The sequence below is a fragment of the Mauremys reevesii genome, unplaced genomic scaffold, assembly GCF_016161935.1.
Source record: "Mauremys reevesii isolate NIE-2019 unplaced genomic scaffold, ASM1616193v1 Contig79, whole genome shotgun sequence".
NCBI lineage: Eukaryota > Metazoa > Chordata > Testudines > Geoemydidae > Mauremys > Mauremys reevesii.
In genome coordinates, this window is record NW_024100894.1 from 139208 (window position 1) to 194401 (window position 55194).

The 55194-nt window shown below is 51.1% G+C and overlaps 2 protein-coding genes across 2 annotated transcripts; both read left to right on the top strand.

The window, feature by feature from the left end:
* The first annotated feature begins 4392 nt into the window (after nt 1–4392).
* LOC120394796 (E3 ubiquitin-protein ligase TRIM39-like) lies at nt 4393–15809 on the top strand. The gene is made up of 6 exons (XM_039518946.1): nt 4393–5039; nt 6706–6801; nt 7585–7815; nt 8335–8357; nt 8457–8560; nt 14811–15809. Exons 1-6 carry the CDS (start codon nt 4623–4625, stop codon nt 15368–15370), a joined length of 1431 nt encoding a protein of 476 aa, XP_039374880.1. The 5' UTR covers nt 4393–4622; the 3' UTR covers nt 15371–15809.
* Nucleotides 15810–31273: 15464 nt separating this feature from the next.
* Nucleotides 31274–34247, top strand: LOC120394800 (E3 ubiquitin-protein ligase TRIM39-like). Its single transcript, XM_039518949.1, has 2 exons — nt 31274–31280; nt 33694–34247. Exons 1-2 carry the CDS (start codon nt 31274–31276, stop codon nt 34245–34247), a joined length of 561 nt encoding a protein of 186 aa, XP_039374883.1.
* The last annotated feature ends 20947 nt before the right edge of the window (nt 34248–55194 follow it).

A 55194-nucleotide genomic window follows, 5' to 3' on the forward strand; every position in this document is an offset into this window, starting at 1 on the left:
TTGGCCTGTGAATTGAATATCCCTAGACTCAGAAGGATTAGATTTTATTGGTAGATGTCAGTAAATATTGATTTCACTGTATACACACAAACCACGGAAAAATATTTCCATTGATAAGTGAAATTTTCAAATAGGCACAGTAAGAAAAATGCTGCTTGAGAACTTACTAGAGTTTGATTTAAGGAGATTTACTTAGTATATTTTGACATGTGATGTTGACAATTTGTGTTTTACAGTTACACTTTTTAACTTTTTGACTCTGTGTCAACTGTCATAAACTAATTTATTGTCTGACTAAAATATTGTCTGAATGCCCCTACCCCAGTTTCCCACAACTGTGAACAATAATATGGATAAAAACTGAAATTCTGAAAGTTTAAATAGATAAATACAAAAAAGTCTTACAAATAAATATTATTCTTTATCTGTCAAAACTACATATTAAATCAAATTGTTATATCCTTGGGGCAGCTGGTGTAGGAAGAAATCACTTGAGGCCAGAGAGCAGACAGCTAACCAAAACCTCCATTTTATTTACAGAGACAGAGAGCTTCCCCCAGCCGGTTGAAACCGGCTGAGCTATCCCTTAATAGTCTAACTCAGTTGCCATAGTAACAAAACCCATGACAACCAAATACACAACATATTCCTCCCCCCCTAATAAGAACATCCCCTAAATAAAACACACACTAAACTAGAGAAGGAGGGTAGACTGCCTCCATTCCCGGCTAAACCCTGGGGATTATTTTGCCCCATAACCGTGGGTTCGCCCTAACTAAAGATCCAGCCGATGAGGAGGCCTTCTGTCTCTAGGTGGATTACGGCGAACTTCTGGTGTTGTTGCACCCGAAAGTACTAGGGGCTCAGGGTCCGCAGCACGAATAGGTGAGGAGGTGGTATCAGCTCGTGCTGGGCAAAGGGGTATCTCAGCTGCCGGCAGTAATGGAGGAGAACAGTCAGGAACAGGTGACTCATGATTCGGTGTCTCACCAGGAGGGGTGAAGTCAGACCCCTCAACTGCAGATGGGTCCTGTAGACTGGCATGACATACAAGCTTTTGCCTTCTCTTCAATAGCACTGTCCAATCTAGGCCACCAAAAATAGCTTCGTGCAATTTCCTTCATGCGCACTATTCCACAGTGACCGGAATGTAGCTGTTCTAACATCTGTGATCTCAGGGGTGGTGGAATAATGACACGCCTCCCCCACAACAAACAACCAGATTGGACCGATAACTCCGTCCGCCTGGACATGTAGGGAACAAGGTCGGGTGAGACCGAAGAGGTTTGTCGAGATTTTCCATGCATCACCAGGTCCATAACTTGGGATAATACTGGGTCAACGCGGGTTGCCTTCTTTATCTGAGTAGCAGTGATGGGTGTATTCTCTATCTGTTCAAAGTAGAAGATTTCCTTTTGGGCACTATCTTGATGTTTGACCGGTAAAGGCAACCTTGAGAGGCCATCTGCATTGCCGTGCAGAGTGGACTTCCGATATTTGATTTCATATGTGTGTGCAGAAAGTATCAATGCCCAACGTTGCATACGACTAGCAGCTAATGGGGGAATGCCTGTGTAGGGTCCAAAAATTGATGTCAGAGGTCGATGGTCTGTAAGAAGAGTAAACTTTCGCCCAAACAGGTACTGATGAAACTTCCTAATTCCAAAAACAATTCCTAATGCCTCACGTTCGATTTGGGCGTAGTTAGTTTCTGCTTTGCTTAGAGTGCGTGAAGCAAAAGCAATAGGTCTTTCTTCTCCCGAAGGCATAATGTGTGACACGACCGCTCCCACTCCATAAGGGGAAGCATCGCAGGCCAATTGCAGTGGTAAGGACGGATCAAAGTGCGTTAGAACTTCAGAATTTAACAATGCATCCTTAGCTTTGTTAAATGCAACATCACAGGCTTCAGTCCACTTCCAGGCCTTGTTCTGCCCAAGGAGCTCATGAAGTGGTTTTAGCAGTGTGGCTAACTGTGAGATGAACTTCCCATAATAGTTCAGTAGTCCTAGAAATGAGCGCAGCTGGCTTACATTTCGAGGTGGGGGAGCCTCCACAATAGCTTTAACTTTTGCAGGGGCCTTATGAAGACCTGCAGAATCCATGACGTGTCCCAAATATTCAACAGAGGGCTTGAAGAATTCACACTTGTCTTTGCGAACTCGTAGGCCATACTCTTCCAGTCTTTGTAGGGTAGCCTCTAAATTCTTTAAGTGATCCTCTTCATTTCTTCCAGTGACCAGGATATCATCCAGATAGCACTGAACTCCTGACAAGCCACACAAGATCTGGTCCATAGCCCTCTGGAACAGGGCGGGAGCCGATGTGATTCCGAAGGGTAGGCGACAGTATCGATAAAGCCCCTTATGAGTCACAATAGTCAACAGCTCTTGGGACTTTTCATCGACGTGCATCTGTAAATATGCTTGACTCAGATCAATCTTACTGAACTTTTGTCCCCCAGCCAGGCCTGCGAAGAGGTCATTGATGCGGGGAAGCGGGTATTGCTCTGCACACAACACTGGGTTGACAGTGACTTTAAAATCACCGCAAATCCAGAGAGAGCCATCTTTCTTTACTATTGGAACGATAGGAGTGGCCCATGAGCTATGGGTAACTGGTATTAGGACTCCATTGGTGACCAAGCGCTCCAGGTCTGCTTCAACTTTTGGCCTGATGGCATGTGGCACAGTTCGGGCTTTCAGATATTTTGGTGGACTGCCAGGTTTAATGTTCAATGTCACAGTGATTCCCTTCATACTTCCCAAATCATCTCCAAAAACAGCAGCATGTTTCCTTAGTATAGGGGTTAGACTGGTTTCTTCTTTAGTCATCCGGTGCACTTCTGCCCAGTTCAGCTGAATCTTCCCAAGCCAAGACCTACCCATTAAGGCTGGGTAGTCACCTCTCACCACAAACAGTGGCAATTTAGCCGCCTGTCCATTGAGCTCCACCTTAACATCAATAGTGCCCAACATGGGCACAGCTTCACCTGTATACGTCTTCAGAACAGTTTTTGTTGCCTTAAGCGGAAGATGCTGTAGCTTTTCCTTATACACAGTCTCAGGAACCAGCGAGACAGCTGCACCGGTGTCTAGTTCCATGCGTATAGGTTTGCCCTCCAATAAGGGGGTTACCCAGTATTCATGTGAGCCTGCTGCCAAAGACAAAGCATGCAGTGGCACTTCCTCTTGTGAGGAGGTGTCCTCTTGATCATCCTGGGTCTGCTCTAGGGTATGCAAGGTTCCTCTTTTTCTCGGCCAGACCACAGGCCTCTTTTTCTTTTGTTTACAGGCATACTCGATGTGTCCCTTTTTGCCACAGTGTCGACACACCAGGTCCTTACACCAGCATTCTGATGCCTGGTGACCCAGCTTACCACAGCGGTAACATTCTTGACTCTGCACCGTTTTGTGGGTCAGTTCTTGTGACACTTTTTTCACCCTAGGGGATGCACCGATGTATTGTGCCTCCCTTGTAGCCAGTTCCATGGAGACAGCAATATCAACAGCCTTCTGTAATGTAAGCTGAGCCTCTGTCAGTAGGCGCTTCCGTATAGCTTCACTGCAGAGGCCACACACTAACCTGTCACGCAGGGCATCATTTAACATCTCTTTAAATTCAGTGTTCTGCTAGCTTTTTTAAAATGGCTACAAATTGTACAACTGTTTCATCTTCCTTTTGGTCTCTTTTGTGGAACCTATATCTTTCAGCAATAACCAGTGGTTTTGGGGAGAAATGAGACCCCAGGATTTCCACAATGTCACTGTAAGATTGAGTCTCAGGCTTAACAGGGTGCAGTAAGCTGTGTAGCAGGGAGTAGGTTTTAGCCCCTACAACAGTTAAGAATATTGGCACCTTCTTCGCTTCTGTAATGTCATTTGCAATAACAAAAAGCTCAAAACGCTCAGTATACACATGCCACTGCTCTGTATTCTCATCAAAAGGCTCCAGGGGCCTGGTCAGAGTAGCCATGATTTTTAGTTTCACTTTCACAGTCAGTGCAAACAAGCAGCTTTTTTTCTTTGTTTGGTCTTTACCTTGACTTCTCTTCCTTCTATTACTGGAGCAGCACCAGGATCCCATCCTCGTCGCCAGTGTTATATCCTTGGGGCAGCTGGTGTAGGAAGAAATCACTTGAGGCCAGAGAGCAGACAGCTAACCAAAACCTCCATTTTATTTACAGAGACAGAGAGCTTCCCCCAGCCGGTTGAAACCGGCTGAGCTATCCCTTAATAGTCTAACTCAGTTGCCATAGTAACAAAACCCATGACAACCAAATACACAACACAAATGAATTCTGCCAAGCCTAAATATCACTCCTTAGACACGCAGTTCTGTCAGCTCAGCAGGACAAGGGGAAGCTGATGTCTATGTGAAGCCCCAGTCACTCCCCCCCCACACACCAGCAGAGGGGGCTGATTGCAGGATCAGAGCCTTGTTGGGACATTTCTCACCAAAGCCCCCAGGGCTGGAACATTACTGGTGATCTGGCTCCAGCTCAGCAAACAGCCTGAGTCAGTTCCAGGAAGGGAAACACCCAATTGCTGCTGCTGCAGGTGGGGCATATTTCTGAGCTCAGGAAAGTGAAACTAACCCTGTGTCACTGTCCAGAGGGAGCCATGGCCACAGACAACCCCGTGGAAAGTCTCCAGGAGGAAGCTACGTGCCCCATCTGTCTGGAGTATTTTAAGGACCCGGTGATTATAGACTGTGGGTACAATTTCTGCCAAGCCTGCATCGCCCAGTGCTGGGAGGGATCGAATACAGACGTCTCCTGCCCTCAGTGCAGAGAAACTGTGCAACAGGGAAACCTCAGGCCCAACAGGCAGCTGGCAAATGTTGTAGAAATGGTCAAACGGCTGAGTTTACAGGCAGCAAAGGGAGCAGGAGAGGAGAGGGTGTGTGGGGAACACCAGGAGACTCTGAAACTGTTCTGTGAAGAAGATCAAACTTCTGTCTGTGTGGTTTGCCATCTGTCCCGGGCTCACAGAGATCACAGGGTGGTTCCCATAAAGGAGGCTGCCCAGGAGTACAAGGTAGGGAATTGCTGTCAAGTTTAATGGGTAATAACTTTGGATTTTAATTGTAGGCTGATTTCACTGAAAGTTGCCTATCATGGGTGTGATGCATCATTCAGCTCTGTAAAGCCTTCATTGTACGGGAGATGCTTTAACAAAATGAATGATCTGGCAGTGTGGTGACAGAATCTAAATACCAAGTCTTAAAAGATACCTGATGTGGGAGACTTTCCTCTGAGATTCTGAATGTCTTTCACACTCAGCTTCCACTGCTGAAAAAAGGAGACTTTTTACACCACGGCCGGTGTTAACGATCAGTGAGGTTTAAATCACACGAGCTGCAGGCCAGTCTAGGTGAGTGTGTTACCTTCAGAATGGAGAACTGATCATTTAAATATCAACACTGTTAATTATTTTGTTCCCCTGTGAGAGCGGAGAGGGAGAATTACAGCTGGGCACCATTTATTGCCAGTGACGCCTCCTTCCAGTGCCACAAGCGGGTGATGTTTGGGAGATGCCACCTCTTATTTCCCCCCAGTAAAGAAGGACCAGGCCCAGAGAGCCCAGCAGAGTCCAGGGGTACATTCCAGCCCCATGAGGGGAGTCCGGCCCTTGGAGCCCCTTGGAGCCAATCAGCAACTCCATCCTGTTTTGAACAATGCACCATTTGAACAGATCATGTGCCTCCTTTTAGTGACTCACATGGGCAGAGCTTATTTTGTGGGTGGAGCTTCAAATAATCCAGCCACCTTTGCCCCTCCCCCATTCTGATCCTGGCTCATCGATGAGGCTGTTTTGCTGGATGCAGAGGCTGCTTTTCCGCCTCCTGTCTCTCACTAGCCCCTGCTGGCTCCCACCCTCCCTCACTGCTTCCCTGCAGCAGCACTGCAGGGGTGTCACCGAGCAGCTCCCCAGGAGCTCGCAGCAGCAGCCTGGACCCTTGGGCAGAGGGCAGGAGAGAACTCGAGGGCACAGAGAAAAGAGAAAAAGTGAAACGGGGAGATCTCAGCAGGCGGCTCTCAGGTGCTGCCAGGGGTGTTGCACAGAGTGGGCCTGATGGGGCAGGAGCACGTTGCTGTGCCGGGTGAATGAATCACACGCTGTCAAAGGGGAAGAGAGCCCTGGGTTGTTACAGCTCTGGGGCAGTTATAATTATGGGTGCTGCACATTCCCCCAGACCGAGTGTTTCCTGGTCCTCCCTGACCTCCAGCCACATCTCAGCTTCACCCTGTGCAGTTAATGGGACTGCGCTGGCTCAGGTGCGCGGCTGCTGCCTGGGGGAGGCCACATGGGAGCCTGGACAGAGGAGAGCACCATGGGGTCTTGTTCCTGGCCTGGGTCTGGGTACAGTGCAGCGAGGTGCTGCCCCAACCTCTTCACTGGCACCGGCAGGAGGGATCGTTCAGAACCTTCCCAGCTGTTTCCCCTCTGGCCTGTGCTCAGTGATGTGAAGCTTTAGCTCAGACACAGGCTCTGAGAAGTCCTGAGTGTCTGCAGGGAGCAGAGCCCCTGCTCTGAGACTGGCGTCTCTGCTCCCATGAGGCCTTTGGGGCCGGCAGAGCCGAGTCTGCTGCCTCCTTCCAGGGTATTTACTGCTCGTGTGTGAAATGCCAATATGGACAGTACTGTCCACCCATTGGACAGGCAGACTAATGGCTGTTTATCACACGCGATGTCCCTGCAGGAGAAACTCCAGGGAGCCCTGGGCCCTCTGAGGAAGGAGCTGGAAGTGGCCCTGGCTCTGATGTCTGCAGAGGAGGAGAAAACCACAGAGTGGCAGGTGGGTATCTGGGTTTATTCCTCCCTGAGCCCTTCCCCCTGCAGCATTCCCAGGAATGACGGGGCCGTAAAGCTCCAGGATGAGGTTATGAACCTGCTCTGGTTGTTTGCTCCATTGCAGAGGCTTGGTGCCAGCTATGGGCCGGAACCTCCCCTGTGCCCGGATCATAGCCCTGCCCACTGCTCCACCCCCATTAGGCCTCCTCTCCCCGAGGCACCACCCACACTCCCCTCCTGCTCTGCCCCAGGCCCCACTCCCACTCAGCCCCATCCCCAGCCGCAGCTGGCATCCCTCACCCCTTCCCCGGCGCTGAGGCCAAAGCCTCTGCCTCCTTCTCCCGGGGAGGGGGGATTTGGGGAGGGATCCAACAGGGGAAGGAGGGGGCGGAGTCAGGGCGGGGGCACGAGCCCCCTCCGGGCTCTGCCTGTGGAGGCAAAATAACTGCCTATTCGCATCCTGACCGAACATCGGTCGGGATGCAGGACAATGAAGTAAATATCGGGACAGTCCCGATAAAATCGGAACGTCTGGTCACCCTAATCCCATGCCACCTGCAATAACAGACTACGTCTTTACAAAGCAACCTAGACAACCCCGCTATGGAACTGGCCATATGGACTCTGAACTAAAACAAACCCATTATGGTACGTTTCCCAAAGAAGTAAATCTCCTTACAAACCTGATACTGATCTAATCCCCCGCTTCATGGACAGAGGCCCAGTCTGTGTAACTCAGCATCTGGCTCACATTTTCTCTGTGCCTTTCCTATTCTTCTATTTCAAGGGGAAAGTGAAGAATAGGAGAGAAATGATTGCAGGTGAATTTAACAAACTGCACACACTGCTGAGAGAGGAGGAGCAGCTGCTTCTGCAGAGCCTGGAGGAGGAAGAGAGGGAGACTCTGCAGAGACTAAGGGAAAATGTAACCAAACTCTCCCAGCAAAGCTCCTCTCTGCAGCAGCTGATCACAGAGATCGAGGAGAAGTGTCAGCAACCAGTTGTGGAGCTGCTAAAGGTGAGACGGCATCAAAATTCTCCATCCATCCAGAATGACTCAGATCCCTGGGTCTGGATTCCAACAATTAGAGTAAATGTGTTCTGCGGTTTACTGACAAACAGAACATCCGGCTAAGGGCTCCATCAGTTCCAAAATATCCCAGTTTATATTAGAGGGGAATTCTCCTCATGGAGACCCAGTGAGGCCATGGGAGATTAAACGGATGATACAAGAATGATACTGAGCTGAACCCATCCCTGCTCTGACTCCAGAACATTGGACCCAACACAGGCGATAAACACAGATACTGATGGGTTGGGTCCCTAGAAGGGAGAATCCTTTAGCTAAATTCCTGTCTCACCTACATAAATGAAAGAAGTGTTAATGCACAATAGTGTACGAGATTTTACAACAAAACAGTGAAGGCTGGGAGGGTTGATCTATTTTCTAGATGAAAGTTTGATGCCCAGAGTGAAACTCACAGTTTTATGCACATTGTGTTAATACAGAACATTGATTCTCCTTTTTTCCTTTCAGGATGTGAAAAGCACATTGAGCAGGTGTGTTTCCTATGTTCATTGCTCTTATATTCTTGGTGGTGGTTCTGGGATGATGTGTGTACAGAGCAGCTGAGTGATGATGGGACGTTTTCTTCATAGGAGTGAGAATGTGAAACTCCAGGAACCAGAAGCTGTTTCTACTGACCTGAAGAATGTGTATAAAATTTCCCTTGACATGAGGGAAGCGCTGCAGAGATTCGGAGGTGAGTGGATTCTTCTGGGACATTCAGCTGTGTTGTGCTGGGGAATTGGACAGAGCCTGGGACCCCAGAACACGCATGCACCCAGCTGACAGGCTTGGAGCTGTGATAGCTGGAGGCTGATGCGCTGAGTGCTGGGCAGTTTGCCTGCTACTTACAATCACCTGCTGGTACTTGCCCAGGTGTCTGACCAGGCCCGGTCACTCTGACATCCTGACCCCTCCATGGCTGAGTTACCACATTCAGTCATTCCAAGGTGTCTTGGCAAGGTTCCTGCCTCAGTTTATCCTCTTCAGCACTCCTTATATTATGCCTCACAGTCTAAAAGATCCCGTCCTGTGGTCCACTCTGAGTCCCAGTAACGCCCAAAATAAAATGTTTTCCCTCACTCTGCTCCAGCCTCCAGCTCTCACTCCAGCTCTCACTGTCCTCAAGTCAGGAGCCCTCAGTCCTTCCCGGAGCTGGGCTTGGATTAGTTTCCATCATGGAATCGGACGACTCCAGCCCTCCCTCCTGGAGCTGGGTCATTTCAGACTGTGCCTTTATTCTCTGCATCCAATTTTTCCAGCCGGGGGCAGCTCTCCAGGGTTCTGTCCTGCTCCAGCTGCTGCTGTCATTGTCGTCTCTGGCAGCTCCTCCCCCTTAGGGGAGCTCCTCTGCCTAGGACAGTGGTCCCCAAACGTTTTTGGTCATGTCCTTCCTTACCTGGTTTGTGCCACCACCCTGGGAGCTGCTGTCAGGAACTGGGCCAGGAACGGGGCTCCAGTTGGGGCCAGAAGCTGGGGGCCATGGCTGGGAGTGAACCCGCAGTTGGGGCCGGGAGCTGGGGGCTTTGGCCGGGGGCGGAACCATGTTTGGGGCTGGGGCTGCAGCTGGGTTCTCAGCCTGGAGCAGGGCCGGGAGTGGGTGGCTGAAGTCAGGGCCGGAGATGCAGCTGGGGCTGAGGGTGGGGCCGGAGTGGAGCTAGGGGCAGAGCAGGGCTGGGTGCCATTCCCTTCCCGCCACCCATGGGGGCTGGTCCAGGCCCTGTCAGGCCCCCCAAATGTTCCTCCACACCTTCTAGGGGGGCACAACCCACAGTTTGGGAAGCACTGCTCTAGGAGCCCCTTCCAGGCCCCTTGCCCTGGTGAGCTCTCCTGGGAGCTCCTCTCCTCAGCAACTTCCTGTCCCTGGGATCCCTTCAGCTGAGCCCTGGTTACCCTTTATCAGCCTCATTAGCTGTTTCACTGCCGACTAGCCACCTAGGGATTTAATTACTTCCAGGTTGGTCTGGGTTGTCTCATTCTCCCTTACAGGGGCCTGTCACAGGTAGTCTGGTCCCTGACTCCCCTAACAGGACCAGCTCTCTTGATACATTTCCCCCCACCCCCAGAGCCAACCTGTATTCAAAGGGAGGCTTGACCATGGCTGACACTTGGTTATGTTCTGCTAGAAAAGTTTCAAACTCCAGGGAAGTAAATTGGTGGCCACTTCCAGGAGCTGCACGAACCTAGGGAGGCAGGGAGCCTGCCTTAGCCCCGGGCCCCCGCTGCGCCACTGACCAGACTTTTAATGTCCCAGTCGGTGGTGCCAACCGGAGCTGCCAGGGTCCCTTTTTGACCAGGTGTTCCAATAAAAAACTGACGCCTGGCAACCCTATGGACAGGTGCCAACCCTAGGTCCTGTCCACATGGCTCAGTAACACCCTGCTGAGCCAGGTACAGGCAGCCATATGCCAGCCCAGGCCCCTGGCAGGGACGCTGAGCTGCCAGCTGCCATGGTCACTAACAGCGTTAACTCTGTCACGTGCCACTCACCAGGCTTAGAGCCCCCTGGGCCCAGCCCCAGGAACTGCTGTAACCTAGAACCAGAGCAATGCAGGGCTGGAAGGGCCCTCGAGAGGTCACCTAGTCCAGCCCCCAGTTTCCTCATCTCCAGCCTCAACCTCCCTTGCTGCAGATTGTGCCCATTGCTCCTTGGACAGGCCCTCGCCCTGCCCACTGGGGCACTGGCTGTGTCACCAAGCCTGAGCATCGCTGTTATTGCACTGAATGGCTGGTAGCGCTGGGCTGGCTCAGGGGGGCAGTGAGGGCAGCTGGGGCCTTTCACTCCCCAGTCACCGATCTCAGCCCAGGCTCAGAGTCCAGTTCCCAGCGGACAGGAGCTCACACCGTAACTCACTTTAACGGCAGCCTCACCAGCCACCTCCGCAGGGAGGCCAAGGCCTGAACGGGCCGCAGAGATGATTCCTCCCCAGGGAGAGGCTCCGACAGATGTCAGGGCTGAGCCATGTTGGCAGGACAGTGGGGAGCTGACACGGCCTCAGTCTCCTTACACCCTCAATACACCCTCAATACACAGAGCTCCAGCAGCCGGCGTGTAAAACCCAATTCGTATCCCCAGCACCGAACTCACTGACACTGCCCCAAGGGTCCTCCCGGGGCTGGGGAGTGAGTAAGGGGCACTGGAAGAGAGGGGCCAGAGGACCATGACCCCATCACTTTTACCAATGGGAGGGCTATTTCCTCCCAGTTTTACCAGCTGTAAGGGTGAGTGACGCTGAGTGAGGGGGCCGAGAGGAGAGACCAGGGGGTCAGAGTGTGGGGAAGAGGTGGTGTGAAGGCCGGGGCTCAGGAAGAAGGGGCAGTTTGAGAGCGAGGGTTCAGGGGTGCGGGGACAGGAGCTCAGGGAGAAGGGCTGGCACGAGTGGGTGACCCCTCTACTTTTAGGGAGCTTCCATCACTCCTGGGGAGAGCACCATCCCGGATCCTGATCCACGGGCACATCTGTGTATTTGCCGGGTGCGCAGAGCTTTCAGGGTGGAGACACTTTCACGCTCACCCTGGAACCTGTGCTGGGAGGCCCCACTGCCCGGGAGGCCGAGGGCTCTCACTCCCTTGCTGTGGGGGTGAAGGGAGGGGCCCTGGGGCTGCTGTTCCCCATCCCAGGAAGGGGGTGAAGGGGATGTGGACACAGACAATGTCCCCTCTTGCGCTGTGAGAGGCAGACCTGGCTCCACCCTGGGCTTCAGAGCCTGAGCTCCAGCCAGAACCTGAAAATCTATGCGGCTATTTTGAATTCCAAAGAGGGAGCCCCGCCAGCCTGAATCTGTCCATCCTGTTCCAAGACTCGCTGCTGCAGGCTGTGTTGAAGGACCCAAAGTGTCTCCAGAGTCTGGGTGTGAAAGTTCCCAGCGGGTCTGAACCAGGGCTGGTTAATGGGAGCGAGGGGGGTGGCTGGCGCAGTCGTTAGATGGAGACACCTGAGCCCCTGGGGCTCTGAGATGGTCTCTGTGACTGTTATCCGCTCTGGGAGATGCCCAGGTGCAGCTGCAGAAGGTCTGTGCCGCTAACAGCATCCATGGGGCAAATGGCTCTGGGCAGAGAGTTCAGGCTGGAGCTGAGTCTCCATTTTCAGCCTGATTTGTGGGGGTGAGATCAGGGGCCCAGGGGGCATTTGTCTGCAAAGGGCAAATTAAACAGCAGCTCTGGAGTGTTTCATAGCTGATGTCCTGAGCCTGGCCTGCCTGTAACTGCGTTTCTGGGGATGTTGACAGTCTCTCATTGCAAGTCACTGGGATTGGGGCTCCTAAGTTGCTCAGACAGGTTTGCAGTGGAGCTGGGTGAAATGTTTTCGACAAATAGTTTATTTCCTGCAAAATTATATTTTGGGTCAAGAGAAACTGTTCGTGAATCCATGTCGGGTTTGCTGACTAGTTTCAATGAACAGAAAAAGGTGCCGCCGCTTCCTTTCTAGCCTGTAGCCCAGTGGCTGGGCCCTCAGCTGGGAGCCCCAGGTTCAATCCCCCCGTGTGATGCCATGAGAGCTCGAACCGCTGGGCTCCAGGTGTCTGATGACGTCCCCCTGTGTCTAAACACTGCCATGGGCACTGTGCCAGAGCGTGGGGGTGAGAATGACTCTGCAGCCCAGTGTGTTGGGCCCCCACCTTGGAGCCCAGAGTCCAGCTCCTCTGCTCCAGTGACCCTGTAATTATTGATCCATAACCCCAGTGAGGGGAGGGGTTACGCCCCCTGGCACAGCAGTGTCTCAGCCATGTCTGCCGGGGTTTCCTTGCACTGATGTAGCTGCACCGGTGCAAACCCCTAGTGCAGACGCGCTGTGCAGGTGTGAACTGGGACTGGTCCCCGGTGCAGCTTCTCCCAGATGGAGGGGGGCAGTAAGTGGGGAAATGCCCCCTCCCCTCCCCACTGCCCTGGCCTCATTAGCAACAACCCATTAGTGAGCGTTTATACCCCTCCCCCCAAAATGCAGACAACTGCCCCTGTGGAGGTGGGGCAGGGCCGGGCGAGGGGAGGGTCTGGCTGTGGGGTTTTCCCGGCTGGAAGGTGCGGCCTGTGGGGCCTGCCAGCATGGAGCGTCCCAGCTGCTCCCCCGGGGCAGGGCTACACCCCCAGAGTGTGTGGGGACAGCACCGACCTGCTCTGAGCGAGAAACCAACCACACGTGGCCCCAAAGCAACAGAGATTCCCTGGGGCCTGCCTCTCTCTCCCCCCTCTCTGGCTCCTGCCCCTCCCTTACCCTTTCCCCACCCCTGTGAGGGACCCTGGACCCTGCGTCTATTCTGACCCCTCACCAACAACCCTCCCTTTCTTCTCACTCCCTTTCTGCTCCCCTGGGCCCCTGCCCCTCTACTCCCAGTTTGCCTCCCTGGCACATGCCCCTGCCCTCCACCCATTTCTGCCCCACTGGAACAGCCCATCCCTTCTCCCCCTGCCCTCCTGGCCCCTGCCCCTCTCCCCCAAACATCCTCTGCACCCTGGAGCCCTCCCATCACTTCACACCCCCACTATGTCCTGGCATCCACCTTTCCCTCCTCTGTGCCATGTCTCCCACCCCTCCCCTCACCCTCCTCTGCTGTCCTGACTTTCACCCTTCTCACTCCCCTCAGCCCTCCTGACGCATGCCCCTCTCCCCACCCTCTCTGACCCCTGGCACCCGCCCTTCCCTCGTTCCCTGTGCCCACCCCCTCTAGCCCCACTCTGACCCCTGGCACCTGCCCTCCCCAATCCCCTCTCCTAACTCCTCCTCTGCCCACCTGACCTGCCTCTCACCCCTCTCTGCCCCTGGTGCTTGTCCCTCCCCTCCTCTGCCCTCCCTGTGCCTGCCCTTCTGCTCAACCCTCAATCCCTGGCACCTGCCTTTTCCCTTCCCCGCACCCTTCTGCTGCCTGCCCTCCCCTCCTCCTGCCCCCAACACCTGACCCTCCCTTGTCCCCTTCCTTCCTGGTGCCCAGCCCCTCCTCACCCTCTGCCCCACTGACCCTGCGCTCCTCTAGCCCCTCAGCCACCATCACCCATGCCACCATATCCATAATTCTCACCACTGCCCCCTCCTCCCCTCTGGCTCTGTGACACCTGCACCCCTCACCACCCCTCCAGTCCCCTGGTGCCAGCTCCTCCTCTGCCCCAAGTCCCAGCTCTACCCTGGCCCCACCTGCTTCCCTGGTGCCTGCTGTTTCCTTTGCCTCCTCTGCCTGCCTCATGCAAGTCCCTTCCCTCACCCCCCTGGTCTCAGCCCTTCCCCTCACCTCAACATTGGCCCACCCCTCCCTCCCCTCTCCTAACCTCTGGGCCCCACCCTCCCTTCATCCTCTCTGCCCCCCTGGTGCCCACATCTCCCTGCACACGCCTCTGTCCCCTGGGGCCTACCCTTCTCCACCCCCCTCTCTCGTCCCCTTCTGCTCACCTGCTCCCTCACCCCCATTCTGCCCCTCTGTCACCAGTGGCTGCCCATTCACTTCCCCCCATTGGATCTCCCCCATTTCCTCACACCCCTCTGCCCCCTGGTGACTGCCCCTTTCCTTGTCCCCCGCAGCCTCCTGGGGTCTGTTCCTTTCTTCTCCCAAGGAGCCCACCCCTCCCCTCACCCTGTGCAGCCCCCTGGTACCTGCTCGTCCCTTCACACCTCTGACCACCCGGTGCCCATCCCTTCCCTTATCCCCCCCATAGCCCTTGTGCCTGCCCCACTCCATGTCCCTCCCTCCCCATCTCTGCTCCTGTCACCTCCCCCTCCCCTTTCCTCTCTCAGCATCAGTCTGTCCCCTCACCTCCCCCGCCTCCCCGACACCCTGTCACCCCTCCCCCGCTCCTCCTGCCCTTTCCCCCTATTGTCTCCTCACAGGCAGAGGGGCCCTGACTCCCCTCAGCCAACAACCCCCCCCCCCCCAGTGATTAACGGGGATGCAGGTTAATTCCCCTTTGATCCCAGTGACTAGCCCCTGCCCCCAGCCCTGACTCTGTGACTCTCTCCCCAGTGGACGTGACTCTGGATCCAGACACGGCAAATCCCAACCTCATCCTGTCTGACGATCGGAAACGTGTGAGAGACGGAGACACATGCCAGGATCTGCCCGACAACCCTGAGAGATTTGATTATTGTTACTGTGTCCTGGGCGCTGAGGGGTTCCCGGGTGGGAGGCGTTACTGGGAGGTGGAGGTGGGAGACAAGCCTGACTGGGACCTGGGGGTTTGCAGGGAATCTGTGAGCAGGAAGGGGCAGGTCACACTCTCACCTGAGGATGGATACTGGGCCGTGGTGCTGAGGGATGGGGAATACGAGGCCTGCAGCTCCCCCTCGGCCCCCCTCCCCATGAGCGTCAGGCCCATCCAGGTGGGGATTTTCGTGGACTATGAGGCGGGCGAGGTCTCATTTTACAATGTGACTGACAGGTCCCATCTCTTCACTTTCACTGGCACCTTCTCCGGGACGCTCCACCCTTTCCTCTCTCCCTGTGACAACGCTGGGGGTACAAACGCGGCTCCCCTGATAATATGCCCGGTCCCAGCTCAGGCCGGAGGGAATCTCTCTCCCTGACAGTGACCCCGCGGCACAGACTGGCCCCTCCCAGCCCTGCTGCTCTTCCCACCCCCAGTGGTGGGGGCCAGTTACTGCAGCAACTGGACTTTCTGTGCTGACTGGACGCTGCCAGTTTCCCTTTTCAACTGGAGGTTCCAGTCGAAAACCAGACACCTGGGAACTCCCAGCCCCCACTTTCCCCATCCCCTGCCCCAGGGGTAGCAGATGGGGGTGGATGGGGTCATTCACTCCTGTCAGAATTTTCTACAGTGAGATCTCAATGTAAAATATGAAAGAAAAAAGATTATTTAGAAAATATTATTGTAACAAGGTGTAAATACAAGAATATTTTAATTTACATTTAAACAGTACTTCAAAAACAAGCATGTAAACATTTTTAGAAATGGAATTATTTACATTACATTTATTTTTTGATTCTTCCCTCTAATCTATATTGAAGTTTAACTTCTCTAAATAACGTCATTTGTATTTCAACTGTGGAATACAAGAAATGCAAAATATTTATCTTAAAATAAAGTATTAAATTGTCAGACTGGGTTGTTCAGTTACAATGTACATGTGTTATAAACATCACAACTACACACATGTGCAGCTGTTCTCTGTTTCCCCCTCACCCCCTTTATTATCTTGACTGGTTTTCCCTGGAAGGCAGGGCACATACACCCACTTCCTGCAGTACATCTTTGAAAATTAATAGGTTAAAAATGATATAATTAATTAAGCAATATATTTAACTTCACTCACACATGATTATATAATAATCTTTGAACTTCTGTCAGCATTAATTCATGTGACTTAACTTTCTAGCTACATATAATTGTTAACCAAGATGTGACCCTTCCTTTCTTTTTCTCACATCAACTAAGAAAACACAAATGCTCTCTTCCTATAGATAGAAATCTCTTCTACAATCCCCCATCAGTTCCTGCAACCCCTGGCTGGCAGACCTCTGTCTGAATGAAGCAGCAGGCAGTCTGCCAGGGCACCTCCACCAAGCGTCTTTATGATTTTTTATGGTGCATCACAACATAGCAGCAGTTACGAGGAGCCCCCTTCCAGCTCCCTGGTTCAGCCTTTTATACTGCTGCTTTCTTCTCAGCGCTGAGCTAGTGACCGCATCAGGCTCCGTACAGGTGCAAGTGATCCCCTCTGCCCTTCCAAACCCAAACTACTCAGTCCCTTCTACTCTAACTGCACCCAGTGGCCAGGGCCATCCTTACCCATATGCAAACTATTCAGCTGCGTAGGGCACCAAATTGCCCCAAATTTCCTGGTGCCCAACTGTCACGGACTTACAGATCGTGCCCACTCATGGCCCTGTGCAGTCCGGGTGTAGGCGGGGGGCGGAGGGATGCCCCTTCCAATGAGACAGCCCTTTTCCTGGGGGTCCACTCTCTCTCAGGGTTGGCCCCTCCACCTCCTGGAGCTGCACCTCTTTGAGCCTTAGCATGTCTGTCTCTGCTGTGGGCCTCCTTGGGGAGTCCACTTGCTCTGGACCCCCCAGGGCCTCCACCCCCCAAAGGCTATGCTGCAACCCTGTTCTCTAGACCGGAGCGACTCTCAGCCAACATAAAACAGGAGGGTTTATTGAGCATTGAACACAGCACAGGAAACTCTCTGACCCTCAGGCCTGGCCTCCCTCAGCACAGCACATCCCAGTCTCCCCTGCATCCAGGTGGACTCTGCTTGCTCCCCCTCTCCAGCCTGGAGCCCCTCTGCTTCCCAGCTGGGCATCTGATATCACCAGCCCCAGGCCCTGCCTCTGTCCATTGTCTTCTTTCCAGGTAAACAGGTCGTCTGGCCTCTCCTCTCCACCCTCCTCTGGCTGGAACCGTCTGGTTAGGTCATGGGGTCCTCTCTTCGCAGCCCATTGTCCTCCCACTGGCCAGAACCGGCTGTGTCGTCAGGTCATCAATCTCTGGGGTGTCCCTCCTCCAGGCCATTGGCTGGGGTCCCAATGTCCCTCTCCAGTCCTCTGCCAAAACAAACTCCCTCTCCCCTCACCTCGTTAAATCAGTAACACCCAGGGGCACTGAGTCCCACTCCCTCTGCATGCAAACCATTGGAAAACCATGAAAATATAAGAAAATCCCCCATTTTGTCACACCTACGCAGCTGCGTGCTGCTCCAGAAGCCAGCCTGATCCCCCGGCCGGCTGAGCCAACCAGGAAAGCTGCCCCTACCCCCACTCTGTCCCCACCCCGCCTCTTCCCCAAAGCCCCTGCCCCCACCCTGCCTCTTCCCACCCCTGCTCCCCCCCAGCCCCGCCTTCACTCCACCCCGTCCCCTGAGGGACATCCGGGGCACTGCAGCAGCGGTCAGGCCTGTTGTGACAATGCGGTTCTGGCGGGACCCAACTGAGTGTGCGAATTCAGGACTAATTGCTTAAACAGGGCAGTTACAGCCCTAGGCTGGGGTTTTTCCACATCTAAGGCAAACCAAACCAGCCAGACAAAAAGGACTTCGGTTTCACCCCACTGGCTAACCACAGTCACACACGCAATTTCCGTAGACACTCCAGTCTCCCAGTATCACCACCAGTGTGACTCGTTATGGGGATGAAGGGTTATGAAAACCAACACCCCAGTAAAAGAAAACTGGTTCTCTCGATTCCAGAGAATCAAGCCCCAGACCTAGGTCAATATACACATCAGATCTTACCCACAAATCATGCTGTTGTCAATCCATTAGAATCTAAAAATCTAAAGGTTTATTCATAAAGGGAAAAAGGTAGAGATGAGAGATAGAATTGCTTAAATGGAATCTATTACATACAGTAATGGCAAAGTTCTTAGTTCAGGCTTGTAGCAGCGATGGAGTAAACTGCAGGTTTAAATCAAGTCTCTGGAGAACATCCCCCACTGGGGGATCAGTCCTTTGTGCAGAGCTTCAGTTTGTAGCTAAGTTCCTCCAGAGATAAGAAGCAGGATTGAAGACCAGATGGAGATGAGGCATCAGCCTTTTATAGGCTTTACAGCAAAATGGAGTCTGGAGTCACCTGGGCAAGTCCCTGCATACTTTGCTAAGTTACAAGGTGTATCTGCCTTCTCTCCATGGGTCAATTGTGTAGCTGATGGTCCTTAATGGGCCATTAAGCAGGCTAGGCAGAGCTAACACCACCAGAAACACAGCACAAATTTGAAATACAGATAGTACAGAGCTAATACTTATAACTTCAACTACAAAATGATACAGACACCATAATCATAAGCAGCAACCCATAACCTGGTCTCAGACACCTTACATGACCCCCTTTACATAAGATTTGGTGCCACTACAGGACCTTGGTTGCAACCATGTTCTATATGGTCCCAGATTATATCAATAACGTCACACCTATCCTGCACTCAGCAGGTGGCAGGAAGTGGAGTGACCCAGCCCCAGCCTGCTCCGCTCCCCCAGCTCCCAGCTGCACTGCCAGGGAGTGCCTGGAGGTGGTTCCCCCCAGCCCCCCAAGGCTGGGAGTCAGGGGAGCAGAGAGGAGGGGTCGGGGGCCAGGTCAATCCACTTCCTGCCACCCCATGAGTGCAGGGTTGGGCCTGTCCTGCAATCACCAGGCAGTGGGAAGTGGAGCGACCCAGCCCCAATCTGTTCCACTCCGCTGGCTCATGCTGGGGGCGGTTTCCCCTCTGCCCCCCAAGCTTGCTTCTGCCCCACAGACATTGGGCACCCCTCCCTCCCCCGCAGAGGCCTGGGGACACCTCCTGCATGGAGGCCTGGGGTCCCCCTCCCATGGTGGGGGCAGCTGCTTAGGGCACCACAACATCTAGGGACGGCCCTGCAGGTAGCCTGGGTGTTCTCAGTGACCAGGGTACCGGCTTCCAAAGGGCTCAGTTTGTAGCTGCTAACAGCCCCCGTCACACGGCCATGAGTGTGTAATTGACCATATAGTGGAAATAACACCAGATGTAAACTGTTACCTCATTATTCAATTCAGAACCTAGATCTGCCAGTGTCTGCTCTCCACAGCCATGTTGGTATATAATGTTACATGTTGTCTTCTCCCCGTCATGTGCTGTCATAGTTCTAAGTGGAAATTGTTCTACCTCTTTTGAAAAATCATCTGTAGCTGTCAATACATACTGGTATCGCTTCTGTGGTACTGGATAGAGCCCAATTAAATCTGCTCCCAGCTATCCCCAGGGTTAACAACCTGTGTGCAAGAACACAGGCTAGAGTTCTCATTTGGATCTTTCCTATTACATTTTAATTATAATCCCATACATAGTAAGCAAAGTAAATGTTATAATGTGGTTTATATAATAGTTGATGTTTCCACATAGTCAGAATCTAACTTTTGGTGTTTTTCAGACATAAATAAATACAGGCCAAACTTCTGCAACTGAAAACTTGCATAAATACAATAGTAGTAGTTGCTGCACTATATCATCCATTAGTTCACAGGGGCACTTGTTAGAGCTGATTAGAGGCTTTATTGTGCAGCAATAATAAATACAGATCATGATAAACAATTAGCTTGGCTAATGTTTAAAAACACTTCAGATGTGTTTAACATGGGGAAAGATGCAAAGTGTTTGATTTAACCAGGAGCCATCTGCTCAGGTCCACTTCATTGCAGGGGTTGTAAAGTTAAGTCCAGTCCAAGCAAGACATTTGCCTGGCATGAGATCCTGTATGAACTCCTGCAAAGCATATGACAGAGACAGCAGGGTGACCAGAACCTTCTGTAACTCCCTGGGTTCTCTGCTGTCTTTCCAATGAAACCAGAGAATGTTACCCAGAGCACTCAACGGTCTCCTTGGAGATCTAAGAGAGACTCAACCAAGCAGTGGAAACACAAACTGCCTGATGGAACCAGGACAGGATAATTGAAAGGGCATCAAATGCCACAGCTCTGGACAGTTTCTTGTCCCTGAAGAAGTCAACCCTATTTTAATCTACAGTCTGTGCACTAAGAATTGCTGACTTACCCTGCAGGGTGGAAAGAGAACCCAGGTCTCCTGATTCTTAGCCCAGTGCCATAACCATTAGACCAGGGGTAGGCAACCTATGGCACGTGTGCCAAATGCCGCACTTGAGCTGATTTTCAGTGGCACTCACACTGCCCGGGTCCTGGCCACTGGTCCCGAGAGCTCCACTGCTGGCCTGGGGTACCAGCTGCTGGCCCCTTGCCAGCTGGAGTTCCATCCACCAGCCCCGCTCAGCCCGCTGCCAGCCTGGGGTCCCAGCCACCAGCCCAGGGCTCTGCAGCAACCCCCAGCTGTGGCCCACTGGCCCCAGCCTGGGGCAGTGAGGGGTGCAGACAGGGGCAAGAGGGGGTACAGCTCAGCACCCTCACCTTAAAAATTGCTCCAGCACCACTGTGCTGGGATATTTTTAAGTCCTGATTTACTGCTTACATCACTATCATGCCATTTGGAACAGCCCATTGTGTTGGACGTTCAGATTAGAATGTACAGGCAAGAACTGGAATCAGACTTTTCTGACAGATTTCAAGATTTCCAGCGATCTGGCCCAGTGCTTTCTTTTCTAATTAAACCTGGAAAGTTCAACTAAAGCGACTTTGATTTGTCTCTATTTTGGTGGGTGGGTGTTGAAGACTTTGAAATGTGGCTCATTCAGTTAAAAAGCTCAGAATTGTGGGCATCACAGTTTGGAGATCTGCGGAGTGCACTTGAAGGTATGGAGAGAGATCATGGGGCCTCTATTCTGACCTGCTTGACGTCCCTGCCAGTGAAATTTAACTCTTTGAAGAAAATTGCGTTTGCAATGCTTTCAGCATTTGGATCCACATACCTGTGTTGAGTCTGAACTCTTTATGAACTGAAACTTAACTCAGACTACATGTCTCTGTCTGAAACTTTTAATCAAAAGTTTTGACCTGCGAACTACTCATGACCCTTCCCCTCCCAATAAGTAGCCATAAGTAGTCATCTCCTCTTATGTCTTCTCCAATTTACATTTTAACCTGTTTTATCCTGTAGAATCTTGATTGATTATGCATAACCATTATGATCTGTTAATCACTTTGTTTACTTCTGTGTATAAACATTGATGCTCACCCCTAATAAACTGGCCACACTTACTCCTTAAGCTAAGGATGGTGTGAGCCCGTTGATCAACGAATTGTTGTCTGGTCTCTGACAGACTTGTGAGCCCCATACCAACTCCGCACGAACTCGGGTGCTGGAGAGGTGAGTAAGGACTTGCTTTTTTACCTAACAATTTGGGGGCTCGTCCGGGATTCCTTCTGGTGCGGTGCCTCTGTCCAGTGGTCAGACCACTCATATACGAATTGGCAGGCGCCACGGGAGATTTCTCCCAGCCAATTCAATATTGAGGGGTCGTGTACTGGACAGCAGGATAAACGCCAGTTGGAGGGCTCCTGTCAGACACCATGGGTCAAGGGACTAGCGTGCCTCTTGAGAGCCCGCTGGGGATTGTAAATAAGTTATGGAATGAAGGGAAACTCCCAGTACAGACAGGAATGTCTAGGAGGAAGTTGTACACACTGTGTGTAAGGAATTGGACTGGGTATACCGCGGTATTGGCTGACCCGGAGATGAGGTGGCCTTCGTATGGCTCTTTCGAACAGGCTGCCTTAAGAGGAGTAAGGAGCCAGATCGAAAAAGACCATCCGGGACAGTTATGTTACTGGTTTTGTTGGGACACAGCAGCAGAGCTGTGGAAATCTTTAAAAATTATGGCAGTCAGGTATTCTTCCGAGTGAACCCCTCCATGTTATTTCGATGAAGGGTGTAAACCACGGCGTGTTTTAACTCGTCAGTTGGTCCCCACTGCACCTGCCCCTATTCCTCCACAAGGGGACTCTCTCCAGAGTGCAGAGGGGAATCTGCAGGACTCCAGATTGGAATCTCTGCAGAGGGATAAGGAGGAAATGGAGGGGCACACCTCGGAAGAAGTAATTACTAGGCAAAAGATCAAGCAGCTGCAGCAGGATGCATACTACTCTTATTTCGTTTTTTGTGAATCAGTCAGTACCCCCTGTAAGGGATTATTTCTTAAAGTTTCGCCCTGGTTGGGGAGGTGAGTCAGTCACTTCAGTGTTGGACGTAGCTGATTTTGCATGGGAGAAAGAAAGGGAAAGTAGTAAAAAGAAAGAGAAAAAGGAAGAATATAAGTTGATGGCTTTAGCTTTTTGCGGTGGTATTTGAGGCAGAAGCCGTGGCCGTGGCAGGGGATTTCAGGGTGCTCGGGGAAGAGGGTCCTGGCAACCCCAGCCATCAGGAAATTGTTTTCAGTGCGGACAACCCGGTCACTTTAAACGTGAATGCCCCTGGGGACGCCCAGAGGGTCCGGTCGCATCCGCAGATACTTACACCACCCCTGCACCACCAGCCCAGCCCGTTCCTCAGGCCTGGATCAACTACGGGCAACAGCAGCAGCTGCAGCGAACTCAGCCTTCTCAATGACGGTACCCCGGGGGCGAAGGCAAACAATGTGATGGTCTTTTTTCCTTAATGTCTTTAGCCAGCTCTTTCCTCACTTTCTCCCCTCCCAGCAAAGAGCCTCATCTAACCCTTTCAGTCCAGGGACTGCCTGTCTGTTTCCTCATTGATACTGGAGCTACTTTCTCTCTTTTAAATCATGCCCCCTCTCCCTGGCTATCCTCTGAGGTTAAAACTGCAACTGGGGTGGAAGGCAATCCACAGTCTCTGGGACTCACTTTGCCTCTAAATGTTATTTATGCTGATAAATGTTTTTCTCACCGTTTTCTTTTTTCCCCAGCTTGTCCGATCCCTTTGATGGGCCGGGATTTACTCTGTAAGCTTGAGGCTACTTTAACCTGCACTCCTGAAGGGGTAGGATTATTGATGACAGTGTTAGAAAATTCGGCCCTAACTCAGGGTAATTGGGAAACCCCCCCCCCCCCTCTCTCTCCCCTGACCTCACTGACTTGCCTTCAACCCTCTGGGGAATTTCTGACACTGATGTTGGCCTGCTCCTTTCTGCAGAGCCAGTAAGGATTCAAGTGAAGCCCTCCTTAGCCCCCCCGTCAGTCCCCCAATACCCCCTGTCGCTGGAAGCTCGGGAAGGCATCCGCCCCATGGTCGAGGATTCATTGCACAAAGCTAGTCCGCCCTCAGCGCACTCCCTGTAATACCCTATACTGCCTGTCAAAAGCCTCCTAAAAAGGACGGAAACCCTATTCGTTGGCGCTTTGTACAGGATCTACGGGTTATTAATCAGTATGTGGTCCCTCTTCATGCAGTAGTTCCTGATCCAGCTACTATCATCAGCCAAATCCCCTGGGATGCTGAGTGGTTCACTGTTATTGACTTAAAATCAGCCTTTTTCAGCATTCCTGTGCACCCAGACTCTCAATATCTCTTTGGTTTCACCTGGAAGGGACAAAGTTATGTCTGGCAACGACTTCCTCAAGACTACAGAGACAGCCCCACGATTTTCAGCCAATGCCTCCGCCACGACTTGGAAGGCTTCACCAGTCCGCAGGGATCCACGTTAGTCCTATCGTAGATGACATCCTACTAGGTAACGCGAAGAAGCCGCCCTCCGCATCGATGGTAAGGCACTTTTATTATACCTACACACCAGAGGCCACAAGGTAGACCCTAACAAGATTCAGTGGGTCTCACAGAAGGTCCGATATCTGGGCTTCCTGTTAACCCCAGAGGGGAAACAAATGAACCCAGTCCGCATAAAGACTATCCAAAACTGCCCTCTGCCAAACACCAAGAAACAACTTCGAGGTTTCTTAGGATTAATTGGCTTCTGTCGACCTTGGTTGCCGTCCTGCGGGGAGTTGAGCAAACCGCTCCACCGACTGACTGCTAACCTTGCTCCTGACCCTTTGCAGTGGTCCCCAGACACGATTCAAGCCTTTCAGTTACTCAAGGACAGTGTGGCCTCCTCCATGTCTCTCCGCCCCCCCAATTACAGCAAACCCTTTCACCTTTTTGTCCACTAGAGGGGCGGAATTGCTAGTGGCGTCCTTACACAGCTGAGCGGGCCCCACCATTTCCCGCTTGCTTTTTACTCCCAGCAGATCGACCCTGTCGCTCAGGGAACCCCATCCTGCACCCGGACTCTGGCAGCAGCTGCCCTGCTGATCACAAAGGCAAAGAGCCTGACCCTGGGTCATTTTACCACGGTCTGGACCTCTCATGCTTTGTCAGCCCTTCTGCGTAGGGGCACGACCTAAGTCTTTTCGGCCCATCGTCAGCAGCAGCTAGAGGCCGAACTTCTAGAAGACACTAACCTAATTTTTGAAAGGTGTGGGCCCCTTAATCCAGCTACCTTGCTTCCTGATCTGCCAGTCCTCCAGGATCAGCACGACTGTGTGGAAGTAGTTCATAGCATCTTACAGATAAGGAACAACCTGTTTGACGTGCCACTGGACAACCCTGATTGCATCCTCTTCTCGGACGGAAGCTCCTTCTATGTTGATGGCAAGCGTTTCACCGGTTATGCAGTCACCTCTGAATGGGACATTCAAGAGGCCGCCTCACTGCCAGGCAACTGGGGAGCCCAAGCCGCCGAACTCTACGCCCTGGCCCGAGCTTGCCAGTTGGCCGCTGGTAAGACCGTTACCATTTTTACTAATAGCAAGTATGCTTTTACCCCGTACCAGTACCCGCTGCTGAACTACAGTCGTGGGAGAGCCTCGGAGCCACTCTGGTCAAAGGGACCTGGCTTATGCCGGATGGCCGAGCCTGCCTCCCTCGCTCCACATACCCCGTGGCAGTTCACTGGCACCATGATAAGGGGGGTCACTACGGCATGCACGCCCTTGTGGACACCATCGCTCGCTTTTGGTATGCTCCAGGCATTCAACCCTACTGCCTGTCAATAGTGAAAGCATGCAGCACATGTCAGCGTAATAAACCTGCTCCGCCTCTTAACAAAATTAAGGGTAAAAGACCTCCGCCTGCTGCTCCATTTCAACATCTTCAAATTGACTTTGCAAATATGCCAAAGGCTTTTGAAAAAAAGCACCTCCTTGTTTTGGTTTGCCCTCTGACTTCATGGGTCGAAGCTTTTCCTACTGCTAATTGTACTGCTGCCACAGTGGCGAAGATCCTCCTTAAAGACATTGCACCCCGTTTTGGCATCCCTCTCATACTTGATTCAGATCGCGGACCCCACTTTACTGGTAATGTCCTTGGCCGTCTAGAACAAGGACTGGGCATTTCACACTCCTTTCATACACCCTACCACCCCCAGTCTAGCGGGAAAGTTAAGCGTATAAATAGGGAGCTTAAGCTTACATTGGCTAAATACTGTCAGGAAACAGGGTTAAAGTGGCCTCAGGTACTTCCCTTGGTCCTGTTTCACCTTCGCACTCGCCCAACCCGTGTATTGGGATTATCCCCCTTTGAACTGCTCTATGGACATCCCCCTTTCAAAGGCGGGGTGCTACCACGTGCTGATGTTTCACTATTGGGAGGGGATCATATGACCGCGTGCCAGTTTCTCTCCCTACAGGCTCACCTCCGTACCCTTTGGAAAGCCTCGCAGTTTTCCCAGACCGTGCCACTAGAAGAACAGATCCACCCGTTCCAACCAGGGGACTTGTCTGGGCCAAAAAGTTCGTTCGTGGCGACGCCCTCCAGCCGAGGTTTACTGGACCCCACCAGGTTCTTTTAACAACCCAGACTGCAGTGTTCCTGGAGGGAGCACCTGGATTTGGGAAAATGTCCCAGCTGTGCCAGTTAGCTTTGCAAAACCGAATGACTTTAGACATAATGTTAGCAGCCCAAGGAGGAACTTGTGCCCTCATAAATGAAAAATGCTGTGTTTTTGTAAACGACACCTACCCTGACACTTTTCAACGTACCAAACATCTAAGGGAAATGGCTAAGAACTACTCCTCTGGCCAGCCACCTTATGATTGGTGGGGAGCCTTATGGAATTGGTTGCCTGGATTTGGGTGGGTTAAAAACCTCTTGGTGGGTATTGTTGGGGCCATAGTAATCCTTATAATACTGTGTTGCTGTATTCAGTGTGTTCCCTCCCTCATAAACTCATGTGGGTCAGTTTATTCTTTTTCTACTTCAGCCAAAGGCCTTACTCTCTTCGAGTTGGCCCAGGCTGAAATTGCCAAGCGGCCCTTGGCTCCTTAAAATGGGGTGTAGCTGTTGGTAAATAGTTATCCCAATAGCTACAAATGGAGGAATGTTGAGTCTGAACTCTTTATGAACTGAAACTTAACTCAGACTACATGTCTCTGTCTGAAACTTTTAATCAAAAGTTTTGACCTGCGAACTACTCATGACCCTTCCCCTCCCAATAAGTAGCCATAAGTAGTCATCTCCTCTTATGTCTTCTCCAATTTACATTTTAACCTGTTTTATCCTGTAGAATCTTGATTGATTATGCATAACCATTATGATCTGTTAATCACTTTGTTTACTTCTGTGTATAAACATTGATGCTCACCCCTAATAAACTGGCCACACTTACTCCAAAGCTTGGCTCTTAAGCTAAGGATGGTGTGAGCCCGTTGATCAACGAATTGTTGTCTGGTCTCTGACAGACTTGTGAGCCCCATACCTTAAAATGGGGTGTAGCTGTTGGTAAATAGTTATCCCAATAGCTACAAATGGAGGAATGTTGAGTCTGAACTCTTTATGAACTGAAACTTAACTCAGACTACATGTCTCTGTCTGAAACTTTTAATCAAAAGTTTTGACCTGCGAACTACTCATGACCCTTCCCCTCCCAATAAGTAGCCATAAGTAGTCATCTCCTCTTATGTCTTCTCCAATTTACATTTTAACCTGTTTTATCCTGTAGAATCTTGATTGATTATGCATAACCATTATGATCTGTTAATCACTTTGTTTACTTCTGTGTATAAACATTGATGCTCACCCCTAATAAACTGGCCACACTTACTCCAAAGCTTGGCTCTTAAGCTAAGGATGGTGTGAGCCCGTTGATCAACGAATTGTTGTCTGGTCTCTGACAGACTTGTGAGCCCCATACCAACTCCGCACGAACTCGGGTGCTGGAGAGGTGAGTAAGGACTTGCTTTTTTACCTAACACCTGTGTGAACAGGTATTTTCATACATGAAATCTGTCCTCTGTCCCTCTCGGAGCCAGTTAACAACTGATCACTCAGAAGCCTGTGTGCAGCTTAAAGTATCCAAATACGTGCCAGACATTGGAAAACTCAGCAAGGAAAAGTCAGGGCAAGGATCACACTAAACTGATAAGATCTGCATTTTAATTTAATTTTAAATGAAGCTTCTTAAACAGTTTTAAAACCCTTATTTACTTTACATGCAACAATAGTTTAGTTATATATTATAGACGTCTAGAAAGAAACTTTCTAAAAACGTTAAAATGTATGACTGGCACGTGAAACCTTAAATGAGAGTGAATAAATGAAGACTCGGCACAGCACGTCTGAAAGGTTGCCGACCCCTGCATTAGACCATTCTTACTCCCATGGAACATGGTTTCTTTACACCCTCCACCTTGATGTCCTTGATGTCTCTGCTACTCTCACCAGATCCCTCCATGCCCCTGGGGCCATCACCCTTCCCCCACCACTGTCTCCTGTCTTCATGTCTCCGCATACTTATCATAGGTGATAGTGTTCTTGGGCAAAGAGGCCATCACTGCCATTGCTACATCCCCAGGCATGCAGGTGGCTGACTCCCTGCATGCATTGTATTCATAGCTGAAGGCTGCAGGATCATTGCATGGGAAGTGGAGAGGAGATGCACAGACAAATAACTGCTCTGAAGCTGCCTGGCGGCTGTCTTCACACTCCCCAGCAGGAATGGGGGCTTCCTGCAGTCAGGGAAGGTATTTGAAGTTCCCCAGCCCCTGGTACTCCCAGACAGACCAGGTCTCTCTGGAGGTGAAGTTCCCACCTCCCCACATTTCACATCACCATTTCATCCAAGGGTTTGGCTAAACTTGCAGCTGTACAGCACTGAGAGTTAAATCTGTCTTGGTGCAGCTGAGTAGGGAAAGCACTGCCGCTGCAGTCTGTCCACACTGACAGCTAGCAGCACACTGTTGTGGCCACATTTGCAGCAGCATTGGGAGTGGGTGCATTATGGGCAGCTATCCCAGCGTTCAAGTGGCTGCAACATGCTTTTCAAAAGGTAGGGGTGGGGTGGAGTGTGACAAGGAGCGTGGGGGAGAGAGAAAGTGGATTTTTGGAGCCAACACTGTGTCAGGAGCTGCCTTGCTAGTTCCAACCCCCTCCCCCACCCTTCTCTCACTCACTAAAAGCAAACAGCAGCCTTTTTTCCCCTCAGATTTGAGAAGCAGCTGCTCCGAAATGGACCCCCCCCTCCCACCCGCCACGCTGCTTCTCTCCTCAAGCCCCCATCCTTCCCCCTCTCCTCAAGCAAACACTAGCCGTGGACGTTCCAAAAGGAGCCCCCTGCCTGCCTCTGCTCATTCACAGCAAACAGGGGTGTGTGTTTGGTTTTTTGATAAGCAGCTCCAGAGCCCAGAGTTCACAACAAACCAAAGAGCGGGACCTTCACTTAAAAGGATTATGAGAAGGTTCCGGAGGTCAGTCACTGCGTACTAAGATTATTCCCTGTTTACACTGGCACCCCAGCACTGCAGCAGCAGCGCTATACTCTTTATTCCTCTCGTGGAGGTGGAGTACAAGCAGCGCTGTAGCCAGGGAGATACAGCACCGTATGTGCCTTGCCAGTGTGGACAGGGAGCGAGTTACAGCGCTGTAAAGCCACCAACAGCTGTAACTCTCAAGTGTAGCCAAGGCCCAAGTCCTGGATCCCTAGGGCTTGAGCCCTCTTTGCCAAACCATCACATGGCTCCAAGTTCTCTCTGTATTGTCTTCAGTATCCCAGTAGCACTTTCCCCTGGGAGACAGGAAGTGACTCCCCATCTGGTTTGTTCACACCTGTTTAACTAACAGTCTTTTTAAACTAATGTGATTAAACGCCCCCCTAGTGCAGACTGAGTTAAACCTATACAGAGATGTTTATAGCAGTACAGCTGTTCCCTTATGGGGAGGTGAATAAGCTCTACCAGAAAGAGTCACTTTATACTGATCTCAATGCAGCTGCACTATGGTTTGTAGTGCTAGAACTATTTAGGTAGAAAGTTAAACCAGAGCAAATCCCTGTGTGGAGGCTCCTCTTATTTCATTTTAAAAGCAGCTTACTGCAGTTTAGATTAACCTGATTTCTAATTGATTTGAGATGAACTAAAACAAGTCTTGTTCAACCCAAACTAAGAGTGTCCAGACAGTCTTTCACGCAAGTTAAACTAAACTGGTTGAAAAACTTATTTAAGGCGCATCTCTAGGCAGGCCATTTGTCCAGTTTCAAGTCAGACAGTGCTGTTTTTGGAAAGGTTTGTCCCTGTGTAAACATGCAGTACCCAGTTTGTGACTAAGGATCCAAACATCACTGTGAGAATGGCAAATTTGTAATTAATGAATCCCAGCTGACACAGCAAAATCCATAGATTTATACAAGAGACAACTGCTATAAAGATGGGCAGGAGCCAGGAGACTTTGGGTTCGTTCTGCACCAACAACGTCGGACGCACCTGATCCTCCAAAGGCGCAGCTCCCACTCCTGTTCGGTCTAGCTGGCCACTAGGCTGACTTGAGAAACGATAAAGACTGGTAACTATACCAGCTGCAGAATCTTTGTGGGGGGGTGTGCACATGCGTGCGTGTGCATATACTGATTTTAATACTTCTTTAGCATTTTAAATAAACACGGCGTATTGCCTTGTCCCCTGAAAAAGTTTCTGTGAGTTTTTATAAGCATTACAGGGGCAGGGCAGCACACTCTGCAAAATGGTGTCCTCTGTACAGCATGACTTGGCACAAATGGAGCTGTAAGGGTGAGCGACGGGGGCAGGAGGGGGCTGAGGGGGCCGAGAGGAGCGACCAGGGGGTCAGGGTGTTGGGGAAGCGGAGGTGTGAAGGCAGGGACTCAGGAAGGAGGGGCAGTGTGAGAATGAGGGTTCAGGGGTGCAGGGGTCAGGAGCTCAGGGAGAAGGGCTGGCACGAGTGGGTGACCCCTCTACTTTTAGGGAGCTTCCATCACTCCTGGGGAGAGCACCATCCCGGATCCTGGTCCATGGGCACATCTGTGTATTTGCCGGGTGTACAGAGCTCTCTGTGTGGAGACACTTTCACGCTCACCCAGGAACCTGTGCTGGGAGGCCCCACTGCCCAGGAAGCCGAGGGCTCTCACTCCCCTGCCCTGGGGGTGAAGGGAGGGGCAATGTCCCCTCTTGCACTGTGAGGGGCAGACCTGGCTCCACCCTGGGCTTCAGAGCCTGAGCTCCAGCCAGAACCTGAAAATCTATGCGGCTATTTTGAATTCCAAAGAGGGAGCCCCGCAAGCCTGAATCTGTCCACCCTGTTCCAAGACTCGCTGCTGCAGGCTGTGTAGAAGGACCCAAAGTGTCTCCAGGGTCTGGGTGTGAAAGTTTCCAGCGTGTCTGACCCAGGGCTGGTTAATCGGAGCGAGGGGGGTGGCTGGCACAGTCGTTAGATGGAGACGCCTGGGCTCCTGGGGCTCTGAGACGGTCTCTGTGACTGTTATCCGCCCTGGGAGATGCCCAGGTGCAGCTGCAGAGGGTCTGTGCCGCTAGCATCGTCCATGGGACAAATGGCTCTGGGCAGAGAGTTCAGGCTGGAGCCAAGTCTCCATTTTCAGCCTGATTTGTGGGGGTGAGATCAGGGGCCCAGGGGGCATTTGTCTGCAAAGGGCAAATTAAACAGCAGCTCTGGAGTGTTTCATCGCTGATGTCCTGAGCCTGGCCTGCCTGTAACTGCGTTTCTGGGGATGTTGACAGTCTCTCATTGCAGGTCACTGGGATTGGGGCTCCTAAGTTGCTCAGACAGGTTTGCAGTGGAGCTGGGTGAAATGTTTTGGACAAATAGTTTATTTGCTGCAAAATTATATTTTGGGTCAAGAGAATCTATTCGCGAATCCATGTCGGGTTTGCTGACTAGTTTCAATGAACAGAAAAAGGTGCCGCCGCTTCCCATGTAGCCTTTAGCCCAGTGGCTGGGCCCTCAGCTGGGAGCCCCAGGTTCAATCCCTCCGTGTGATGCCATGAGAGCTCGAACCTCTGGGCTCCGGGTGTCTCATGACGTTCCCCTGTGTGTAAACACTGCCATGGGCACTGGGCCAGAGCGTGGGGGTGAGAATGACTCTTCAGTTCAGTGAGTCAGGGCCCCACTTGGGAGCCCAGAGTCCAGCTCCTCTGCTCCAGTGACCCTGTAATTATTGATCCATAACCCCAGTGAGGGCCGGCTCCAGGCACCAGCCTACCAAGCACGTGCTTGGGGCAGCACCTTGGGAGGGGGCGGCGATCGGGGTTTGTTTTTGTTGGTTTTAGTTTGGCCAGGTGATGCTGGGGGTGGGGACTTGAGCGGCGTGACACGGCGCTCGGGGATGGGGCGGCGCTCTTTTTTTTTTTGCTTGGGGTGGCAAAAATGTTAGAGCTCGCCCTGACCCCAGTGAGGGGAGGGGTTACGGCCCCTGGCACAGCAGTGTCTCAGCCATGTCTGCCGGGGTTTCCTTGCACTGATGTAGCTGCACCGGTGCAAACCCCTAGTGTAGACGCGCTTTGCAGGTGTGAACTGGGACTGGTCCCCGGAGCAGCTTCTCCTAGATGGAGGGGGCAGTAAGTGGGGAAATGCCCCCTCCCCTCCCCTCCCCTCTGTCCTGGCCTCATTAGCAACAGCCGATTAGCACACATTTATACCCCTCCCCTCCTCTGTGCCATGTCTCCCACCCCTCCCCTCACCCCAATCTGCTGCCTGCCACTGCCCTTACCCCATCCGTCATCCTCCTCCTGCCCTTCTTACTCCCCTCAGCCTTCCTGGCATCTGCTCCTCTCCTTCTCTGACCCCTGGCACCTGCCCTTCCCTCACCCCTGTGCCCACCCTCCTCTAGCCCCACTCTGACCCCCTGGCACCTTCCTCTCCCCAATCCCCTCCGCTAACACCTCCCTCTGCCCACCTGCCCTGCCTCTCACCCCTCTCTGCCCCCGGTGCTTCTCCCTCCCCTCCTCTGCCCTCCCTGTGCCTGCTCAGTCCCCTCAATCCCCTGGCACCTGCCCTTTCCCTTCCCCCTGCACCCTTCTGCTGCCTGCCCCTTCCCTCCTCCTGCCCCCCAACACCTGACCCTCCCCTTGTTCCCTTCCTTCCTGGTGCCCAGCCGCTCACCACCCTCTGCCACACTGACCCTGCTCTCCTCTCGCCCCTCTGCCACCATCACCCATGCCACCTTCTCCTTATTTCTCACCCCTGCCCCTCCCCTCCCCCTCTGGCTCCGTGACACCTGCATCCCTCACCACCCTCCAGTCCCCTGGTGCCAGCTCCTCCTCTGCCCCAAGTCCCAGCTCTACCCTGGCCCCGTCTGCCTCCCTGGTGCCTGCTGTTTCCTTTGCCCCCTCTGCCTCCCTGGTGCAAGTCCCTTCCCTTGCCCCCGTGGTCTCAGCCCTTCCCCTCACCTCATCACTGCCACACCCCTCCCCTCACCCTCTCCTAGCCCCTGGGCCCCTGGTGCCCACATCTCCCTGCACACGCCTCTGCCCCCCTCGGGCCTGCCCTTCTCCACACCCCTCTCTCTGCCCCCCTTCTGCTCACCTGCTCCCTCACCCCCATTCTGCCCCTTTGGCACCAATGTCTGTTCATTTGCTCCCCCCCATGGTTTCACCTCCCCACTCCTCATCATCTCACCCCCTGGCAGATCACCCGCCCCTTGGTTTCCCCTGCCCCATTGGCGCGCCCCCATTCCCTCACATCCCTCTGCCCCCTGGTGCCTGCCCCTTCCCTTGCTCCCTGCTGCCTCCTGGGGTCCATCCCCTTCTTCTGCCCTGGTGCCCACCCCTCCCCCTACCCCCTGCAGCCCCCTGGAACCTGCCCTTCACACCCCTGTCCTCCTGGTGCCTGCCCCATCCCTTGCCCCTCGCAGCCTCCTGGGGTCTGTCCCCTTCTTCTCCCATGGAGCCCACCCCTCCCCCCCACCCCCTGCAGCCCCCTGGAACCTGCCCTTCCCTTCACACCCCTGTCTGGTGCCCCTTCCTTCCCTTATCACCCTATAGCCCTTGTGCCTGCCCCACCCCATGTCCCTCCCTCCCGCTCCTGTCACCTCCCCCTCCCGTTTCCTCTCCCCGCATCAGTCTGTCACCTCCCCTCCCCGCCTCCCTTGACACCCTCCCACCCCTCCCCCGCTCCTCCTGCCCCTTCCCCTCAATGTCTCCTCACAGGCAGAGGGGCCCTGACTCCCCTCAGGCCACAACCCCCCCCCAGTGATTAATGGGGACGCAGGTTAATTCCCCTTTGATCCCAGTGACCAGCCCCTGCCCCCGGCCCTGACTGTGACTCTCTCCCCAGTGGATGTGACTCTGGATCCAGACACGGCTCATCCCGACCTCGTCCTGTCTGAGGATCGGAAACGTGTGAGACAGGGAGACAAACGCCAGCATCTGCCCGACAACCCTGAGAGATTTGTTACGTTTCCTGAAGTTCCGGGCGCTGAGGGGTTCACGGGCGGGAGGCGTTACTGGGAGGTGGAGGTGGGAGACAAATCTGACTGGGACCTGGGGGTTTGTAGGGAATCTGTGAGCAGGAAGGGGCAGGACACATTCTCACCTGGGAATGGATACTGGGTCGTGGGGCTGAAGGGTGGGGAATACGAGGCCCTCAACTCTCCCGCAACCCCCCTCCCCATGAGCGTCAGGCCCAGCCGGGTGGGGATTTTCGTGGACTATGAGGCGGGCGAGGTCTCATTTTACAATGTGACTGACAGGTCCCATCTCTTCACTTTCACTGACACCTTCTCCGGGAAGCTCCACCCTTATTTCTATCCTGGTCTCCACGCTGGGGATACAAACGCGGCTCCCCTGATAATCTGCCCGGTCCCAGCTCAGGCCGGAGGGAATCTCTCTCCCTGACAGTGACCCCGCGGCACAGACTGGCCCCTCCCAGCCCTGCTGCTCTACCCACCCCCAGTGGTGGGGGCCAGTTACTGCAGCAACTGGACTTTCTGTGCTGACCCGACGCTGCCAGTTTCCCTTTTCAGCTGGAGGTCCCAGTCGAAAACCGGACACCTGGGAACCCCCAGCCCCCACCTTCCCTGTCCCCTGCCCCAGGGGTAGCAGATGGGGGTGGATGGGGTCATTCACTCCTGTCAGAATTTTCTACCGTGAGATAGATCTCAATGTAGAATAAGAAAGAAAAAAGGTTATTTAGAAAACATTATTGTAACAAGGTGTAAATACAAGAATATTTTAATTTACATTTAAACACTATTTTAAAAACAAGTATCTAAATATATTTGTAGAAATGGAATTATTTACATTTTTTATCTTTCCCTCAAATCTATAGTGAAGTTTAACTTCTCTAAATAACGTCATTTGTATTTCAACTGTGGAATTTCAAGAAATCCAAAATATTTATCTTCACAAAATAAACTATTAAATTGTCAGACTGGGTTGTTCAGTTACAAATGTACAAGTGTCATAAACATCACAACTACACACATGTGCAGCTGCTCTCTCTCTCTTTCTCCCCCCCACCCTTATTGTCTTGACTGGTTCTCTCTGGAAGGCAGGGCACATATGCTCACGTCCTGCACTACATCTTTGAAAATTAATAGTTGAAAAAATGATAGAATTAAAAGCAGCAAAGAGTCCTGTGGCACCTTATAGACTAACAGATGTTTTGGAGCATGGGCTTTTGTGGGTAAATACCCACTTTGTCGAATGCATGTGGTGGAAATTTCCAGAGGCAGGTATAAATATGCAAGCAAGAATCAGGCTAGAGATAATGAGGTTAGTTCAATCAGGGAGGGTGAGGCCCTCTACTAGCAGTTGAGGTGTGAACACCAAGGGAGGAGAAACTGCTTTTGTTGTTGGCAAGCCATTCACAGTCTTTGTTCAATCCTGAGCTGATGGTGTCAAATTTGCAGATGAACTATAGCTCAGCAGTTTCTCTTTGACGTCTGGTCCTGAAGTTTTTTTTGCTGCAGGATGGCTACCTTTAAATCCTGTATTGTGTGGCCAGGGAGGTTGAAGTATTCTCCTACAGGTTTTTGTATATTGCCATTCCTAGTATCTGATTTGTGTCCATTTATCCTTTTCCGTAGGGACTGTCCAGTTTGGCCGATGTACATAGCAGAGGGGCATTGCTGGCATCCCTGCCTGCGCCCTGTGCAGCAGCACTCTTGGATCAATAAGCCATAAAAGCAAATACTTTCTAAAACTAAAACAAAATGTAGCTCCTTCTTTTGCAATGTTCTTCAGGAGGCAGCAAACACTTTTCATCGTTGTCCAGTGGGGGATGGAGCTACCCCTTGCCCTGCCACTCTATGCTGCGCTACCTCACAACAAAGGGACTGCGCCAGCAGAGGGAGGAGGGGAGGAGACACATGTTATGGCAGCCCCCCCCAGCACCCACCAGGAGTTGACTGACTCTGAGGGGGCTTCCTGGAGTCTGGACCTGAGCAGCTAGGGCTTGGTATTTGCTTTTATGGGTTATTGATCCAAGAGTCCTGCATTGTTTCCGTATTCAAAACAGTATTAATCAAGTTGATAGTCTTAGTTAAATACATTTTTCTGACAATAGTGATATTGTGCAATAGAGGGAAACTGTTAAGCGCTTACTGTTTCCAGTCCATTTTTACATTATTTTAAAAATCTATAGATCGGCTTACAAGTCAGGTGGGGGCGGGGGGAGGGGAGGCGCAGGACATGGACCCATTCTGGGCACCACCAAAAATTATACAAACCTGTTGCCCCTGCTGCTATGCCAGCACAACGGTGAATAGAAGTTGTTGCTGCACTATGTCATTGTTGGAGAAAAACTTAGTTCTCACTTTTTGGTTGGGTGCAGCAGAGTCAGATACTTTATTTTCTCTTTACAATTGTATAGAGGAGGGAGTGCCCTAGGACACAGGGTTTCCCCAGTCCTAGGCAGGTCTCTCCCCAAGTAAACAATTACAGCAGCATTTATACTTTTTGTTACAGACAATAATAAGCAACAGTGCATTTTGTTTATACCTAGGCCATCTTGATATCTTATTTTTCTCACTTCTATTTAGACGCCAGTCTACATTCATTATCGACACAAGGTTGCAACGACTTCTCCCACAGTTCTTTCCCATTCGCCTCACACAATCCTCACTTCTACAAACCTAGCATTACTAGGGTTACAGCCAGCCTGACTCTTGCTCACAGAGACTGTCATGCATTGAAATCCCTGTCCGTTCTTGCTCTACTTCCACATCATCCATTAGTTCACTTGTTAGAGCTGATTAGAGGCTTTATTGTGTAGCAATAATAAATACAGAGAATGATAAACAATTCGCTTGGCCAATGTTTAAAAACACTCCAGATGTATTTAACATGGGGAGAGATGCAAAGTGTTTGATTTAACAGGGAGCCATCCGCTCAGGTCCACTGCATTGCTGGGCTTGTAAAGTTAAGTCGAATCCAAACAGGACTTTTGCCTGGCATGAGATCCTGTATGAACCCCCTCCTGGGATCTTCTCATTTCTGTCCCCACCAACTGCATCTGAGGAGGGGGGAGGCCAATGCTAATGTGGCTGAATCCTCCAGACTTTCCAGAGTCCCCCATCCTAGCTGTGAGGGGAGGGGTCTGCAGGAGGGGATTTGCCCATCCCAGCTGTGGAGAGACCCATCCAGACATGCAGGACTGTGGGCAGAGATATGACTGAGAACAGGAGGTCTCATGGGCAGTGTGAGATGTGTATTGAGAATTGATCCTAGAGTCAGTATTTTCTGTGCCCACCAACTGGGGGGTTCTATTGTTTCTGGTTCTGTTTTTGAACATAAAGAATTTAGGGGCAAAAAGAGCAGGGGGGATGGAGAGAAATTAACAAAGGGGAAAGTGAGGCTGAGTCTCAGGGGAAACTTCCTGGCAGTGAGATCTGTGGGGCTGGGGAACCATCTCCCCCACGGCCAGCGCTGGGCACTCCATTATTCCATGTTGCCTCTGGGAACCCTGCATCACCAACCCCCCTGAGACCTCACAGTGCATATGAGCTGAAACAGCCCCACAGCCACCTCTGGGCCCTGCTCTGGGCTCCTCCCTGTGCTGCCTGCAGGCTGAGGGACACAGGCATTGGTAGCAGCCTGGTGTATTGCAGCCTCCAGGATTCCCCAGTGGCAGCAGGTGGTGCTGCCCCCTACAGTATGTCAGCTGCACTGCACAGCAGTTACATTCCTGCTGGGACTTCACTCCCTCCTCCCCCAAGGAGGAGCTGCCCCTGCTGGTGACAGGTCTCTGGAGGGACAGGGCCCCTAAGCAAGAGCCCCTGGTGACAGGGGTGCCAAGTTTGTATCATTTTTGGTGGTGCCCAGAATGAGTCCAAGCAGAGCCATCTTGTCCATAGTACGGACCGGGGCAACCACCCTGGACCCCGCGCTTTAGGGGGCCCCATGCTTCGGGGAACACGGAGTCCAAGCAGAACCATCCTGTTCATAGTACGGACCCCGTGCTTCGGGGGGATGTGGGGTCCAGGGCAGTTGCCTGGTCTGTACTATGAATGGGACCCCGTGCTTTGGGGGGCCCCACACTTCAGGGGGATGTGGGGTCCAGGGCAGTTGCCCGGTCTGTACTATGAATGGGACCCCGCGCTTTGGGGGGCCCCACACTTCAGGGGGATGCGGGGTTCAGGGCAGCCAGGGGGTTAGTGGGGGGCCTGGCACGGCAGCAGCAAGGTAACTGGCCCCAGCCCACCCCGCCCTGCCGGCTCTCGGCATCGCTTGTGGGAGGGGTTGGAAGCAGGAAAGAGGTGGGGTGATGGGTTTTGGGGGAAGGGGTGGAGTGGGGGCAGGGAAGGGGCAGAGCAGGGGTGGGCTTTGGTGAGGTTGCTCACTGCTGCTGGTGCCAAGCCCCTCACTAGCCCCCCCCTCGCCCAGGCCGCCCTGGACCCCGTGTCACCCTGAAGCACAGGGCCCGGGGCGGTTTCCCTGGTCTGTCTTATGGATGGGACGGCTCTGAAAATAGAAGCCCAAACATTGGTGGAGCCGGGCCCACGTTCCTAAATATTGGTGGAGCACGGGCACCACGGGCCCATATAACTCGCCGCCTATGCCTGGTGAGTCACTGGAATGCACAGTGCAACAGGGGAGAGTCTAAGGAGCGATCCTGGGGGAAGCAGAATCAATTGTGAACAGGCCCTAAAATGCCAGGGCTCAGGGCTTTGGGCTTTTCTGCCTGCAGCTCATTTCATGAGGTGAGGCCCATGGTGGTGAAATGAATGAATGAGACTGAATTTCCCCTCCCTGTTCCTCTCCTAGGGCCCTCGATTTCAAACTGTGGGCAGAATTTCTGCTGAGTCTGCATCACTCACAGCTGGGAGGAGTTAGAGGGAGATTTTCACGGACAGGTGTAAACACCGTCCACCGTCCCAGCAGGGTGTGTTGGAGGCCTCCTGCTAAATCCCTGCCCTGTTCACCAGAACCAAACTGGCTGGGCTGGGGCTTCCCCACGAGGAGTTATTGCTCCCCCCCGACACACACACACTGCTGTAGGTGGCTTCTCAATAGACCACAGAGGGGATTAAAGGTTCAGTTACCCCCAACTCTGTCATCGAAGGCCCCCATTTGCCCATCTCACCCAGTGCCAGGCCCTCCGAGCGTCTCCCATTTCCTGCTTCCAGATTTCTGACACAATCAGTGCAGTTCTGCCTGCTGATGCCTAGAACATTCGCTGAAGTGTTGGAATTGATCAGATGCAGCATTGAAACATTATTGTGTTACACACAGAGAGGTGAAATGCATTGAGTTGAACATAAGGCCTCTGTACCTCAAAGCAGCACCCTGCAACCCCCATATTCACCACTGTCAGATCATTATGATATGTTTAGTACAAAGTATGCCTTGTGAGGTATCATTCTAAAAGTCTTGATCTGTTGGATTGTATGTGTTATGGTATGTGAAGTTATGAATTGTTGCTACATGTGTTACTGAAATATGTTGTCAGGTTGGGAACATCACAACTAGCCTTTCAGGTACAACAACGGAGTAGCCAGACAGCGGTAAATGGCTCATCAACACCCATTAAGGAAAGAACTCACTCTCCAGAGATTGTGTACTATGGAGACAGCTTGACCAGTGGGGACTGACTGACCCCCATGTCACAGCAAAAGATCTTTCCAGCAAGCTGGAAGAAACTATAACAGAAGGGGGTCCTAGGCTGGAAAAGAGTCCCAGCCTGCGTATTGAGGAACTAGACCATCTGTCAGGGTGAGACACTGCTTGATTCAAATCCTCTTTAGTTTGTAGAACTTAGACTGGAAATTTATTTTCATTTCTTAGGTAACCAGCTTTGATCTCTACATTTGCTACATATAACCACTTAAAATCGATCTTTCTGTAGCCAGTAAATCTGTTTGATATTTAACTAAAACTGTGTGTTTTGGTTGAAGTGCTTGGAACATCTCAGCTACATTTACAAAGGCTGGTTCACGTCTTCTCCACATCAAGGGAGGGGGCGGACTGGGTAATGAGCTTATATTGGCCAGGCTTCTGACCAGGGCAGAACCAGGGCCAGTGCAAGGATATTTTGCGCCCTAGGCAAAACTTCCACCTCTCCTCCTCCCCCCACACATCGGTTCATTGTGGGGCAAATTGCAATGAGCCTTTATAGACCCCAGGGGCCAGCCTGCCCAGGGGCTGCTCCCCAGACCAGGTTCCCCCTCCTCACCCCCTGAACTCTCCTGGAGGATGCACAGCCCCCCGCGAGCCCTTCCCACCCCACCCCGAGTCCACTCACTGGCTTTGCTGGGATCAATACCATTCCCCATGCACCAACTGCCAAGACTATCCCAAAGGCCCATGCAGAGCCGGTGTACGCGCTGTGACAACCTGGCTGCAGTCACATACATTACACTCTAAACAGCACAGCAGCTGCAACAGTCACACACACTCCTCATTTGCACACAAAAAAACCCAGCCCACAGCCACAACCAAACCTCACACAGCCTGAATCTGTTAACTGGCCACTTCACCTTGAATCAGGGCCGGCTCCAGGCACCAGCCTACCCAGCACGTGCTTGGGGCGGCACCGTGGGAGGCGGAGCTCGGGGTTTGTTTTTGGTTTGGCCTGGAGGCGCTGGGGGCGGGGACTTAGGCGGCGCAACGCTCGGGGCGGGGACTTGGCGGTGCGACACGGTTCTGGGGGGCGAGGACTTGGGCAGTGTGACGCGACATTGGGGGAGTGGGGACTTGGGCGGTGCAATGTGGCGCGGGGCGAGGCCGTGGGCAGTGCGACGCGGCACTGGGGTGGGGACTTGGGCGGCGTGATGCTCGGGGGGCGGGGACTTGGGCGGCGTGACGCGACGTGGCGTGGGGCGGGGACTTGGGGGCGACGCGGCGCTGGGGTGGGGCGGGGCGGCGCTCTTTTTTTTTTGCTTGGGGCGGCAAAAATGTTAGAGCCGGCCCTGCCTTGAATGGTCCCTTGAAATGTGTGTTAACTGCTTATGCTAAACAATCTGTTCCAATTTGTATTTAGCAGTGACTGAGTATATTTCCCAGAGGGAAGAAGAGCTCTGCTTGGCTCGGAAGCTCGTCTCTCTCACTAGCAGAAGTTGGTCCAATAAAAGATATTATCTTGTCCCACAACCACACCCACCAGCTCCAGCCACAGACTCTCACCTCTCCCCGCTGCCGGCAGTGCACCACAGACATGCAAGCTTAATGTTGCGCAACGGATTTGGCCACATCCAAAAGTTCCTGGAACTCATGTGAGTCATTTGGGATGGGATGGTCAATGCCAGCCTCAAAGCAGGGGCATAGATTCAGCACTTATGTGAATTCTCAAGTCAGGCCTGTTTCTGAGGTCCTTAATGCAGCGCTGTTTGTGTACCCAGGACTGAGCCCAGTTGAGATGCCAGAGGCCAAAGCCGTACCAGGCCCTGAACAGTGAGCTCTCAGCACCTTCCCCCTGGACACTCCTGGCTGCTGCCTCAGCTAGTTCCTCTCCCCTGCTTGGCTGCTTCTCAGCATCCGCACCACGAATTCCAAGATCATTGGGCAGCACTCATCTCTGCATGTCAGGAGCTGCTGCCGCCGGGGGCTGGGAGGAGGAGGGCAGTGGTGGCTCACACACCCAGGAGCTGCAGAACCGGAGCCCGGTGAAGGGGGGAGCTGGGGGGCGCGCCTGCCCAGGCTGCGGCCCGGCACACCCCCGGGGGCTCCTGCAGTGGATGCATGGAGGCAGCGCCCCCCGTGTGCTCCCTGGTTCCCCCCTCACCGTGCTCGTGCTCAGTGGCTCCCAGGAGTGTGAGCTGCCACCGCCACTGCCCCTCCCGGAGCAGGCTCAGGGCCCCGCACCCCAGTGGCAGCTCACATGCCCGGGAGCCGCAGAGCCCGAGCATGAGGGCATAACAATGGGGGAGCTGGGGGGGCACATGGGAGCCACCGCCCACATGCATCTGCTGCAGCCTGCAGAAGCCCCTGGGGGGGGGGCGCCAGGCCGCAGCCTGGGCAGGAGAGGTGGGGGGCACAGCTGCTCCCCGCTAGCGGCACCACTGCCTTTGCAGGGCTCCTCCCCCCCTGCACCACACCGGCTATTCCATGGCTGGGGCTCGCCGCCCCCGCAAGCCGGTGCTCTGGCTCTCCGGTGCCTCCGGAAGGCAGATCCTCCCTGCCGAGCCAGGGCACTGCTTTTTGGCACCCCCAAACACTTGGCGCCCTAGGCAACCGCCTAGTTCTGCTAGTGGTTGCACCAGCCCTGTGTGTAAATGCCCCTGGGAGCCAGGGAGGTTGGTGGAGCTCTGCTCCATTCAGTGTCTGAGCTCTGAATGATCAGCATGGCCTGACACGAGCCTCTACCTCCCATAACAACCAGCTCCAACTAGCTAAGCCAGGGCCTCTCAAAGGTGCAGTTCCCCCCTCTTCCTGCCCCAGCCAAACTTATCCATGAAAACAGTTAACAATCAACACAAACACAACTTGGAATTCCAAATTCTTACAGCTAGAGCCTGGGACATTCTCTTTATTGTTATAATTTTATGTTTTTTTGTGGGGAGGGGGGAGAATTTCCTGTTATTTAATTGCATCCACATAAGGGTGGGTCCTGCCGTTTGGGGAGGGAGGCCTGGAGTACTGTGAAGCATTCCTGCCCCACGCTCACCCTGCAGCGGCAGCTCCTGTCCCATGGGGCTGAACCCTGTCCCACATGCTGGCTGTTGTGACCTGGCACAAGGCAGGGGCGGCTCTAGGAATTTCGCCACCCCAAGCATGGTGGCACGCCACGGGGGGTGCTCTGCCGGTCGCCGGTCCCGCAGCTCCGGTGGACCTCCTGCAGACGTGCCTGTGGAGGGTCCGCTGGTCCCACGGCTCCGGTGGAGCATCCCCAGGCACGCCTGCGGGAGGTCCACCGGAGCCACAGGACCAGGCCACAATGTCACTCATTCAGATTTAACCCCCTGCCCTCACTGTCATGATCACCTCTCCATCAGTTGGATGCAAACAACAGAGGTGAGCTTAGGGAGCTGGCCAAGGTGGACAGCCAGGAAGGGCATTTCAAAAACATGAGGGGAAGGTTTAAGGGGGAGCTGGGCTTCTGGTCTCTGTAACCTCTACACAGAGGGGTTTACATTTATGAGCAGAGCGGTAACTATTGCAGGGACTGGGGCACTGTGGGGCGGGGGCTGGAGGAACGTTAGGGATCATATAGGCCAGGCCTGCACAACTCGTAAAGCGGTGAGGGCCACATTCCTCCAAAGAAAACAGCCGAGGGCCGAAACCTCCTGTCCCCGCAGAAACACCCCGCCCCAGGGCCGCCCAGCCCTGCGGAAACAAACCCTCCTTCCCCAGAGCCGCCCCACCAAAACAGCTGTGGGCCAAAAAGGAAGGTTGGGGGTGGGGAGGTGATATTCTATTTTAAATCAACCAGGGGCTCCCTGCTGAAGAGGTGGCTGGGAGCCCTCAGGGGCAAATTAAAGGGCCCAGGGCGCCGGCGGCTGGGGGAAACCGGCAGGGCTGGCTCTAGGTTTTTTGCTGCCCCAAGCAAAAAACAAAAAAAAACTTGGCTGCTCCTCGTCCCAGTCCTGGGCTCTCCCCCAACCCACACCCCCTGCCGCCCCAGCCCTGGGCTCCCCCGCATCAGTGCCCCCCCCACACACACACCTCCTGCCACCCCAGCCCTGGGTCACTGGTAACTCGCTCCCAGGGCGGGTCATTCAGCCGGAATTTTGGATGTGCACAAAACACAGACAGGATTGGTTCCCATATGGTTACAGAGCTGCAGTAAAGTGGAACAATTTTCAGCTTGTGTGACTGGAGGATATCTGGATGCATATTATAAGACTGTCCTCCATAAATGAGGAAAAGTTGAGGTGCCTTTATTATTCTTTTGTTCCACTCTTTCTTTCTATGGGGAATTTGCCAATGCAATATCACTGTCTTCCTTTCAAACAAACAAAAAGGCAATGGCTGTTGAAAATGGCAATTCCAGTCCTAATAAGCATTTCTTGCTCAATTTTATCCTGCTTTTTCTACAGCAAGTTACAGTGGATCGGTATATTTGATTTGGGAGAAATGAATTAACAGCTGCCCAAACTGAGCTTGAGCACTCCTGAATTTTGAGGTGTTCAAATCTGGAAGGCAGGTGCTGGGGGGGGCTGTGGGCTCCACGGGGGAGCGTGGCAGCAACGTGTCTGGAGCTGCATGGAGCCAGACACGCTGGTCTGAGTGGAACGGTAAGGGGGCTGGGGGTTGGAGAAGAGGTAGGGGGTTCCGGGGGGCAGTCAAGGGACAGGGAGCAGGGGGGGTTAGATGGAGCGGAGGTTCAGGGGGGCAGTCAGGGGACAGGCAGCAGTTGGATGGCCATGGGAGTCTCAGGGGTTCATCAGGGGACAGTTAGGGGGTGAGGTCAATCAGGGAACAAGTAGCAGCGGCATTTAGATAGAGGGTGGGGTCCTGGGAGAGGGGTATCAGGAGACAAGGACCAGTGGTGTTAGACAGGGGTGGGAGTCCTGGGCGGCAGTTGGGCCAGGGGTACTTGGAGGGGGCAATCAGCGGCCGCGGGCTGGGATTCAAAGGGCTCTGGGCTGCCCTCTGCTGCGGACAGTGCAGAGCCCTTTGATTCCCGGCCGCGGCTGGGATTCAAAGGGCTCTGGGCTGCCAGCAGAGCGCTGTGTGTGGGGGATTCAGAATCCCCCTGCGGGCTGCACAGTGAGGCTCCGAGGGCCGGATGTTGTGCAGGCCTGCTCTAGACACCAGTGGGCAGAACCCTTTTAATTTTAGGAAAAAATCAGAAACCAGACTGGAGAAATGGGGCATACATGGGTCCCTGGCATCTGTTTACATGAGCCACCAGTTTTAATCAGGTCTCCAATTGTCTATAGATAAAGAACCAGCTGATGGCTGCCATTCACACCTTCCTCCTTACCAATAACTCACCAGCCCATCTTGTGATTAACAAGGGAGTAGGGTTGACCTAGGGGAGAAGGCCTTAAAAGCCAGAGGCTGAGCAACCAAGAGGAGCTAGCGAAGAGGAAACTGCAAACCGGAGATTTTGAGAGAGAGAGAAGGAAATGAACAAGGTGTGAGTACTAACTTTGGGGTGAGTAAGTTTGTTTGGCTGTTTGAGTTTTCCTTTCTCATGGGTTACTGGGTCAGTCGGGATTGTGTGTCTGGGGATTGTTTGAACCTTTGTTCCCTGGATCATCTCTGATCAGCCTCAATCAACCCTGTGATCACCCTCTCCCTGTGTGATTAACGAGGGGGTAGGGCTGACCTAGGAGAGAAGGCCTTAAAAGCCAGAAGCTAAGCGACCCAGGGGAACTAGTGAACAGGGGAGTTAAGAGGGAGTTTCTGGAAGGGAGACGTAATATAATTGCTATGGTTAGGAAAGGCCACATCGCCAGTGCCAGCACTGCTCCTGTCTCCTCCACCTGCACCTGTCTCCAGACAGACAGCCATGGATGCCTCTACCCAGATCCTGGTGTGGATTTCCAGAGACTATGGCCTGTATTTCCCATTCACAGAAAGCCAAGTGGGAGGGACCATCCAGTGTGAAAGGTGCCTGCTGGTGGAATCTCTTAGGAAGTAGGTGGGAGAGCTACAGGAGGAGGTGGCTAGGCTGAAGAGCATCTGCGCTCACAAGAAATTCCTCGAGTATTCATATGGAGACATCCAAGGCTGAGGAAGCTACCCAGCTACAGAGGACTGCTGTCACACCACCAGGGGAGGAGGCTATGGCTCTGATACAGGGAGGACATTGGCTGCTGGTTACTTCTGGCAGCAGGCAGTGCTCCACCCCTACTCCCAACCCACACATCATGGAGACAGAAAACCAATATGCTGCCCTGGCAACGAGCGATGAGGTATCACCCCAAAGGTGGAAGAGGAGAAGCCATGTACCCCCAAGGCTGGGAGAATCGTAGCTACCACTCACAAGAGGAAATGTGGTTGGTGACTCTTTTCTGAGGGAAGTGAAGGCACCTATCTGTCGCCCTGACATGGCATCCAGAAGGTATGCTGCCTGCCAGGGGCCCATATCCTAGACCTTATGGAGGGATTGTCAAGGATCATATGGCCTACTACTGACTACTACCCCACGCTACTCATCCATGTGGGCACTAATGATACTGCGAGGTATGACCCTCAGCAGATCAGAAGTGATGACAGAGCTCTTGGAGTAAGGGTGAAGGAGTTGGGAGCGTAGGTGCTGTTCTCTTAGATCCTTCCAGTCAAGGGTAGGGGCCCAGGCAGAGATAGATGCATCGTGGAGGTGAATGCCTGGCTGCAAAGATGGTGCTGCTAGGAGGGCTTTGACTTCCTCGACCATGGGATGCTGTTCCAGGAAGAAGGACTGCTAAACAGAGACGGGGTTCACCTATCAAGGAACGGGAAGAGCATATTTGGATACAGACGGGCTAACCTGGGGGGGGGGGGTTAAACTAGGTTCAAAGGGGGCAGGTGACCAAAGCCCACAGGTAAGTTAAAAACATGGAGACCTGGGAGAAGGGTCGATATTTGGGGGGAGCATGGGCCGTTAAAGGAGGGTTAAAGGACAGACAAGACAGAACTAATGGAGGGGGGGGGGGAAATCAAGTCAATATCTTAGATGTCTGTATATTAATGCAAGAAGTATGGAGAATAAGCAGGAAGAACTTGAAATAGTAAATAAACACAACTATGACATAGATGACATCACAGAGACTTAGTGGGATAATATGCACGCCTGGAATATTGGTATAGAAGGGAACAGCTTGCTCAGGAAGGACAGACTGGGGGAGGAAAAAGGGAGGTGTTACTTTATATATTAAAAATGTACACACTTGGACTGAGGTTGAGATGGAAATAGGAGACCAAGTTGTTGAAAGTCTCTGGGTAAGCATAAAAGAGGTAAAAAAAAAATCAAGGGTCATGTCATGGTAGGGGTCTACTACAGACCACCTACCCATGAAGAAGAAGAGGTGGATAAGGCTTTTATTAAACAACAAAATCATCCACAGGACTTGGTGGTGATAGGGGACTTCAACTACTCATAAGAACATAAGAACATAAGAAAGGCCGTACCGGGTCAGACCAAAGGTCCATCTAGCCCGGTATCTGTCTACCGACAGTGGCCAATGCCAGGTGCCCCTGAGGGAGTGAACCTAACAGGCAATGATCAAGTGATCTCTCTCCTGCCATCCATCTCCATCCTCTGACGAACAGAGGCTAGGGACACCATTCTTACCCATCCTGGCTAATAGCCATTTATGGACTTAGCCACCATGAATTTATCCAGTCCCCTTTTAAACATTGTTATAGTCCTAGCCTTCACAACCTCCTCAGGTAAGGAGTTCCACAAGTTGACTGTGCGCTGCGTGAAGAAGAACTTCCTTTTATTTGTTTTAAACCTGCTGCCTATTAATTTCATTTGGTGACCCCTAGTTCTTGTATTATGGGAATAAGTAAATAACTTTTCCTTATCCACTTTCTCAACATCTCTCATGATTTTATATACCTCTATCATGTCCCCCCTTAGTCTCCTCTTTTCCAAACTGAAGAGTCCTAGCCTCTTTAATCTTTCCTCATATGGGACCCTCTCTAAACCCCTAATCATTTTGGTTGTCCTTTTCTGAACCTTTTCTAGTGCTAGAATATCTTTTTTGAGGTGAGGAGACCACATCTGTACACAGTATTCGAGATGTGGGCATACCATGGATTTATATAAGGGCAATAATATATTCTCAGTCTTATTCTCTATCCCCTTTTTAATGATTCCTAACATCCTGTTTGCTTTTTTGACCGCCTCTGCACACTGCATGGACATCTTCAGAGAACTATCCACGATAACTCCAAGATCTTTTTCCTGACTCGTTGTAGCTAAATTAGCCCCCATCATGTTGTATGTATAGTTGGGGTTATTTTTTCCAATGTGCATTACTTTACATTTATCCACATTAAATTTCATTTGCCATTTTGTTGCCCAATCACTTAGTTTTGTGAGATCTTTTTGAAGTTCTTCACAATCTGCTTTGGTCTTAACTATCTTGAGTAGTTTAGTATCATCTGCAAACTTTGCCACCTCACTGTTTACCCCTTTCTCCAGATCATTTATGAATAAATTGAATAGGATTGGTCCTAGGACTGACCCTTGGGGAACACCACTAGTTACCCCTCTCCATTCGGAGAATTTACCATTAATTCCTACCCTTTGTTCCCTGTCCTTTAACCAGTTCTCAATCCATGAAAGGACCTTTCCTTTTATCCCATGACAGCTTAATTTACATAAGAGCCTTTGGTGAGGGACCTTGTCAAAGGCTTTCTGGAAATCTAAGTACACTATGTCCACCGGATCCCCCTTGTCCACATGTTTGTTGACCCCTTCAAAGAACTCTAATAGATTAGTAAGACACGATTTCCCTTTACAGAAACCATGTTGACTATTATTCAAGAGTTTATGTTTTTCTATGTGTCTGACAATTTTATTCTTTACTATTGTTTCAGCTAATTTGCCCGGTACCGACGTTAGACTTACCGGTCTGTAATTGCCAGGATCACCCCTAGAGCCCTTTTTAAATATTGGCGTTACATTAGCTAACTTCCAGTCATTGGGTACCGAAGACGATTTAAAGGACAGGTTACAAACCTTAGTTAATAGTTCCACAACTTCACATTTGAGTTCTTTCAGAACTCTTGGGTGAATGCCATCTGGTCCCGGTGACTTGTTAATGTTGAGTTTATCAATTAATTCCAAAACCTCCTCTAGTGACACTTCAATCTCTGACAGTTCCTCAGATTTGTCACCTACAAAAGCCAGCTCAGGTTTGGGAATCTCCCTAACATCCTCAGCCGTGAAGACAGAAGCAAAGAATCCATTTAGTTTCTCCGCAATGACTTTATCATCTTTAAGCGCTCCTTTTGTATTTTCATCATCAAGGGGCCCCACTGGTTGTTTAGCAGGCTTCCTGCTTCTGATGTACTTAAAAAACATTTTGTTATTACCTTTTGGAGTTTTTGGCTAGCCGTTCTTCAAACTCCTCTTTGGCTTTTCTTATTACACTCTTGCACTTAAGTTGGCAGTGTTTGTGCTCCTTTCTATTTGCCTCACTGGGATTTGACTTCCACTTTTTAAAGGAAGTCTTTTTATCTCTCACTGCTTCTTTTACATGGTTGTTAAGCCACGGTGGCTCTTTTTTAGTTCTTTTACTGTTTTTCTTAATTTGGGGTATACATTGAAGTTGGGCCTCTATTATGGTGTCTTTAAAAAGGGCCCATGCAACTTGCAGGGATTTCACTTTAGTCACTGTACCTTTTAACTTTTGTCTAACTAACCCCCTCATTTTTGTATAGTTCCCCCTTTTGAAATTAAAGGCCACAGTGTTGGGCAGTTGAGATGTTCTTCCCACCACAAGGATGTTGAATGCTATTGTATTATGGTCACTATTTCCAAGCAGTCCTGCTATAGTTACCTCTTGGACCAGCTCCTGCGCTCCACTCAGGATTAAATCTAGAGTCGCCTCTCCCCTTGTGGGTTCCCATACCAGCTGCTCCATGAAGCAGTCATTTAAAGTATCGAGAAATTTTATCTCTGCATTTCGTCCTGAAGTGAAATGTTCCCAGTCAATATGGGGATAATTGAAATCCCCCACTATTATTGGGTTCTTAATTTTGATAGCCTCTCTAATTTCCCTTAGCATTTCATCATCACTATTACTGTCCTGGTCAGGTCGTCGATAATAGATCCCTACTGTTATATTTTTACTAGAGCATGAAATTTCTATCCATAGACACTCTATGGAACCTGTGGATTTGCTTAAGATTTTTACTTCATTTGAATCTACACTTTCTTTAACATATAGTGCCACTCCTCCCCCTGCATGGCCTGTTCTGTCCTTCCGAACAGACATCTTTTACTCAGACATCTGTTGGGAAAATAACACAGCAGGGCACAGATTATCCAACAAGTTCTTGGAATGTATTGGAGACAATTTTTTATTTCAGAAGGTGGAGAAAGCTACTAGGGGAGAGGCTGTTTTAAATTTGATTTTGACAAATAGGGAGGAACTGGTTAAGAATTTTAAAGTGGAAGGCAGCTTGGGTGGAAGTGATCATGAAATGGTAGCGTTGATAATTCTAAGGAATGGTAGGAGGGAGAACAAAATAAAGACAATGGATTTCAAGAAGGCAGACTTTAGCAAACTCAGGGAGTTGGTAGGTAAGATCCCATGGGAAGCCAGTCTAAGGGGAAAAACAATTTAAGACAATGGGAAATTTTTCAAAGAGCCATTATTAAGGGCACAAGAGAAAACTATCCCACTGCATAGGAAAGATAGGATGTATGGCAAGAGACCACCCTGGCCTAATCAGGAGATCTTCAAAGACCTACAACTCAAAAAAAGAGTCCTACAAAAAGTAGAAACTAGGTAAAATTACAAAGGATGAATAAACAGCAAAGAATCCTGTGGCACCTTATAGACTAACAGACGTTTTGCAGCATGAGCTTTCGTGGGTGAATACCCACTTCGTCGGATGCAAGAGTGGAAACTTCCAGGGGCAGGTATATATAAGCAAGCAAGAAGCAAGCTAGAGATAATGAGGTTAGATCAATCAGGGAGGATGAGGCCCTGTTCTAGCAGTTGAGGTGTGAAAACCAAGGGAGGAGAAACTGGTTCTGTAGTTAGCTGCTAACTAGATTAATCCTCCCTGATTGATCTAACCTCATTATCTCTAGCTTGCTTGCTTATATATACCTGCCCCTGGAAATTTCCACTCTTGCATCCGACGAAGTGGGTATTCACCCACGAAAGCTCATGCTGCAAAACGTCTGTTAGTCTATAAGGTGCCACAGGATTCTTTGCTGCTTTTACAGAACCAGACTAACACGGCTACCCCTCTGATAAAGGATGAATATAAACAAATAACACAAGAATGAAGGGACAAAATTAGAAAGGCCAAGACACAAAATGAGATCAAACTAGCTAGAGACATCAAAGATAACAAGAAAACATTCTATAAATACATTAAAAGCAAGAGGAAGACCAAGCACAGGGTAGGCCCATTACTCAATGGGGGTGAGGGGAACAATTACAGAAAATTTGGAAATGGCAGAGGTGCTTAATGACTTCTTTGTTTTGGTTTTCACCAAGAAGGTTGGTGGAGACTGGATGTCCAACATAGTGAATGCCAGTGAAAATGAGGTAGCAAAATAGAAATGATCAAAATGATCAGAAGCAAAATAGGGAAAGAACAAGTTACAAATCACTTAGACAAATTCGATGTCTTCAAGTCACCAGGACCTGATAAAATGCATCCTAGAATACTCAAGGAGCTAACTGAAGCAATATCTGAGCCATTAGCAATTATCTCTGAAAAGTCATGAAAGACGGGAGAGATTCCAGAAGACTGGAAAAGGGGAAATATAGTGCCAATCTGTAAAAAGGGAAATAAGGACAACCTGGGGAATTACAGACCAGTCAGCTTAACTTCTGTACCAGGAAAGATAATGGAGCAAATAATTAAGCAATCAGTTTACAAACATCTAGAAGATAGGAAGGTGATAAGTTACAGTCAGCATGGATTTGTCAAAAACAAATCATGTCAAACCAAACTGTTAGCTTTCCTTGACAGAGTAACGAGCCTTGTGGATGTGGGGGGAAGTGGTCGACATGGTATATCTTGACTTTAGTAAGGCTTTTGACACCATCTCGCATGACCTTCTCATAAACAAACTAGGGAAATGCAACCTACATGGAGCTACTATAAGGTGGGTGTAAACTGGTTAGAAAACCATTCCCAGAGAGTAGTTATCAATAGTTCACAGTCATGTTGGAAAGGCATAATGAGTGGGGTCCTGCAGGAATCAGTTCTGGGTCTGGTTCTGTTCAATATCTTCATCAATGATTTAGATAATGGCATAGAGCGTATGCTTATAAAGTTTGTGGGTGATACCAAGCTGGGAGGGGTTGTAAGTGCTTTGGAGGATAGGATTAAAATTCAATATGATCTGGACAAACTGGATAAATGGTCTGAAATAAATAGGATGAAATTCAATAACGACAAATGCAAAGTGTTCCATTTAGGAAGGAACAATCAGTTGCACACATACAAAATGGGAAATGTGACTGCTTAGGAAGAAGTACTATGGAAAGGGATCTGGGGGTCATTGTGGATCACAAACTAAACATGAGTCAACAGTGTAACACCATTCCAAAAAAAGCAAACATCATTCTGGAACATATTAGCAGGCGTGTTGTAAGCAAGACAAAAGTAATTCTTCCGCTCTACTCCACGCTGATTAGGCCTCAACTGGAGTATTGTGTTCAGTTCTGGGTGCCACATTTCAGGAAGGATATGAACAAATAGGAGAAAGTCCAGAAAAGAGCAACAAAAATGATTAAAGATCTAGAAAACATGACCTATGAGGAAGATTGTAAAAACCGGGGTTGTTTAGTCTGGAGAAAAAAAAGACGCCTGAGAGGGGATATGATAACAGTTTTCAAGTACATAAAAGGTTGTTACAAGGAGAAGGGAGAAGAATTGTCCAGAAAGCAATGGACTTAAATTGCAGCAAGGGCTGTTTAGGTTGGATGTTGGGAAAAACTTCCTAATTGCCAGGGTGGTTAAGCACTGGAATAAATTGCCTAGGGAGGTTGTGGAATCTCCATCACTGGAGATTTTTAAGAACAGGTGAGACCAATGGAGGGCAACATGTGGACCACACATGGCCCATCAGGGGAATCCACTGGAGGGGCTGCCACACAGTTTGTTTACATTTACATGGCTGCCCGCAGCTCCCAGTGGCTGCAGTTCAAAAATGTTTAAACAAAATGATTTTTTCATTAGAAAATGACTTAGAAAAAAAAATTAAGAATGATTTTTCCTATTATTGGAATGTTTCTAATTTTTCAATGAAATGATGCTAAATGAGACTATATATTTCAAATTGATTCAAAATAGGAATTCTAATCAAATCGAATCAAAACATTTTATTGACCTCTCCCCTATTCTTGCTAAAAGAAGAATGATTGAAAAAAAGAAAATTTTGATTCTAAAATATTTGATTAAAAATGAAAGTCTATAAAATATTAAACAAAACAAAAGTGAATTATTGTTGTAAATGTGTTTTAAAATTAATTTACTACCTTTAGTCCTAGAGATTTCCTGAGGAAATCTCCCCTCCAGTGACTGTTCACACAGTAGGAGATGACCTGTCAACCAATGTATAAATATGCCTTTTTTAAAATTATGTCATGAAATCCCTAATCAGCAGTGCACTTGAGCTCATGATCTGCTTTAGGCACATGCTTAATTCCCCCTCATTTCAGAAGGAGAACAGGATGCAATTTTCTGTTTTGACTGATTGTGGAAATTTTCCTTTTTTCCCTTGAAAATATCAGAAACAAAAGGATTCAGCCCCACAGTCACAGGTAGAAAACTGTAACGTTAATAGGCAGAAAGACAGAACGGCCGGGAGTGGCACAGTAAATCTCGCCCAGTATTCTCGATACAGGAAATTATTTGTTACAAATCTCCCTGGGACCTCACAGAGAACAAGATCGGGCCCAGTGTTCTTGAATGAAACATTCCCGCAAGAGAAACAAATGACTATTCAACAAACCGCACAAATCTCGCTTGCTAGGATAATCTGAAAAGCACTGGAATGTAAATCATTGGGAATGTCCTTGTAATGCGGTGTTTCCATAACGAGCAAAACAAATGAGACAGGATTACTGAATCTTTGTGTCATTTACAATCTGGCGAAGCAATACGCGGGATAGATAAGGGGATGTAAGGAGACATTTTGAAGCAAAATTAACCTACCTCATTGTAAAACTGCTCAGAAGGACCAATCTCAGGGTGTGATCAAACTCCACACGTTTTGTCGCGATGATTTACATTGTGACTATTTCAGTTTATCGCATTGGTGGGCTAATTCCCTGGCTACCACATAGCTGCAGCTCTCAGCTTTTCCTCGCCCTTTGGAAAAGAAATATTTATATTGCAAACAGAGACCGGGGCTCTCCTCTTGCAGCATTAGCCGAGATGGAAAGCGAAAGTAAAGTCACACAGGCGGTCATGTGACCAGATTGGGGTTTTCTCTTAAAGAAACAGTCACAGCCCTGATATGCTGGGGGGGGGTCTATGACAAGTCAGCTGACTCCGGCACCCAGGCGGCCCAAGACACCCAGCCCCATGGCCGTTCTCTGCAATCCTCTGCCGAAGCTGGCTAGGGAGGGGGCTGCTTTATTTCTTCCACCGTGGCAGGGCCCTGTCCCCCACCCCTCAGGAGAACTAAGCTCTGCAGCCCCCCTTGCAGCGCACAAGCCAGCAGCAGACAGAGTCCGGTGGGTCCCAGGTGCCAGAAGCGGCTGTGCTGTCTCTGCCTCGGTTCGTTAGTTTGTTTGGCCATTCAGTTTACTACAGTGAACAGAAAAGCAGGAAGAACACTCACTTCAATATCATTCCGGTTTCAGATCACTTGGGACACCTGAATGCTTGAGTCTGCTGGGACAGACTCTTCCAGCTCAGCAGGGCTGTAGCTGTTCTTTTAGAAGAAGACTCTAATCTCCCTACACAACCGGTGAAATGACTCCAATTTATCCAGTTACAGCATTATTTTTGCTTTCCATCTTGGCAAAGGTTGCAAGAAGGAAGCACGTTGATACGTTGGGAACACAAAGTTTTCTTTTAAACAGTGGGAGGAGAAGCAAGGAGAAAACTCTGCAGCTATTTCATAGACAGAATTAGCTGTGCAACTTGCTAAACTGAAATAAGTGACATTTTAAGTGACTATGTCATCAAAAGGAGTGAGGTCTGAGCAGTTTCTTACACTACACAGGCCCAGGAGGGGAGAGGAAGGGACAGGCTGACTGGGAGAACAGCAGCAAGCTGCCCCCTGCCCAAGCTCAGCTTCTGGGGACAGTGGCCATGTGAGCCAGAGCCACCCCCATTCCCTCCGGCATGCTCAGAGGGGCTCCTGTGCCCAGAAGCTGAGCCTGGACAGGGAGCAGGCTGCTGCTGCTGCCCCTCCCAAGCCAGGCTGCAGCTTTCTGGCTTGGGAGGGGGGGGGGGGGGCAAAGGGTGGTTTCTTTTTGCAGAGACCCAGAGATACAGCCCAGACTGACTCCTAGCTGCCTGGGGGCCCATGCCCAGGGAGGGTCCCAGAAGACAATGGCCACTCCAATTGCCTGGACATTTGGCACCAAACAACAAATGACCATGGATGGTCCCCACCTTCCTTAGGAAGAAAGCTGGGTGTGACCAGCTGGAATGGGGTGGGGCCAGGTGGGGTTGTTAAATGGGGGCTGCTGGAGGCAGGAGAGAAGCTTCTAAACTGGGATTACAGAGGGGTCAGAGGGCTCTGGGACTGACCCAGATGGACCATGCTGCACCTTTCCGTTGTCTGTGTTAACTAAGGACTGTCTGC

Bases quoted from the DNA above. Each gene is read 5' to 3' on its own strand.
- LOC120394796 (XM_039518946.1), top strand. From the start codon at position 4,623: ATGGCCACAGACAACCCCGTGGAAAGTCTCCAGGAGGAAGCTACGTGC. The intron at 6,802-7,584 runs GTGGGTATCTGG...TTCTATTTCAAG, and splicing joins AGAAAACCACAGAGTGGCAG to GGGAAAGTGAAGAATAGGAG. The intron at 8,561-14,810 runs GTGAGTGGATTC...CTCTCTCCCCAG, and splicing joins AGCGCTGCAGAGATTCGGAG to TGGACGTGACTCTGGATCCA.